At 33.0% G+C, this 72,089-nt stretch overlaps 2 protein-coding genes across 2 annotated transcripts; both read left to right on the forward strand.

The window, feature by feature from the left end:
* The first annotated feature begins 20,786 nt into the window (after positions 1-20,786).
* Positions 20,787-22,664, forward strand: LOC130646029 (ATP-dependent DNA helicase RecQ-like). The gene is made up of 3 exons (XM_057452163.1): positions 20,787-21,301; positions 21,678-21,815; positions 21,872-22,664. Exons 1-3 carry the CDS (start codon positions 20,787-20,789, stop codon positions 22,662-22,664), a joined length of 1,446 nt encoding a protein of 481 aa, XP_057308146.1.
* A 29,400-nt stretch (positions 22,665-52,064) lies between these two features.
* Positions 52,065-54,776, forward strand: LOC130646031 (ATP-dependent DNA helicase RecQ-like). The gene is made up of 4 exons (XM_057452164.1): positions 52,065-52,094; positions 52,373-52,491; positions 52,925-53,362; positions 53,744-54,776. The coding sequence occupies exons 1-4, from the start codon at positions 52,065-52,067 to the stop codon at positions 54,774-54,776; spliced, it is 1,620 nt and encodes a 539-aa protein (XP_057308147.1).
* The last annotated feature ends 17,313 nt before the right edge of the window (positions 54,777-72,089 follow it).

A 72,089-nucleotide genomic window follows, 5' to 3' on the forward strand; every position in this document is an offset into this window, starting at 1 on the left:
TCATTCGACAATTTAGTTGGAGAAATAATATAGGTAAACAAACTATAATGTACATCACTTCGCTGGGAAAATAGAATTGTCTCTAAACTAACCTCGTTTTCATGTTAGTATGTTTCTTCCGTCTGTGTATTTTGCGGAATAGAAATGGTTATTGAAGTCTATTAATACGAAAAACAACATATTGAAAATTAATAATTCAAAACTAGAGAAAGATCAAAAAACAATAATTGAAAATTCAAATACAAATACGTCACACCAATCTCCCCCTCATGGACATCTCAGGTTCCTGTAGTGAAAAAAAAAATCAATACAAAGAAAATAAGAATCCTTTGGAACGAGATTTACGTCAAATCTATCCTGCTAGATCAAACTGTATTTCACTCGGATGTTAATCGGAAATATTATACCAACAATAACGTTCTTTAAGGTGTTCTATAATAGACTGTCGATGAATGTCAACATCTTTTTCTGGACCAAAAGGAAGAGTGAACAATCTATTTCGCCTCTGATTGGTGTAGTTAAATTTATTAGATTTCTCCCATAAAGTTAATATGGGATTGTTAATAATTAATTAATAAATAGTTGACCTCAAACACTTCTAAGACTACCATAAGCTTCATTCCCAGGACTTTTTGAGCAAATCCAGGAAAATAAGGATCAACGCATAGCAAACAAAAGTCAAATAACTTAAAATATTAACATAAGCTCAGCTCCCTTCAAAATGCACTCTGTGCAGGAGTGCAGAGAGTTGGTAAAAAGAACCCGTAGGTTCATTGCATTTAATGTTTGAAAGAATAGCAGAAAAAAAATTCAGAATTTGATTTTTGATTTCCAAATTTTTTCACTTCTTTTTGATTTAAAAAAAAGGCATTTCAAAATTGAATTTCTACCAAAATTCCATCAACATATACATTGCACATTGTTTCTTGCACATTTTTGAAAAAAAAAATTATGACAATGTATAAATAAAGTAAAAATAAACCCTGCAATTTAACAATATTCACGCTTTGGCGAGCTAATGGAGTGTACTTAAGCAAACACAATAAAAAGAAGGTTATGGTTATATTGATATGCGAATGTAACATATGAACAATTGTAAACAATAATTACTAACATAATTATTATGTTGCTTTTTGCGTAATGCATTTTGTCACATTCGCAACAAGCAGTTCTCAAGGTCATAAACGAAATGAAGATTATACTTTTTCTGCTACTGGTTTCAACAAAAACATCTTCAAGTCATTACTACGAGTTAAAAACAGTAGCATCATCATCTGTGGCGGTAAAACACAATACGCTGATAGTGGAATGTATTTTTTATTGCAAGAAATTCGATTCGTTTGCAACAGTGATAGAAGAACGAAAAACATTTGACGATTGTTATTGTGTAAAAGAAAAAGAAGAAGCCAACGACGATTTAAACGACTTCAACACATACATTATACTGAAGCCCATAAGTTAGTAGCCTGAATTTATAACTTATTCAATCATTTCTTTAAAGGAAACAGTAGTATAAAAATAAGCGTTTAAATATTTTCTCTATAGTAAATACAATTGCCAAGAGAAACGCTCATGCGCGTTAGATAAATGGGCAGGAAACTAGTTGGCTTTTTGGCCTCATTTCCGCCATTAGTCTGCCCTTGACACTAAATAATTTGGGATAGAATAATAATATCAAAAATGTCTCTTCTCAGAAAAATCTAACAATTCTAAAATTACATCACTTGATTTAGATGAAATCAATTTGTCACAAGGGAGACAGTCGTGGCATTCATCAGCGTTGATGCATATGTACTCTTCAAGAGCTTTTGATGGAAAATGGCTTACATGTCAACATACAGATAGCCAATTACCTAACGCATGGATTAAAGTTGGCTTGACAAAACCGAGTGTCATCACGCGTGTCGAAGTATATACTGCCATGTTATTTGGCAGTAAATTAAAGGGTGCCAAAATCGAAGTTTCATCTTCATTTGATATGACGCAAAATTATCAAGTTTGCGCAAAGATGGAAAGTACTTTATATTATCAAACTTTTACATGCGAGAAAACTACTGTGGGACGGTACGTTCGATTAAGTCAGCAGGATTATTTAAATGTGTGTGAGATGCATGTAATGGGGTATTACTACTAGCTGCACAACTAATTGATAATTGAAAGAATAATTTGATTATATTAAGATCAGTATGCTTAAAGAGTTTGTTATAATAACTATTCTTAGCAGGCTGGGGGTAACCGTAACAGATTTTACTGCGGATTTTTTTAAGAATCTCAAGAAGGCAACAAACATGTATAAATTTTCCCATCAGTCAGCTATGTTTGAACAACTTTCTTGTTCTGCTAGATAAAATCCGTCTATGAAATGTTCATAATATTTTGAAGGGATGAACGTGTTTATTTCGGCTTTCAGGGTTAAAACACGCTGAAGGGTGAACATTTTTTGCGCGACCTCGTGTTAAGAGGTTTGTTTACATTAAATAACAAAATGTTGTGCTCAGCCACAGATGGATGCGCTGTATGATTTAATTAAATTTCCAAATACGTGTGAGCAAATTAATAAAAAAGTTAAAAATATACCTCATTGTTTTTCTTAGAACCCAGGTAAACTCTCAAACATGCAAATGTCGTTGATTAGAAACTAGTCAATAGCCAGTATAAATTTCATAAAAATTGCAGTAAAATTGTTAAGAATATATCGTTTTTGCTATTGTGGACAAAAAAAAAATTAAAAACACTAGTCGACAAACACGTGGAAAAGTCCATTCAAAGAGAAAAACAGTGGAAAAGATCCGTCGTTTAAATTTTGTAATTTTATGCGATATATTTAGAGCATTTATAACATAGCTAAACCAAAAGGGGTGAATTATCACTAACAAAAGGTTGAATTTCCTTTAAATGGTTCTTAAAATCATCAGAAAAGCACCATGCATCTTCAGGTTCTTCATTTGGGGTTCATAAAAAGAACGAAAAGAGTGCTTGAACATAAAAGTTCAAAACAAACAAATTCTGGAAATTTAGAGTCATACAAACTACTCAACCCTGAGTGGTTTGGTTGGCACTTTAAGAAATGATACACGCAGAATACGCGTTTTAATATTATTGTTTTTGAAATTTTCGATTTGTTAAAGGGTTTGAGTCTAGTGTAGCCAATCTAATCCTTACGTAGCACATTCACATTTAAGTCTACAAATCCAAAACAAGTTTAGACACTTTAGCATTAATTAGTTATTGTCCATGGAAGTTATTTGAGACCACAGGGTCATTACTCATCCGACCAGGGAAAGAGGTTGCAATCTTTGTAATTTTGTAACTTTTAACGTTTTATTTAGGTAAGATATTTTTGACATCCCAACTCAGTCAGACTATTATAAATCTTACATTGTTAAAATAAAAACAACAAATGTTTCTAAAAGTATATATATTACATCCTAATGTAATAATCGTGAACTCTTTAAATTGATTTAAATTTAGAATGGTGAAAACAACTGTTTCATTACACTTGAAGATCATAAAGACAACTTTCATTATAATCCAAAAACCCGTCTCATAAACCCCGCAAAAAACGAACTAAGAAGAATCAGTAAAATCATATTAGAAAGCTCAATAAAGCTATAGAGAGCGTTTAAATTTAAACCAATGGAAAAGCACTGCCAACGTTATCGATTGGTTTATAAAGATTAAAAACAAAAAGGCGCACAAATTCATGATGTCTGACATCAAATATTTCTACCCTACAGTTAATATTAACATTGCTGAAAAATGCAATTAATTTTGCTATCGGTATATCCAAACTAACAAACTAAAAAATGGAAATTATTCACCATGCAAAAAAATCATTGCTATAAAATAAAGGAGGAAAACTTTCTGATGTCACAATTGGTGCTTTCGACGGAGCAGAAGTATGCGAATTGGTCGGTTGCTTTCTTTTGGACACTTTAGCCAAAAAGTCTGATAAGAAAAACATCGACTTATACAGGGACGATGGCCTTACGGTTTTCAAAACAACAGTGGTCCGGAGAGTAAAAGAACAAAAAAAGACTTCCAACAAAATATTTAAAGGTCATGGTCTAGATATCATAATTTAATGCAACATGAAAAATTGTCAACTACCTCGTTCTCACACTAAACCTCGTCTCCAGATTTCGTATCGTCTCCACATTGTGTCAGTTTACTTGTTTACAAATAAAATAGAAGTAACAACCATGCAACTCAAAAATTCGCACTACAATGAAATAATGGAGTTAAGTTAAACAAATTGATAAAATGAGATATTGATATGCGAGTGTAACACATGCATAAGTGTAACCTGTTATTACAGATATATCATATTTCTTTTTTTTTTGCATAAACCATTCCTAAGTAAAATGAATATTTTATTCATTATATTTGGGTTTTAACAAAAAAATCTACAAGTCATTGCTACGAGCAGAAAACATCCTCATCATCATTTGTGACGGTAAAACACAATACGTTGATAGTGGTATGTGTTTTTTATTGCAAAAAGTTTGATTCTTTTGCAACGGTGATAGAAGAACGAAAAACATTTGTTGATTGTTATTGTGTGAAAGAAAAAGAAAAAACCAACGATGATGTAATCAGCTCAACTGACGATGTTGTCTTAAAACCGATAGGTTAGAGGCTACGCTTTAATTTGTAACATGTTAATTCGAAAGCAAATAAACAACTTTTGTAAATTAAGCGTTCTACCTAAAAATTCCGCCTGGCAAATCTCTTGCAAAAACATAGTTCTTGCAAGCTATATTCCCACAAGCTAGAAGGGCAAGAGGCCTCCAGCCACTAGGATTAGTGTTTTTCCTTTGTTTTATAGTGTATCTGCAACCTCTAAGGTCTGTCGCTCATAAAAAAAATTAGATCTTCTTGACGTTATGAATAAATAAAAAAGTTTCTGTTTTAGAAGAAATCGATTTGTCACAAGGAAAGCCATCTTGGAATTCATCTGCAGTAAATCATATGTACTTTTCAAAAGCTTTTGATAGCCCATTCCTTACATGTCAGCAAACAGATAACGAAATATATAACGAATGGATCAAAGTTGACTTGACAAAACCAAGTATCATCACACGCGTCAAAATTATAAGTCCAACTTTACCTAGTAGCGTTATAGGTAAGGCTGTGATAACAGTTGCACCTTCATTTGATATGATGCAAAACTATCAGATTTGTGCAACCTTTGCTTTTTATTAACACTTTCAAATGCGATAAAACTGTTTTTGGAAGATATGTTCGATTGTGATTAAATAAGCGTGGTTATATAAAAGTGTGTCAGATGTATGTTATGGGTTATTATTTCTAGTTTTAGCACCGTAATTGGATGATGAATTTTTTTGTATATTCTTTAACATAATATGTTGCTTCTATAGAAAGTAGATATAACACTATAAACACGCTCGTGGTTATTTCGCACGTATTCTGTCAGGTTATTGCCGTTTTTAATAGGTAAAAGCATACAGCTGAATTTCTAACCTTGATTCAAGCGCTGGCGATTCTCTGAAAAGGTAAAACGCCGGCATGCTTATGATCTACAATCTGCGATTCTAGTAAACATACTGAGACAATGGCATTTTTTCCGGTGTTGTGAAAAAGCATCAAGTCGCGAATATTCTGATACGATGCGAAAATGTTAGCACAGTTTACAAGTTCCGCAAGGCCCGTAAAGCCTGAGAAAAATCTCACATAAGCAGCAATTAGTACACTTTAAGAGTCGCAATCTAACTGTGTATGTGTATGCATGATTTTATGATTGTTATTCTACAATATTTGGTAAAAACAATGCACAATGCAAACTGTCCACGATTTAACTGTGTGACTTGGTACATGATCATTAAATTAACCTGCAGTTGAGATATGATTGATGCTGATACTTTAACTATTTACGTGTACTTCCTGTCTTTTTTTTTAAAAAACAAATCTGACATTGTAAAAATAATGTGAAACAGCAAGTCAATGTGTGATACACGTTTTTTTTCAGAAAACAGTCTAAAAGGCTTTATTCGACCTGAAGGTGTTTTTTGGCTTAAATAAGGAAAAATAAAGAATGTCAAGTCAAGGCTGAACCAATTGTTTGGTTTTCTTACAAGAAAAATGTGCAGAATGTATACCAGTTGATAGCATTTGTACAATTTTTTAGCTGCTTAAAAAAACTTATGTTAATAATCATATGTTATTTAGTAGCGACCTTCTTACAGGATGATTTGTTCTTCTAATTATATATTGTATGAAGCTATATTTCGAAAATTTGATACAGGAAAATATGGTTATCTATAAACAACTTCAGACTAATTATTCCTTCCCCATGCATAAAAACAGAGCTTATGCAAATTTATGTAGTCCCCTGCCTTTTAGGATGCTTTATGCATGGGCGTGGTAGCACAAAACTTAAACGAGTTTCTACGTATCAAATTGGGTGATGTCCGTGGGCGTGGTATCAACATTAAAATCATGCTAATATAGTTTGTGAAAAGACTAAAAGTTTTTTGTACTATTTTATTTAAAATTTGTTTGCTACAACTATTTGCAAAGCTATTTACTCCATTTTTGTTTTAGTTAGAAAATTTCCGCATCCAATAACAATTGGTTTTGATTATTAATAAAAAGCAATCAACTTTGAGTAGTTTTTGATGAAGCATATTTTATGCGCTAAACTACCAATATTTTAAACTTTCTAACAAAAAAAATTAAATGGAAAAACAGGTTTCTTTAAAAGAAATTTAAAACATGTTCCACCTTATTCTATCCTTATCCTATATTATAATTTCTTTCAGCAATTCATTGCGTTATATTCAAACTTTTTACGTAAAGCGCAACGGATTGGTGTGCGCATTTTCTTATTTGTCTGATTTTTTTAGGACTTTACGGCACAATCTTATTGCATTTAACTGATGCAAATATACTTGATAAGATTAGTAAAGCCATTACAATGCGCTTAAATTTTTTAAGTTGCTTTTTACTGCTCCTATAGTCGGATCAACCCAATCGTGTTAGAACAAATGGGTTCATGAAGTCGTCAAAAAAACGTTTCCAATATTTATTCAATTGTTTGGCAAAAGCACACCATTTCCACTATTCAATTTTTTCAAGTGACAGTCTACCAGTAATAAACAATTCGATTTTTCCAAACTTTTGCAGAAAGACAATAACTAACCACGAAAACACAAACGACACTGCAATCTATGTTAGTTTGTGATTGGCGCTATATCTACCAAGTTATCTTTGAAAATAAGACATTGGTTTAGAAGAGGGCATTTTGACCACACGACTCATTTAAACGTCAAGCTGATAGCGTTTAAGTGTTCTCCATTAGCCCCTATTAAAAATCTGATATTGTCTTTTTCGCGTGTTAGCAAAAAACACCTTCATAACAATTTACATATTGAATAGATTTAAAAAAAATCCTTAATTTAAAGATTGGCACTACGGGAGAGTAAACTTAAGAAAATGTGATAAAATAAGATATTAATATGTGAATGGGACATATGCAGTCGCTATTATGGCTATATAATGATTTTTCCCCTGTAAATCACACAACGCGGAAAGAGTTGTGAAAATGAAGATTTTACTCATTCTATTACTGGCTTTAACAAAAAAATCTGCAAGTCATTACTACGAACAGAAAACAGTAGCATCATCATTTGTGGCGGTAAAACACAATACGTTAATAGTGGAATGTGTTTTTTATTGCAAGAAATTCTATTCTTTTGCATCGGTGCAAGAAGAACGAAAAACTATTGATGATTGTTATTGTGTAAAAGAAAAAGAAGAAACCATTGACGATTTAAACAGCTCAAATAACGATGTTATTTTAAAACCAATAGGTTAGTCTCTTTTAATTATTTAATTTTTATTTTAATTATTTCTTTCAAAAAAATTGCTTGTGAATTACGCATTTCACCAGCATTTTTTTTATAAAAAAGCTCTTGCCGAGACAAACTCCTCACCCCATCATTTGGATTAGTCTCTTCCCACTGAAGGCTGGTTTTCACTTGTCTGGATCGTACCGGATCTGACCAGGATGGGATAGAAATAAAATCCAATCCAGATCTTGTCATTTTTTCCCTTTTGGTCAAAGTTTTTCGATCATTATCTTTGAGTTTGTTCCATTAATTTATGAAGGTGCCACTAAAGATTCGGGGTCGTGGAAACATTTTTCATGTAATTAAAACAAAAAAATTGCTGTTTCAAGCACATGATTTTTTCCCCGTGTCGTGTGGGTGCTAGTTTATGAAACAAATTTGCATGTAGCTAGAAAGAAAGATGGCGTTTGTAAAAGAAACGTGGTAGTAGCATCAATAGGAATTTTTCTTGATAAAGGAAAAGAAACGATAAGTTAAGTATTAGGCTTCATTTTGGACAAGACCATGGTTGCTTCGCCGACAAATAGATGGAAGTTACTATAATTTGTTTAAAGAGCCAAAAAAAAAATTCAATAGGTTTTAAAGATTATTTGATAATGGACGTTAATCATATTGATGAGTTGCTTCATCCTCTTACCCCAATCTTTCAAAAAAAAGATACCAACATAAAAGAATGTATAAGGTCTGAGGGTATGTGCTGCATTGCATTAAGATATCTTGGAAGCAGTGAATTATTCAGATCTTTGGAATGCCAATTCCGGATTAGTGAAAAAGCAATAATTTATATAACTCAAGAAGTGTGCGCTGCAATTATAGTTTCGAAAAACATTACTTTAAAACGCTGAAAAAAACAGAAGGGTGGATGGAGATGCGGAAAAGTTTTATCATCGGTGGAATCTTCCAAATGGATTGGGTTAAGTGGACATATTGTTCTACACCAACCAAAGAATTCTGACTCACATTATCTATATAATATACGGTAGTTCACAGCCCGACATTTAGACTGCGCAGTCGCAAACTTTGTATACGTTATTTTCAAATTCAGTATGGCCCTGATCGCGTGAGGTTTTTTTAACTCTGATCAATTTTTAAATACACGATTAAAATTGCTGAATCAGGCTTTGATTCACAACGTAGAACACTTCTTTCAAACTTTTTCGTTGTGGTGACCGGAATCAACCGGATGCAGATTTCTGCCAACTTATTGTATGGTTTGCTACCAGCTGCAAACTTTAGCTACCTAGCTAATATAGGTATAAACAGATCGCTAGCGATGATTGTCAACATAATTTTGTCTTTATGATATGTTCTTATTTGAACATATCAAATGGTTAGGGGTAGCATCCATATTGAAATCACCATAAGAGTGGCCGCCTTTTTAAGGTTGACGTATGGTTCTTTTAGTTGCCATGCATTGACGTTTTTGGCGTAGGTAGGTATATATGAGAAAAAAACGTCAAAAATTGCGGCCTCTATGGCAGAGTACGGGCGCTGTTGCTAATTTTAAAAAGGCTATCATTGAAAATTTGTTTTCGCATCCTCCAACCAACACAGCACAGATAACCTGGATCAATAAGATAGGTTTTTATCATAGAGGACAATCAAGCTGACGGGTCGAACCGACTTATTCTTGTGAGGACTTCAGAGCACGAACATGACCCATTTTCAATGGTAACACCATCTGCAAATCTCAATGCAGGTTGGAACAAATTTGCTGCTTGCCTACGCTACCCTTAATACTGCTTGTTTTCTGTTACTTAACTGACTTTAAAGATTATTTTACTAACCTTACAAATTTTACCTAAAAATAGCTTAAAAATTTTATTGACGTTGGATAAACATGGCTTTAGTGAAACGATTCTTCAAGTTAAGGAGACCAACATGCAAAATACAGACCTAGATTGTCTTATTGTTGTTGTATAGCAAACGTTTAAATATATTTTAAGCAAAAATCCCCTATCTGGTGTATAGTTTTTTTTGTTTTTTTTTTTACAGGGAAATACAAAAGAAGGATGACGAAACATGAGCATACACACAAAAAAGTGTTATTTTAATTGGTGTGAATGTTTTGCTTTTAACTTCTGAAGGACTTAATTTTATACTTGACAAGCATTAACATTTAGTGCCAAATTGGGTGATGTCCGTGACGTGGTATCAACATTAAAATCATGCTAATATAGTTTGTGAAAAGACTAAAAATTTTTTGTACCATTTTATTTAAAATTTGTTTGCTACAACTATTTGCAAGGCTACTTACTCCATTTTTGTTTTGGTTATAAAATTTATGCCCTGTCGTTTTTTGTTTTGATTATTAACAAAAACCAATAGATTTTCAGTAGTTTTTAATCTAGCATAATTTATGCGCTACACTACCAATATCTTAAACATATTTAACAAAGGAAGGATTATTTAGAAAACGGAGTTATATTAAAATAAACTTTAAAAATGTACCTTCTTTTTTCTATCCATCCTCCTAGGTTATATATTGTTTCAGGAATTCTTTGCGCTCTATTTAAACTTATTCTTTTCTGATTTGTCTGATTTCTTAGGTTTTTGGACGGTAAGGCACTAACTCATTGCATTGGACTGACGCAAATATACTTGGCAAGATTAGTAAAGCCATTCCAATGCGCTTAAATTTGTTAAAGTTGTTTTTCACCGCGTAGGTAACTACGAACCACCTGGGGACAAAATGGAATCATTTTCCTAAAGCTGGAGCAACACAATCGTTTTAGAACAGACGAGTTGATGACGTCGTCAAAAAAACCCGTTTATAACCAATATCTATTTAAACTGTTTGTAAAAAGCACATCTTTTCCGCTATTTGCCTAACTAAGTAGATTTTTCAACGAGTCAATGTACCAGTAATTAATAACTCGGTACGACGAAAAGGAAAGCAAGACTGAAATCTTCGTCAGTTTGTAATAGTTGCTATCTACCAAGTTAATTTTAAAAATAAAACATTGGCTTAGAAGAGGGCATTTTGACCACACGACTCATTTAAACCTCCAGCTGAATAGCGTTTAAAGTGTTCCCCTATTAAAAATCTTATATTGTCTTTTTTGCGTGTTATCGAAGAAAACCTTTATAACAATTTACATATAAAATAGATTTAAACGAAACCCTCAATTTAAAGGTTGGCACTGTAGGAGAGTAAACTTAAGAAAATGTGATAAAATAAGATATTAACATGTGAATGGGACATATGCACCATTCTTCTTTTCCGCAAATCACGCAACAAGGAAAGAGTTAAGAAAATGAAGATTTTACTACTTTTATTGGTGGTTTTAACAAAAAAATCTGGAAGTCATTACTACGAGCAGAAAACGGTAGCATCATCATCTGTGGTTATAAAACATAATACGCTGATAGTGGCATGTGTTTTTTATTGCAAGAAATTCGATTCGTTTGCAACGGTGATAGAAGAACGAAAAACATTTGACGATTGTTATTGTGTGAAAGAAAAAGAAAAAGACAGTGACGATTCAAACAGCTCAACTGACGATGTTCTCTTGAAACCGATAGGTTAGTCTCTTTTACCTGTAATTTTTTATTTTTATTATTTCTTTCAAGAAAATTGCTTGTGAATTACGCATTTCTCCAGCATTTTTTATAACAAAGCTCTTGCCGAGACAAGCCCATAACCCCATCAGCTGGATTAGTCTCTTCCCACTGAAGGCTGGTTTTCACTTGTCTGGATCGTACCGGATCAGATCAGGATGGGATCGAAATATAATCCGATCCAGATCCATGTAAAGATTTCCACTTCTAAAAGAGCGCAAATTTTCATTTAAAAAATGTAAACAAAGGTGGCTGCAATAAATATTAGAATCTTGCTACTTTTAATGATTTTAAGGAACAAATAAAAAAAAGATAGTGCGTAAGAAATTCCATGAAAGAAAAAAGAAATACCATCTATTAATTTAAGATCTACACCTCTTTGGTAACATTTTTCTCGAAACAATATTGCATGTTACCTGGAAAATACGAAAAATTATTATGTTATGTTGCACCATTCATTTCTAAATTGAATTTAAAACGTGAAGGCATATCTGCTGAGCAACATTCGTGCATAACTTTAAGATATCTAGTGACTGGAGATGCAAAATCTACCATAGCGGGCATTTATTGCATCGGAACTACAAAAGTTGGTAGAACTATAAGTTAAACATGCCATATGTGAAAAATTGTCGGGCGCAGGGTAATTGAAATGTCCATCAACGCAAGTTGAATGGAAAAAAAGAGCTGCAAGGTTCGAGAAACTTTGGCAGTTCCCTAACTTTATTGACACAATTGATGGAAAGCATGTGGTAATGCAAGCCCCAGCACGTGAAGGTCCATCTTTTTTCAATTATACAAAGACCCACAGCATAGTATTAATGGCGTTACGCAATGAAGTTTTTATTAGTTGATATTGGTGATAGTGGCCGCCAATATATATATATAGATACATGTATACGGGTATTATAATATAGACTAGCCGAGAAACCCTGCGTCGAAACGCCGGCGTAAGCCATCAATGACGAAGGGAAGTAAGTAGAATAAAAAAAACTTACCTTATAACACAGGATAACATTTCTTAGGGGATTGCTCAAGTAGTAACTCGTGTGATGCTTTCTACTAAAAAAAGGAACAAATCAACACTCATGCAGATACAAATTTGATAGGTTCAGGATTGCTGGTCCCCCGAACATTTATGTTGTTCGTATTAGCTGCTTCTCACAGGGTTATCGGTTTAGCCAAAAGGTTATCCAAAGAAAAAAGTTTTGGATAATCTTCAACCTCATTGTAGCCAGCTTTAAACCAAAATATATAGAGTTTAACATTAAAACTTCGAAGTTTTGAGAGAATGTAAATTACGAACTAATTTAATGATTAAATGTAGCTACGTTCAAACATTACAACGTTAACGTTAACGTAAACGTTACATAACACCAGTAGACATATAACAGGGTAAAGATGAATAATACAGTGGTTTGTGTAGAACTTGTTGCATTGAGTAAAATAACTGTCTATGATAATAACAAAGCGAAGTAAAATAACTATATGAGAAAAAGAACTAAACATAAAGATTAAACAAGGCTAAAAGGCATCAGACTGAGTTTTTTAATTTTTGACAAAAGATTCTTTATGCATCATATTTTTTGAAATGAACTATAAATATTAGAAATACTAACTATGCAAAATATTGATATTGGCTAAAACTGACTACTGATGCCATTAATGCGAAACTAAGGAAAAGCAGACAAACCTTTCATAGAAGACTGACAAAGAGCCCAAGATTTTTAAATATCGTATTGTTTTTAAATAAACTATGAATATTAGTAGTATTGATACTAACTATGCAAAAGACTACAAACATTATTACGTTATCTGCAAAATATTGACAGTGGTATTTTGGGCTAAAACTGAATACTAAGACAACTGTATTGAATGCCAAACTAAGAAAAAGAGGGCCGAGGCCGCTCCCGCCAGCGGAAGCCCTCACGCTCCCTGCCCCCAAGGCGACGCTACACCAAATATGACGCCCTGGACCTGGGTCCTGGATTTTTCTGCGGTACCGCAGATATGCTCGGTAGGATAGATTCTAAAATAGAGAAAATAATATATTTAGACTAAAACTTTTTTGGAAATAAGGTGATGACAATATCCGAGAGAAGTAGGGGTTATAAGGGATGGTAAGGAAAGTGGACCTTACTTCATTGAGACCTTCTCGCTCTGATTCAGCTGGTGTTTTTGTTTATTTGTGTTGTTGTTGTTGTTTGTGTTTTTGCTGTTGTAGTAGCTGCTGTTGTTGTTGTGGAAGCTGGTGCTATTGTTGTGGAAGCTGGCATTGAATTTGTAGAATTATCAAATTTGTTAAATCTTGACATTTTTAGGCAGCCTAAAAATAAATAATTTAAGTAAAGTTGCATGAACATTAACCCTATTCGGTCCGTTGACGGTTTTTTTAATAACTCTTCAATGCTATGTTGCATGGGTACAATGCTTACTGAGTTTCAATATTTATCTGTTAGACACCTGCATGCAAAGTATGTAGGTCCCATATCTTTCAGAGGCTTTGATATTGGCTGTTAATCGAAACTACTGCTAAAAATCTCTATGAAACTCTTATAATAGGAAAAATATAATAACTCTTGTTAGGATTATGTTTAGAACTTGAAACTTACAACACAACTTTTTTTAATCAAGAAGAATCATTTTGCATGTTTTGGTTACGTGGTTAATCCGATTTCCCGATTTTTCCAGATTTTATCCAAAAATCGGAAAAAACCGGATTTTTGGGGAATATTTGACAATTTTTCATACGATCTGTGTAAAAACCGGATAATATGTTAAATAAAATTTATTTAGCTTTCAGAAACTTCAAACAGAATGTAAAAATTCGCTCTAGAACTAAAGTAATTGAATTTTAAGCAGATAATTTTGAACAAATTTCAAGCTTTTGATGACGTCACGGAGAATGTGCTGACGTAAGCAAAACTTAATTCCTGCTATTTTGTTCCTTTTGTGACGTACTATAAGTGTGCCAAGTTTGATTCAATTTGGACAAGCCTATGAAAAGTTATTGAGGGGGGCGGATTCCGCCCTCCCTCCGGTCATAATATGTTCGAAAAAACCCGGGCCGAATTGGGTTAAGGGAAATAGAATTTGTAGGACTGAATATACATGTACAGCCACATAAATAGCAATTTTCTTAACAATAGCAGACCTTATAAAATTTCTGAAGAAAGAATGCCCATTAGGGAATCCTGGCTTTCAGTTTGTGAACTTGTTATATCAAAACTAGTAAAGAAGAAAAAAGTCGAATATGTAATTGAATAACACGACAAAAATAATTTCCTTTTTTAAGAATATAAAATACTGGAACTACGATTGTATGTAAAATATTTTTGGTTATCTTAAGTTGAACATCTTATTTTTGACGTAAGTCCATCTTAAACCTCCTTTTTTTCGCCCCACACAGCCATAAAGTATTGCTAGGAAAGAATAAGGATATATAGTTATGAAAAATGTTACTAGTAAAGGCTGAATGATACTTAATATGTAGGAATGAAAAACTATCTAGTAACAGACCCAGCTAGCTTTAGCTTTACTTTTAAATTTACATCACGTGATCAAACGCTTTACAAAAACGATCCAGTATTGATTAAGAATCCTTGGAACAGAAAATTTTCAACTTCTTTTGGATCGGTTTTTAAACAGTCTCGAATTATTTTAAATAAAAAAACCTCTATCTGGCTTCAAAATGTATTGGATAAAAACACCTTCTTCTGCGTGTGCACCGATAAATAACTTATCGGCTCCGTGTCCGATCCGGTCCGATCCAGACAAATGGAAACCAGCCTTGACTTGTTTGCCTACAATTGTGCTTTAAAGGAAGAGAAGTTGCGCGAAAAACTTAAACAGACTTAATTGCGAATGAATTAATGAATTATTGCATTTTTATTCATTACAGGACTTCGTTTTTTAATAAACTTCTTTTAACCCTATTCGGTCCGGGGGGGGGGCGGATTCCGCCCCCCCTGACGGTTTTTTTTTAATAACACCTGATTGCTTTGTTATATGGCTATGATACTTACTGAGTTTTAACATTTATCTATTAGACACCTGCATGCTAATTTTTTAGGTCCCATACCTTTCGGAGGCTTTGATATTGGCCATTACTCGAAACTACCCCTAAAAATCTCTATGAAATCCTTATAATGGGGAAAATATAATAACTCCTGTTAGGATTATCCTTAGAACTTGAAACTTGCAACACAACTTTGTTTCATCAAGAAGAATCATTTTGAATAATTTGAACACGTGACTAATCCGATTTCCCGATTTTGTCGGATTTTACCCGAAAATCGGAAAAAAACGGATTTTCGAGCAATTTTTGGCAATTTTTCATTTGATCCATGTAAAAACCGGAAAATATGTTAAATAACTTTTATTTAGCTTTCAGAAACTTCAAACAGAATGTAAAAATTCGCTCTAGAACAAAAGTAATTATATAATAAGCAGATAGTGGCATTTTTAACAATTTTCAAGCTTTTGATGACGTCACAGAAAATGTGCTGACGCAAGCAAATTTCTTTTGGCGCCATTTTGTTCCTTTTATGACGTATTATAAGTGTGCCAAGTTTGATTCAATTTGAACAAACCTATGAAAAGTTATCGAGGGGGGGCGGAATCCGCCCCCCCCGGTCATAGTATGTTCGAAAAACCCCGGACCGAATAGGGTTAAGCTACTTTTCTTATTCGTGTAATATTTGTAAACCATTTATTTTAATTATTTGGATAGTTATTTTCCTTAATTCGGACTTTGAAATTTTCTTTCGCCAAAGTTTCTTTCTTTAAAGTATTTTCAAAATACAACAATAATTGATATTACATCCGTGTTTATAGTAAATCGGTACCAACTAAGCATTGATTTAGACTGTGTGACTTTTGAAGTGTGTCGCCTATAATTAGGAATTAAAAGTAACAACAATGATGGAACCGAGCTGACGTTGTGAATTGAGAAAAAGTTTCTATTTTAGATGAAATTAATTTGTCACAAGAAAAACCATCGTGGAGTTCATCAACTTTATTTCAAAAGCATTCTTCTAACGCTTTTGATGGTCCATGGTTTACATGTCAATTCTCAGACAACAAATTAAGCAACGAATGGATCAAAGTTGATTTGACGAAACCGAGTATCATCGCGCGTGTCCTATTATATAGTGCAACTTTTGCTACCGGCCTAATAGAGAACGCTATGATAGAAGCTTCATCTTCATTTGACATGATGCAAAACTATCAGGTGTGTGCCAAGTTGGAAAAACGTCCCTTTCTTCTAGAAACTTTCAAATGCGACAAAACTATTTTAGGGCGGTATGTCCGATTGGTGTTAAACCAACAGGGTTTTTTGACAGTATGTGAGATGCAAGTTATGGGTTATTACTACTAGCTTTGGATGGCTCATTGCATGAGGAATTTGTTACGTAATTTAAGACTAAAATGAGTGTGTTAAAATAACTATTTTTAGTGTAGGTGACTGGTTGTGCATATTTTTAACGTATTATGACGAACAACCACGCTTTTTAACGTTACTTTTGTAACTTGTTCTGTACAATAACAAGTAAAAACAGAAGGAAAACACACAAAGATTTATTTCTACCCTAATCTTGAGCGCTATGTTTTTAAGGAAAGCAGAAAAGGCAAAATTCTGATTGACAAACTACAATTGATAACATAATACACAAAAGTACAATAGCACTTTTTCTTCTTTTTTATGAAGTTGTCAAAAAGTATCAAGATGCGATTTCTCTGCAGCCAATAAATTGAGGAAATGCTACTTTTGCGGATACATAGTTTAGGTAAACAGTGCTTAAAATGCGCATAAACTTTAATTTACTTTCTTGTGATGTTAGAAATCCCGTGGATTTGCAAGGACAAATGACCCAGTTAATTTTTCACGGGTTATCTCTTATATCAATGCCTTAAATTGTGTCTGTTTGTTTGGCGCTACGGAAACACGAAATGCGATATATAACGGACAGGCAACCCGTGGATTCATTCACAAGCTAATTGCTAGTCTCTGTAACGACACCCGTATTCTGTGCGCCGTAGGTTCGCTTTGAGCCATTGGCGGAGTGATTTTAATACTTTGCTAACAAGAGCAAACATTAATGCACGAAACACCGGCGAGGGAAATATCTACGACGGACGAAAATCTAAGAACCTGCGAGTTTGTAGTTTTTTTTACCAGTCTTTATAATTATGGCAGTATTTTATATTAAGTGGCGGCGAAGGTAGCAAAGCTTGTCCGTTTTCTATTTAAATGAAAACCATTAGTGTCAAATATATTTCTGCTTAGTAGTGAAATCCTCTTGTCGATTATGGCCGAGGTACTAGAAAGCACCCGAGTCTGCGATTCTTACACGGTTAAACTCAAGATGTTATATCTAGCTCTAACCCAGTCCTTATTTCTTGTCATAATTTTTGTTCGACATGTAATAGTTTGTTGACATTTTCTGATTTTTTTATTCAGTTGGAGCTTACATTGAAGAAAAAAATATTTGGGACAATTTTATACTTATTCATGGTGAGGCTATAACTTAATTTTTTATCTGAAACCTGATTTTATAGGCGGCTTTAAAAAGCGCTTGTATAAACCATTTTTTCTTGATGACTCTCTCGTATTTATTGTTTTTTCCTAATTCTTTGTTTGTACAGAACATTAAAAACGTGCTATAGCGGTTCTCATAGTCTTATCTTTGCATATTGCCTTTGTTAAAAGTTTTCAAATAAGAAAAACTTATAGTTATTAACTTGTGCAAATTCAATTCAGCAAATGATAATGACCAACTGGCTATACTAATGCATGTAGTAAACAGAGACTGGTTACTTAATAGGAAATTGTATGGCACACTCCTACAAACCGTTTGAATATCTATTTAAAAAAAAATAGCTGTTTTCTTGCATTTCTCAAAAAACAAAACATAATCACGCGACAAATGCTCTACTCAGGCAGATGTGTAGGGCGGGTGAGAGACGTTGAAAATCCGCTTAGTCACATTTTCTGCGGTGTCAGCATTATGGAACAATTATCGTGATGGTCATTAAATGCAAACAAATCGAGAAAAATTATGCCTGTTGTGTTGATGCCAGCAAGAGTTATCACAGATTTGAGATTTCCGATTTAACCAAATATCCTAAGATCCTATTTCCGTTGTAAACGTTGACATGGGAGCTTTCACAATCATTGTTGGGGGGATGGTCTTTGAAATTGAGCATTTATTCCTCAAAATGTTTAAACACGATTGTAGAAAATAGTACACACGTTTTTTTATGACTATCGGGGGTGGATTTCACGCCCTGCCGTTTTGAGCCAAACCTTTAGGTTATGCACTTGTCAATTACTTGAAGCTACCTCTTATTCTATTATCCACTTTGTTTAACGGAAAATAAGAGCCTACGTAACTTGAACGTCACAAAATAATTTTTTGCATTTTTTTGCATATGTTCGAAATAACCCGGATTAAATAGGTTTAACAATAGCTAGGCCAGGAATGGAAGATAGAACAAAAATTATAGCTAATCACAGTGAAAGTAGAAGAAATGTATAATTAAATATCAAGCTTTAAGACCATTATCTGTAAGATCAACTCACGACAAAAAATCATAAAGGAGCCACAACTACATGTATAGCGTAAATCATGATTAGGGGATTGTGTAAAAAGAAGCAGTTTTGATAAGTTGATATAATTTAATTTTAGCGAATGGCTGACTCTTAAGCGGATGCCTATAAATTTAGTAATTTTAGTGGAAACTGCATTTTTTAGATTTCAAGTAAATAAAGAATTTCAAGAATCTTTATTGCGGACGAAAATAAATTTTTTCTATGTAGGTTTTAGACTTTTAGGTTGATGTAACAGTTAACATACAATAGGTCAGCTACAGTTAGATATACCTACCTTAAACCAGCCACACTCTCTTCAGGTAACACAATCGTTTTCCTATTGTTCAACACTTCAGTTAATTATAAGAGGTAGTGAGTATTTGAGCACAGTACTTCTTTAAGTCATTAAAAGTTGCAATATGGTAATAACAATGATGTCTTTCTCTTTTGACACTTGACTTTTTGCTAGGCTGACCATAATGGATAGCCACAGTTTTTTGGCAATCAATAACCTTTAATTTTTTATTGTGGATAAAACACAGTCGTTAAGCCATTAAAAAATATCATTCGTTAATTTAAAGTGGTATCATAAATATTTAGTCTTAGTTTAGGGAAAAAACCACGAGTTAGAATTTCCTGCTGTTTTTCTTCTCATTGCGCTACCATCATAAAATATATGTCCCAAAAAGCGCCACACAAAAGCCAGTAATTACAAGTACTCCAAGTTTTATCACTTGAGCATAAGTAGTTCCGGATTTATAGCCCCCGGCCACTTTATGTTCGATGTTATAAAGACATTTTAATCAAATTTCAGCCTTGCCTTTGTTTTTACCTTGTTCTTCTTTTTAAGTTATGCCCAACCTCATTGTTCTTTTAAAATATTCTAGTTTACATCTATATTATAATACCCGTATTCGTCTGTCTGTCTGTCTGTCTGTCCGTCTGTCACGCAAAATGGTAGGTTAGCTGGGCAAGTAGCGATGCGCACACAATGCGGTAAAAAAGGACGGGTGAACCCGTGGTTTTTTCCACGGGCAACCGACTAGTATATATATATTATACATAAATGCAATATATTTGTACAATTTATCACCTTTAAAAAGTTATTTCAAAAAACGGTTTCGGCAAAAACATGTAAAAAAGGCATAAGCTATTGCAGTTGTCTTGATATCTAAAATGTCTTATTCTTGTTTAAGTTTAATTGGACAATATAAGCTGAACAAACTTTAAAGAAGTGTTTCTGTCATGATTTCGTCTGTCATAATGGTTTTTCGTAGCTTTATTGTAGACCCCACAAATAAGTGTATTTTTGCTGAGATTGCGCGAAGTAGTGATGCAAAAATATATACAAAAGGCTAATCCCCGTGAATTTTTCAAGGGCTATAGACTAGTCAATAATATGATACTGTACTAACTAATATTTATAACAGTCTTTATTTTATAGTCCAGGTGCCAGGGGGTCGACTATGTCAGTCAAGCGGACAAATTGAAACATACATGACGTTATTGGGCACAACCTCGTCCCCAGGACCTCTTTTCGCTTTTTTGATATCGGGGATGGCGCGAAGAAAAAGGCCCTGGACCCGGCCGCTTTCTACACCCAGAAATCTTGGGTGTAGACTGCAGCGTCAGCACTTTGGCTAAATGTCGACAGTTCTTTATATGGATATGTGACATCCATATATGGAGTAAAACTAAGAATTTAAAATTATTTCAAAAAGTGAACGGCGAGTTAAAGTGTTAAAAGGGTTCCGTTTTTCAAAATGGACAAGATATTGCAATTATTTTGTAGATTGAAACAAACTTTTTTAATTAATAACATAAATAATATTATCTTAAAGCCACAGCAAGTTAAATGTTTCGAGCATCTTTTAAATGGATATGATGTTATTGGTGTTTTACCTACTGGATTTGGGAAATCCTTGTTGTTTCATTTGTTGGCAGACTTTTTGCCAAGAAAGAGTGTCCAAAATATAGTATTGGTGGTGTGCCCTCTTAATTCTATCATAGAGGACCAGTTGAAAGTTTTAGAAGTGAGAGGTATTGGTGCTGGGGTGCTTCATTTGGAGCAAACAGTTGTGCCTGAAAAATTGTTTTCGTGTGATGAGAATGGTGAGCCTAAAATACCAATTTCAATTGAAAATGGCGAATTAAAACTAGTATTTGCTAACCCAGAATCTCTGCTTAGTGTCAGAGGACGAGAATTGCTAAAAAGTTCTGTTTACCAAGAAAATGTTGTCAGTTCTGTTATAGATGAAGCACATTGTGCAAGCATGTGGTAAGTAAAAACACTCCAGTGAATCATTTTTTTTTTTGTGCTTTTTTTTAAAAAAAGACAGGGCTGGCGAACACTTTTATGCTAGAAACGAATTTTAAAATGTTTGTTATGCGACAATGTAAAACTTTATTTTGGATGTTGTCTCCACTTCACGAATCAATTCGCCTACCCTGACTTTGTCAATGGTGAACTCAAGCTTCTCTCTCTCTACTTAAAACTACATACATACATACTATATATTATAAATAAAACTATGCCGTTCAAGTAAATTCATAAATTTAAAACTTTGTATATTGCTACATAAAATAACATATATTATATATAATGTGTTTCTTCAAAAAATATAAAATTTTAATGTGCTTTATTTGATTTATAGGGGTGAGGATTTCCGAAAACTTTTTAGCGAGTTGTCTACGTTAAAGGCACTTTTCCCAGATGCTGTTACATTGGCTGTAACCGCTACTGCTACACCAGACACTGCAGAATATTTGATTAAATCGCTCGCCCTTATTACGTATAAAGTCATTGCTGTATCGCCAAATCGAAAAATGTGTATTTAAACATACAAAGACGCCCAAACTCTAACTTGGGTTTGAAAGGATTTGAAGTTATTCTCAAACCGTTGGCTGAAAAATTAAACGTGCAAAGAGAACACTATCCCATGACAATAATTTACATGCATTTAAGATATTGTGGGTATGGGTACAAATTATTTGAAAATGTTATAAGAAATCATTATGTTGGTGACAATATTTGTCCTAGAGTAAGATTGTTTGCACAGTTTCATGCTTCTTGTACTACACAAATGAAAGAGGATATATTGAAGGAGTTAAAGAAGTCAGATTCACGAATTAGAGTAGTATTTGCTACAACTGCTCTAGGTATGGGTGTTGATGCTCCAAATATATCTAATATTATTCACATAAGTCCTCCATCAACATTAGAGTCATTTGTGCAAGAAATTGGAAGAGGAGGAAGAAATGGTGTAGCTTGTGATTCACTTTTATATTTCAACAATTCTGATTTGGCATCTAAGTATATAAGTGAGTCAATGAAAAAATACTGTGTATGGGATAGATGTCTCAGAGTATTTTTGCTAAACTATTTTGGATTTAAGAGTAAAACTCAGATTAACTGTTGCAAGAACTGTAATGTTGGTGCTGATTCTACAATTGATATCAAATTAAACGCACTTGACGACAATAAGAAGATAGCACGCAACATATATGGGGCTGATATGGAGATGCTTAAAGTAGAATTGTTAAAAACGGTTGAAGATATCAATTTTTATGAAAACGTGATGTTTCCTTTCCACAGTAAAATTAACACTAACATTGTAAATGAAATCCTGAGAGAATTGTGAATTCTTTTGAATCAGACTTACTTTCTATGTTTAGTATTTAAAATGAAAGGTGTTCTAACGAATTATATGCTTTAATAGACAAATATGCACCTAAAATAGGTTAGTAAAAAACATAATATATATATACCATGGTATGACAAAGTTGGTGAAATCTGCAATTTCATCCACAAAAAAAATTCAATTAGCCAAAATGCCAAATTTTGTCAGCTTATGGGTATATATATATATATATGTTAAACAAAGGAAATTAGTTGCTTGTGCTTTTCTACCCATAAATGAACATCAACATATTTAAAAAACGCAAGGGCGATCTTTTAATGTTAGGAAAACTGTGATGTTTTCGTCCGTTTATGTAGTTAAATGGATCAAGCAGTATTAAATCTTTTATCATTTTTTTTCCATCCTTCATACTGTCAGTCGTTGTATGATGTGTCGATGATGGTGCTGCCTTGCTGGTTTTGCTGATAGATTTCACTGACTTATTTGCCCCCATTCTCTGAACAATTCCCTTTGTCACTCTATTCATTATTTCTTGTACCAAACATTATTTCCTTTCCCACCTTTCCAGTTGCTAAAAAAACACCACTTAAACTCCTCAGAAAGTCTGGGAGTTAATAAGCATTCCATCTGAGCTATGCTGAGAAACATCTCAATAGCATATTTGCTGTAAGCTCCTAATGATTTGAAGACAACCAAAAGTAATTTTTGGTTAATAAGATTTCTGTCTCCATCTCCCTCTTTTGCTGTGTCTTTTAACTGCATCAGTAAGAGAGTTAAAAAAATTGTGCATAGGCCATAGTTCTGTACATAGTCATCTTCTTAGTGACAAATTTTTGAAGAACGTATGATGTGTCGACAAACTCAGTTAAAACGTGATCAAAATACTGATGTTTTTCTTCTGTAGACTTATGTGCCAGATTAGGTGGATAACAATGGATAGTCGGTTTATCATCTAGATTAGTCATACCAAAGAATTTTATTGCAGCAGTTACAATATATGCCTTTTCCATGCTTAAAAATAATTCTTCACTGCCATCATATGAGTCAAGAACTTTGGAGGGTGTTGCATTTTTTCGATTAAATCTTTCTCTAAAATATTTCAAAGTTCCTTGTTGATTGACAAAATCACCTTGATGTAATAAGTGGTAGGAATATTGAAGAGGAGAAGCCTTGCAATGCCACATTACAGGCTTAAAAGGCGAGCAATGTTCAAAGCGATCTGTAGAAGTGTGTGATCCAGCCAGTAAGTCTTTGGCACCTGCAAAACGCACACGTGTTAACTGGTCTCCGGAAAATGGAATTTTCATTTCCTTCATTACATCACTTTCTGTAAACAACGTATGTGATTGTGTCTGACCAACCGAAGCAGGTTCTTCAGTCAGTGGTGGATGTTCCCGATTGGGTAAATTTTGCAACAAGCCAGCTTTACTATATAGTTCTTCAATCCAGTCCTCATATGTCCTTAGTATTTTCACACAGTCACCATATTTGTTCTCATTTGCATCCATTATTGGCATTGAAACAATGAAGGATTTTTTGCTCAAATTATTCGTGTACTTGTGTTCTATGTGGCTAGGAACAATTTGCTTAAAGATACTGAACTTTGAAAAGAATTGCAGAAGCACTCGAGCGATGAGAATTTTTGTTGTGCTAATGTAGGCTTTCCATTCTGCTTGATTTAAGGTAAATTTACTTCTAAGAACTGTTGTGATATCTGCCCTTGGTGTACCATTTGGAAAATTAGTGAAGTTGGTACGATTTTCCAGAAAATTGATGCCAAATAGGCGTAGATCTTCATTATCGTTATCACTTCTCATATGTCCTTTCAAAATTCTTAAATCAAAGTTATTGCCTGTTCCCCGAAATGTACAACCTGCTTTTATTTTTGCAATTGTCGAGTCAAGAAAATGCATACCAATTAATTCCAACAAATTGGTCTTTTTCGAAGGAGACAAAAAAATGCCAATCTTTGTTAGTCGGATTTGCAGCTAAATGCAAAATGTATGCATGACATAAATTACACCTTTTATATATATAAGCCTAGTGTATTTTGAGCACAGCCTTAACATATGCTTACTTTTTCTTATATATGCTTATGATGCTTACATTTTTGACACACCAAATCTATTTTGGTTTGGAAAGAGACTTTGGTGTTCTTGATATTTTGTTCCTTTTTGTTTTTTTAATTGTTCTGTAAACTTTTAGGAAAATTTTATGTTCTATAATTTTTTTTAGATAAATATGGAAGTATATATATGTTAAACCTTACCTGTTTGCTGCATCCACCTTCAATCAGCAAAACACTATTGATTCTCTGAATTAAACTGAGTTCATGCCATCTGTTATTCATCAAGATTGCATATAAAAAACAATACTGTATTTTTAGCTCATTCGGAGAGTCAGCAATATCACATGATTTACCTGACAAAGTATTGAAAATGTCAACAACAAAAGGAAAATTACCACTTAATTCCTTCCACAATTCATCTGTTGTATGGCTTGACAACTGTGTATAATCCTTACTAAGTAATACAGATGAGTTGCCTTTCCTTTTACACAGTTTCTTGCCAGCATTATTGATTTTAGTTGTTATGTCCTTTTTGAGTAATATATCCATTTGCGGTACTTGTATGATAACATGTGATAAAGCAGATGGCTGATTGGTATGGATTGCTCTTTCAATGGCATTTTGCTGATATATATTAAAAGGTTCAGATGAAAGTTTGTCACTGTCTTTATTATATACAGATTTAAAAATTATTGTTGATGTGTTGTTGTAAATATCCTGTGTTGCTATATTGTTGTTTGATTTTTCTTCAGATTTATTGTCAGAAACAGACATTTGTAACCTTTTTCTTGGTTGATTTAAACATTGTGTAGTGTCCAATAACACCTTTTTTTTGTCCTGGTCTTTCCTGGGTGAAAAAGTGTTCAGCCGCTTAATGGAAACTTTTTGTCGGAGCTCGATTTGATTAGTTTGACATGACCTTCGAAATTCCCACATTTTATTTATAAACGTGTGACAGTTTCTACATATTAACTTTGTTAAAAAATCCTCTTGTGTAATATCAAGTCCACATGTTCTAATAATTTTTTGTTGCAATTGTTTTTCTTTTGCTTTATTTGAAAATATATTCACCATATGCTTTTTTTGGAAGGCTTTGGCACATACCCTGCAATGACATTCATCGTATTCTTTTCGTACATATAACTTCTTTGGTGTAGTTTGTACCTAAAAATATAATAAATATTTTTTCCTCAATTTTAAAAAAAATGTAAGCTAGTTATAGGCAAAAAGTATATATACTTTACCTTGTTATTTTCTTTGTTCATTCTGAATTAAGTTTTTGGGATTACTAATTTGAAAATACCTTGTAGAGTACACAAACCTACTATTTCTCGCTATATTACTCTTAATTATTTTAGAGATATACTATCATCTAGCTAATCACAACACCTACATTGGCAAAATATTTTTACTGCTAGCTAGTACTGAGCTTGCCACATAGTGTATATATATGATGTATATATTTACAAAACTACATATCAACAACAAACCATTATTTTTCTTGTAAATAGCTAGCTACATAAATATCTCTATTCATTTCTGTAGAAAAACCAATTATAACATTTTATTTTATATTTTCAGAATGAAAAAATTGCCTCTTCTTTTTATTTTATTTTCCATCCAAGTTTCTTTTCCCATGTGCGCACCAGACACTCAACCAGACAGAGGGGCTACCATTTTTGTTTGTAACTTGATGATACGGGCGAGTCGTCTCACTCGCGGAATGTTTATAAATTTTAAGCATAATTAGTGAAAATGAGGCTACCAATCATATTGCAAATCCGACCGGCGGGGACCAGGGCCTTCTTCTTCGCGCCATCGCCGATATCAAAAAAGCGAAAAGAGGTCCTGGGGACGAGGTTGGCACTTAGGTACTATTAGGTACTCTTTACTACTACTTCGCGAATTTATTTGATAGGGCTCATTTCATACAGCATTCTCAAGGTATAGAAATAGAACTAGGGTCTATAAATTATCAAAAAGACTCCTCCAACGTTAAGAACCATCCAGACCCAACCCAATTAATTTAATTAAATATCCTAGATCGAATTAGGTGGTTCACCGTGGCATTCTGTAGCAAAAGGCAATGGCATCCACGGTAGAGTACTTGTACTCGCATTAATCAATGTTTTCTCAAAGCATGGTTGGCGTGTTAAAGCATCCATGGGTACAACAGTGCACCAAAACAAAGCTGACGGCTCGCCTGATGTCCACAGTTTGTATTTTATGTACGACCAAACATTAGCTGCGCAGACGGTAAAGTGCGATAATAAAGATGCCTATGGTCATGCGTCTGCACCACCGGGTGCTAGTTACCAATCCCTTGAAAATCCGCCAAGTTATGATGAAGCCATGGGGAAGAAACCTCTTTAAGGCGGTATAAGGGGAGTTGTTGTTAATGCTGTCTTCAATGCCTCATTTATGAAAAACGTACAAAGAAAGAAAGAAGCATTTTACACCTTTATATTTGGATAGTACAATTTTAAGTTGTTGTCATTGTGTAAAGTAAACCTATTTAGCTAGCTAAAAGAGAACGAAATTTGATGATAAAGCTGGCTAACCATAATAGTTATTTTTTATCCTGTCTGTTCGATGAGTAACTCACAGCGGCACAATAAATTAGACCGCATCTTCTGAAATGACATCTTCTTTTTTAGCAATTATTTTGCTGTAGTCGTCCTCATTAATAAATACTGCATCTGAATCTGTCCTCTATTTTTTCTCACTGAATCGGCTGACACAATTGGTATTCAGGTAATCTGCCCCTATTTTTCCCAGAATGCGTTGCGCAATGATATGAAACTTTAAAATGGGTAATCGCTCTGCTGAAATCTATCTTCCTGATCTTTAAGTTTTACCTTCCGCCGAAAAATTTTTCCGTAGTAGAAAGAAAAGAGATGATACGAAAAAGATAATCACAATGCGTGTGCCCGTAGGACCCTTTGAATTTCCATTTCAAATTAGAAGTGGAAAATCAAAAATAGTTGATAATTTTTATTTTCAATCGGGAATTGAAAATCAAAATCTTTTGTCGAAGAAAGCCCTGTTCGATGGCTAGTTCTGCAAGCCGTGCTTTTTCTACCCTTACATTTAAATCTAGCCATTAACTTTGAGATATAATTATGGATTATACATATTTTGCTGCTTGATTTGCTACCTCTTTGAACTTGTCTTTTTACTTTATCTGTAGAAATTTCAGCGGCAAGCTTTTAATCTGGTTTCAGCTACCTATATAGCTGTCAATAAACGACTTGTTTCTTAATTCTCCAAAAAGTTTATATTCTATACTATAAGATCTAAAATGCTTGTTTAGTTTACTGGAACTTCATATAAATTGTATAATTATTATTGATATATATAATTATATAGGGTACAACTATTTTCCTAAAAAAGTTACCAAGCTTAGCCACATATGATAGGTAGGATGTTATAGCTAGATATCTACACAGGAATGATGTGCTGCCCAGCTATGTATTGTTATTTTTGTCACACTCCCTTGCTAATATGCTTTAACTTTTCCATTTAGTATATATTTATAATAAACATATTTTGGCTCAACTCAGTGTACTCAGTACTCAGAAATTGTTTATTGTTTTGATTTGTCTGTTTAGACTCATGTTAATATTGTAGGTTCATCATTCCTTAAACATGTTCAAGAAATGATAAACCTACAATACTAAACACAAATTTTTTATTTTTTTGGTTCTGGCATAAACTAATGGTTAAGACACCACTGAACATGCGGCTGTTCTTACGAGAATGTTTTTGTCACAGGTCACACATTTACATAAATAAAAATATTTAGTAGGTGTAGTGTTGCTCTGTTCTTTAAAAAAATAGATTCAAGGTGCTTAAGATTATTTTTAGCCTCTTTCAAATTAACTTGACAGAGCAAGATTAGGCCTCTATCAACTATTTTGATAATGAGAATGTTTAACTTGTAAGGTTATGTTGTCTGGGTTATCCTTAAAAAATAAAACAGCCATTTATTAGTTCTAAGGTCGTCTGTTTATATATAAAACTTTATAAACTTTTTTAGGCCATCTGGTTAAGTTATTGTGGTAAATCGATCGAGTATTAAACATATCTAAGGAGGGCTGCCCAGCTTAACTGGCCAAACGTTGTTTCATTGAAAAAACGTTACTTGAAACAAATCGTGACCAGTGTATTCTACAACAATTCTCTCTCCTAGCTTATAAAGGAATCATCCCCATCCCCTCAGCAAAAAATGCCTATTGATTATTATTTGATTCAAATACATAGTTTCCCATATAAAAAATCTATTGTCCTTGTACAGTAGAATGCTTAATTTCTGAAACTTAAGAAGTATAATACAGAAGGGGTTTTTATGTTAATCCTATCAGATTTGTCTCAAAAGAACACCCTTAAAAAAATTATTTTTACATAATTTGTTGATCTTTTGTTGGTCAAAAAATCACAATACCCATAGATATACTTGATGTGGAATAACAATCTAGCAATACTTATAAAAATAATATTACTGGCAATACTTATAGAAATATTAATTATTGACAGATCATTTTGTGAATTTAAAAAGCAACAATTATCTGTAGCTTAGCTGCAACTGTAACATTCTTACAGGCCATAATATTTAAATTCTCAAAGGTACTTATGAGTAAGCATGCTTTTACCTTGGGTGATGGCATTTCTCTTGACACAATTTATTAAATACATAACACGAAGACCAGTATTCAGCCTGATACCACCAACCCAACATGCTTAGTATAACCAAGTCATAATGTTATTCACAGATGTGTTCGAAAATAAAATATATCAATAACAAAGAATAAAGTGTATATATATATGTCAACAATATTGGTTAAAGTTCCAAAATAGTAGCAAAATATAAAACCCAAACCAATCAGCCCTTGCTAACTGAACAAAACAAAGTAAACCAGCAAATTTAATAAGCCCAATTGGTATAAAATAAATACCATTTCTATTTATTTTACCAAACTTCATAATTTGCTCATTCGACAATTTAATTGGAGAAATAATATAGGTAAACAAACTATAATGTACATGACTTCGCTGGGAAAATAGAATTGTCTCTAAACTAACCTCGTTTTTATGTTAGTATGTTTCTTCCGTCTGTGTATTTTGCGGAATAGAAATGGTTATTGAAGTCTATTAATACGAAAAACAACATATTGAAAATTAATAATTCAAAACTAGAGAAAGATCAAAAAACAATAATTGAAAATTCAAATACAAATACGTCACACCAATCTCCCCCTCATGGACATCTCAGGTTCCTGTAGTGAAAAAAAAATCAATACAAAGAAAATAAGAATCCTTTGGGACGAGATTTACGTCAAATCTATCCTGCTAGATCAAACTTTATTTCACTCGGATGTTAATCGGAAATATTATACCAAAAATAACGCTTTTTAATGTGTTTTATAATAGACTGTTGATGAATGTCAACATCTCTTTCTGGACCAAAAGGAAGAGTGAACAATATATTTCGCCTCTGATTGGTGTAGTTAAATTTATTAGATTTCTCCCATAAAGTTAATATGGGATTATTAATAATTAATGAATAAATAGTTGACCTCAAACACTTCTAAGACTAACATAAGCTTCATTCCTAGGACTTTTTGAGCAAATCCAGGAAAATAAGGATCAACGCAAATGCAATAGCAAACAAAAGTCAAATAACTTAAAATATTAACATAAGCTCAGCTCCCTTTAAAATGCTCCTAATAAGACACTCTGTGCAGGAGTGCAGAGAGTTGGTTAAAAAGAACCTGTAGGTTCATTGCATTAAATGTTTGAAAGAATAGCAGAAAAAAAATTTTAATTTTTGTTTTTCCATTTTTTTCTCTTCTTTTTGATTTTCAAAAAAAAAAACACATTTCAAAATTGATTTTCTACTAAAACTCCATCAACATATACATTGCACATTGTTTCTTGCACATTTTTGAAAAAAAAAATTATGACAATGTATAAATAAAGTAAAAATAAACCCTGCAATTTAACAATATTCACGCTTTGGCGAGCTAATGGAGTGTACTTAAGCAAACACAATAAAAAGAAGGTTATGGTTATATTGATATGCGAATGTAACATATGAACAATTGTAAACAATAATTACTAACATAATTACTATGTTGCTTTTTGCGTAATGCATTTTGTCACATACGCAACAAGCAGTTCTCAAGGTCATAAATGAAATGAAGATTTTACTTTTTCTGCTACTGGTTTCAACAAAAACATTTTCAAGTCATTACTACGAGTTAAAAACAGTAGCATCATCATCTGTGGCGGTAAAACACAATACGTTGATAGTGGAATGTATTTTTTATTGCAAGAAATTCGATTCATTTGCAACGGTGATAGAAGAACGAAAAACATTTGACGATTGTTATTGTGTAAAAGAAAAAGATGAAACCAACGACGATTTAAACGACTTCAACACAGATATTATACTGAAGCCCATAAGTTAGTAGCCTGAATTTATAACTTATTTATTCAATCATTTCTTTAAAGGAAACAGTAGTATAATAAGCGTTTAAACCAATATTTTCTCTATAGTAAATACAATTGCCAAGAGAAACGCTCATGCGCGTTAGATAAATGGGCAGGAAAATAGTTGGCTTTTTGGCTTCATTTCCAGTAATTATTGTTTTACACGCAGTCATATATTATTATAGTTACAATCTGTGCAACTGTCTGCCCTTGACACTAAATAATTTGGGATAGAATAATAATATCAAAAATGTCTCTTCTCAGAAAAATCTAACAATTCTAACGTTACATCACTTGATTTAGATGAAATCAATTTGTCACAAGGGAGACAGTCGTGGCATTCATCAGCGTTGATGCATATGTACTCTTCAAGAGCTTTTGATGGAAAATGGCTTACATGTCAACATACAGATAGCCAATTACCTAACGCATGGATTAAAGTTGGCTTGACAAAACCGAGTGTCATCACGCGTGTCGAAGTATATACTATTAAAAACACTAGTCGACAAACACGTGGAAAAGTCCATTCAAAGAGAAAAACAGTGGAAAAGATCCGTCGTTTAAATTTTGTCCACAAAGAATCAAACCACCCGACAAATCCAACTATCCATTGAAACACGTTTATCAAATATATCATCAAATGAAGCTATTATAGAAACAGGGATTTAAATAACAAGGATTTAACAACAACTGCTTCTGTAAAGACTATATCTTCCGTAACAAGAAAAAGAGAAAGCACGTGCTCGCAAACAAATATATACAAGGTGCGCAATGCATTGTACGCATAATACATTACGACTAATTTCGCGTAACCAAAAATAAATATATACATAACACGGTTCGTATTTTAATGCTATACTTAAAGAATCTGAGCAACACTACGAAACTGCACTAAATAATTCTGAATACAATCACAAATTCAAATATAGCTAACCCAACTAACAGAACTCCGCAAAGCAAAAATAAAAATCGTAAAGGAAATACAATTTGGTTTAATCCTCCATACAACTGTAATGTTACTACAAATATGGGAGAGTACTTTTTAAATCTTTTAAAAAAGCATTTTCCTAAAGACCACAAGTTAAACAAAATATTTAACAAGAACAATGTTAAGATTAGTTATAGCTTTATGGAATCTATAATCACTGCCCACTACAAAAATATTATGTACAAAAATGATACACCATTATTAAAAACTTGTAACTGTCGCAAAAAAAAGCCCATTAAATAACGAATGTTTGTCAAAAAATATTATTTACAAAGCTTTATTTACGGACAATAACCGCAGGGAGCAAAATATATAGGACTTTGTGAAACAACGTTTAAAAAGAGATACGCTAACCATAAGAAATCGTACAATCGTAAAACGAAATAGTATATCTCTTTCTACAGAGTTTTGGAACAAGAAAGAACAAGGGAAGAATCCCCGTGTAACTTGGCGAATCATAAAGAAAGTACAGGAGTATAAACCAGAAAGAAAAACATGTCCGTTGTGCCTTGAAATAGCAACATACATAGAGTTGTACTTATTAAACAAACGAAGCGAAGTCGTGGCAAATGCCGCCATAAGAAAAGTTATTACTTTTGTCTTTTGACAGTATAGATTGACGTGATAAGAAGACATGACAATTAACATTGCACTGTATTATATTTAACGAATTAGCTTGCTGAGGAAACTTTAAGTACAAACAAATATTCTGTTGTTTTCTTTATAACTACTGTGGGACGGTACGTTCGATTAAGTCAGCAGGATTATTTAAATGTGTGTGAGATGCATGTAATGGGGTATTACTACTAGTTGCACAACTAATTGATAATTGAAAGAATAATTTGATTATATTAAGATCAGTATGCTTAAAGAGTTTGTTATAATAATTATTCTTAGGATGGGGGTAACCGTAACAGATTTCACTGCGGATTTTTTTAAGAATCTCAAGAAGGCAACAAACATGCATAAATTTCCCCATCAGTCAGCTATGTTTGAACAACTTTCTTGTTCTGCTAGATAAAATCCGTCTATGAAATGTTCATAATATTTTAAAGGGATGAACGTGTTTATTTCGGCTTTCAGGGTTAAAACACGCTGAAGGGTGAACATTTTTTGCGCGACCTCGTGTTAAGAGGTTTGTTTACATTAAATAACAAAATGTTGTGCTCAGCCACAGATGGATGCGCTGTATGATTTAATTAAATTTCCAAATACGTGTTAGCAAATTAATAAAAAAGTTAAAAATATACCTCATTGTTTTTCTTAGAACCCAGGTAAACTCTCAAACAGGCAAATGTTGTTGATTAGAAACTAGTCAATAGCCCGTATAAATTTCATAAAAATTGCAGTAAAATTGTTAAGAATATATCGTTTTTGCTATTGTGGACAAAAAAATTATTAAAAACACTAGTCGACAAACACGTGGAAAAGTCCATTCAAAGAGAAAAACAGTGGAAAAGATCCGTCGTTTAAATTTTGTCCACAAAGAATCAAACCACCCGACAAATCCAACTATCCATTGAAACACGTTTATCAAATATATCATCAAATGAAGCTATTATAGAAACAGGGATTTAAATAACAAGGATTTAACAACAACTGCTTCTGTAAAGACTATATCTTCCGTAACAAGAAAAAGAGAAAGCACGTGCTCGCAAACAAATATATACAAGGTGCGCAATGCATTGTACGCATAATACATTACGACTAATTTCGCGTAACCAAAAATAAATATATACATAACACGGTTCGTATTTTAATGCTATACTTAAAGAATCTGAGCAACACTACGAAACTGCACTAAATAATTCTGAATACAATCACAAATTCAAATATAGCTAACCCAACTAACAGAACTCCGCAAAGCAAAAATAAAAATCGTAAAGGAAATACAATTTGGTTTAATCCTCCATACAACTGTAATGTTACTACAAATATGGGAGAGTACTTTTTAAATCTTTTAAAAAAGCATTTTCCTAAAGACCACAAGTTAAACAAAATATTTAACAAGAACAATGTTAAGATTAGTTATAGCTTTATGGAATCTATAATCACTGCCCACTACAAAAATATTATGTACAAAAATGATACACCATTATTAAAAACTTGTAACTGTCGCAAAAAAAAGCCCATTAAATAACGAATGTTTGTCAAAAAATATTATTTACAAAGCTTTATTTACGGACAATAACCGCAGGGAGCAAAATATATAGGACTTTGTGAAACAACGTTTAAAAAGAGATACGCTAACCATAAGAAATCGTACAATCGTAAAACGAAATAGTACATCTCTTTCTACAGAGTTTTGGAACAAGAAAGAACAAGGGAAGAATCCCCGTGTAACTTGGCGAATCATAAAGAAAGTACAGGAGTATAAACCAGAAAGAAAAACATGTCCGTTGTGCCTTGAAATAGCAACATACATAGAGTTGTACTTATTAAACAAACGAAGCGAAGTCGTGGCAAATGCCGCCATAAGAAAAGTTATTACTTTTGTCTTTTGACAGTATAGATTGACGTGATAAGAAGACATGACAATTAACATTGCACTGTATTATATTTAACGAATTAGCTTGCTGAGGAAACTTTAAGTACAAACAAATATTCTGTTGTTTTCTTTATACCTGAACATATATTTTTGCTCTACTGTCACTTAAGTAAAGAAGCTTTGAAAAATATTTCATTGCATCTTATACACACAGTTTAAAAGTAATTATAACATATAATCATAAAAATAGACGCAAATATATCATTGACACCATATCATTGTGAAACAATAAGATGAAGAGACAATAAGAGAAACAATGAGAGTCTAGTTGATTAAGAGGGAGTCTTTACCGCTTTGAAAGAAGTTTCTAAGTTGTTTTTTTTCTGAGGTTTCGTGATGTTGTTGAAAGAAATTCCCACACATATTTATAACTAACAATGCGTTACTAGTTCTAAATCTATGTTTATGTTTTTATGTTCAGATCATCTCGTCTCCAGATTTCGTATCGTCTCGTCATTATGTCAGTTTACTTGTTTACAAATAAAATAGAAGTAACAACCATGCAACTCAAAAATTCGCACTATAATTGATAAAATGAGATATTGATATGCGAGTGTAACACATGCATAAGTGTAACCTGTTATTACAGATATATCATATTTCTTTTTTTTTTGCATAAACCATTCCTAAGTAAAATGAATATTTTATTCATTATATTTGGGTTTTAACAAAAAAATCTACAAGTCATTGCTACGAGCAGAAAACATCCTCATCATCATTTGTGACGGTAAAACACAATACGTTGATAGTGGTATGTGTTTTTTATTGCAAAAAGTTTGATTCTTTTGCAACGGTGATAGAAGAACGAAAAACATTTGTTGATTGTTATTGTGTGAAAGAAAAAGAAAAAACCAACGATGATGTAATCAGCTCAACTGACGATGTTGTCTTAAAACCGATAGGTTAGAGGCTACGCTTTAATTTGTAACATGTTAATTCGAAAGCAAATAAACAACTTTTGTAAATTAAGCGTTCTACCTAAAAATTCCGCCTGGCAAATCTCTTGCAAAAACATAGTTCTTGCAAGCTATATTCCCACAAGCTAGAAGGGCAAGAAGCCTCCAGCCACTAGGATTAGTGTCTTTCCTTTGTTTTATAGTGTATCTGCAACCTCTAGAGTCTGTCGCTCATAAAAAAATTAAATCTCCTTGACGTTATGAATAAATAAAAAAGTTTCTACTTTAGAAGAAATCGATTTGTCACAAGGAAAGCCATCTTGGAATTCATCTGCAGTAAATCATATGTACTTTTCAAAAGCTTTTGATGGCCCATTCCTTACATGTCAGCAAACAGATAACCAAATATATAACGAATGGATCAAAGTTGACTTGACAAAACCAAGTATCATCACACGCGTCTTTACCTAGTAAACTTTACCTAGTAGCGTTATAGGTAAGGCTGTGATAACAGTTGCACCTTCATTTGATATGATGCAAAACTATCAGATTTGTGCAACCTGTGCTTTTTATTGACACTTTCAAATGCGATAAAACTGTTTTGGGAAGATATGTTCGATTGTGATTAAATAAGCGTGGTTATATAAAAGTGTGTCAGATGTATGTTATGGGTTATTATTTCTAGTTTTAGCACAGTAATTGGATGATGAATTTTTTTGTATAATCTTTAACATAATATTTTGCTTCTATAGAAAGTAAATCTAACACTATAAACACGCTCGTGCTTATTTCGCACGTATTCTGTCAGGTTATTGCCGTTTTTAATAGGTAAAAACATACAGCTGAATTTCTACCCTTGATTCAAGCGCTGGCGATTCTCTGAAAAGGTAAAACGCCGGCATGCTTATGATCTACAATCTGCGATTCTAGTAAACATACTGAGAAAATGGCATTTTTTCCGGTGTTGTGAAAAAGCATCAAGTCGCGAATATTCTGATACGATGCGAAAATGTTAGCACAGTTTACAAGTTCCGCAAGGCCCGTAAAGCCTGAGAAAAATCTCACATAAGCAGCAATTAGTACACTTTAAGAGTCGCAATCTAACCAAGTAACCTAACATTGTTGTATGAGTTATAATTAGAAAATTTAGGAACCACAGTCGGTACGCTATAAAAGATGGAGAACATGTGTTTATTGAAAGACATTACGAGAATATTGGGTCAGTAATCATATTACTTTGGCCTAGAAAGTTGTATAATTCTTAGAAAATGCAAAGTAAATTCGGATCATGGGCTTAAACTTTTACTTGAGTAAAGTAGTCTTTATGAATAGTGATTACGACTTTAAATTGTACTAACGTCAACCTACAATTAGGTGGAAACATTTGAAAGTTTTGTAAATAACATGGAAGTTGAAATTCTCAGTTATATGTTGTAAGTTGCATCATGTTTATTAAAAGACAAAACCTTTTTTTTTGCAAATGCAGACAAGGAAATCATTTGCGTCTTTTTTGGGGTCGGTAGCTCAGTCAATAGAGCATTCGATTTAAGAGGTTGTGTGTTTAATCCCAACATTGTCAGTCCGTTATCTACATACAATTCACTACGTTTTGCTGAGAATAATTTCCGTAAGTTGTAATGAATGCATAGCTAGGTATTATAAAATATTTTAGTTAAATTTTGTTGATTATTAATTTCATTGTATATATTGTGTATGTATATGCATGTTTTTTTTTTTATTGTTATTCTACAATATTTTGTAAAAACAATGCACAATGCAAACTGTCCACGATTTAACTGTGTGACTTGGTACATTATCATTAAATTAACCTGCAGTTGAGATATGATTAATGCTGATGCTTTAACTATTTACGTGTACTTCCTGTCTTTTTTTTTTAAAAAAACAAATCTGACATTGTAAAAATAATGTGAAACAGCAAGTCCATGTGTGATACACGTTTTTTTTTCAGAAAACAGTCTAAAAGGCTTTATTCGACCTGAAGGTGTTTTTTTGCTTAAATAAGGAAAAATAAAGAATGTCAAGTCAAGGCTGAACCAATTGTTTGGTTTTCTTACCAGAAAAATGTGCAGAATGTATACCAGTTGATAGCATTTGTACAATTTTTTAGCTCCTCAAAAAATCTTATGTTAATAATCATATGTTATTTAGTAGCGACATTCTTACAGGATGATTTGTTCTTCTAATTATATATTGTATGAAGCTATATTCTGAAAATTTGATACAGGAAAATATGGTTATCTATAAACAACTTTAGACTAATTATTCCTTCCCCATGCATAAAACCAGAGCTTATGCAAATTTATGTAGTCCCCTGCCTTTTAGGATGCTTTATGCATGGGCGTGGTAGCACAAACTTAAACGAGTTTCTACGTATCAAATTGGGTGATGTCCGTGGGCGTGGTATCAACATTAAAATCATGCTAATATAGTTTGTGAAAAGACTAAAAATTTTTTGTACTATTTTATTTAAAATTTGTTTGCTACAACTATTTGCAAAGCTACTTACTCCATTTTTGTTTTAGTTAGAAAATTTCCGCATCCAATAACAATTTGGTTTTGATTATTAATAACAACCAATCAACTTTGAGTAGTTTTTGATGAAGCATATTTTATGCGCTAAACTACCAATATTTTAAACTTTCTAACAAAAAAAATTAAATAGAAAAACAGGTTTCTTTAAAAGAAATTTAAAACATGTTCCTCCTTTTTCTATCCTTATCCTATATCATAATTTTTTTCAGCAATTGATTGCGTTATATTCAAACTTATTTACGTAAAGAGCAACGGATTGGTGTGCGTGTTTTCTTATTTTTTTAATTTTTTTTTAGGTTTTTCGACGGTACGGCACAATTTTATTGCATTTAAGTGATGCAAATATACTTGATAAGATTAGTAAAGCCATTACAATGCGCTTAAATTTTTTAAGTTGCTTTTCACTGCTCAGGTAACTACAAATCACTTAAGACCAAAATGGAATCATTTTCCTATAGTCGGATCAACCCAATCGTTCTAGAACAGATGGGTTCATGAAGTCGTCAAAAAGACGTTTCCAATATTTATTCAATTGTTTGGCTTAAGCACACCATTTCCACTATTCAATTTTTTCAAGTGACAGTCTACCAGTAATAAACAATTCGATTTTTCCAAACTTTTGCAGAAAGACAATAACTAACCACGAAAACACAAACGAGACTGCAATCTATGTCAGTTTGTGATTGGCGCTATATCTACCAAGTTATCTTTGAAAATAAGACATTGGTTTAGAAGAGGGCATTTTGACCACACGACTCATTTAAACCTCCAGCTGAATAGCGTTTGAAGTGTTCTCCATTAGCCCCTATTAAAAATCTTATATTGTCTTTTTCGCGTGTTAGCAAAAAACACCTTCATAACAATTTACATATTGAATAGATTTAAAAAAAATCCTTAATTTAAAGATTGGCACTACGGGAGAGTAAACTTAAGAAAATGTGATAAAATAAGATATTAATATGTGAATGGGACATATGCAGTCGTTATTATGGCTATATAATGATTTTTTCCCCTGTAAATCACACAACGCGGAAAGAGTTGAGAAAATGAAGATTTTACTCATTCTATTACTGGCTTTAACAAAAAAATCTGCAAGTCATTACTACGAACAGAAAACAGTAGCATCATCATTTGTGGCGGTAAAACACAATACGCTAATAGTGGAATGTGTTTTTTATTGCAAGAAATTCTATTCTTTTGCATCGGTGCAAGAAGAACGAAAAACTATTGATGATTGTTATTGTGTAAAAGAAAAAGAAGAAACCATTGACGATTTAAGCAGCTCAAATAACGATGTTATTTTAAAACCAATGGGTTAGTCTCTTTTAATTATAATTTTTATTTTAATTATTTCTTTCAAAATAATTGCTTGTGAATTACGCATTTCACCAGCATTTTTTTTATAAAAAAGCTCTTGTCGAGAAAAACTCCTCACCCCAATCCAGATCTTGTCATTTTTTCCCTTTTGGTCAAAGTTTTTCGATCATTATCTTTGAGTTTGTTCCATTAATTTTTGAAGGTGCCACTAAAGATTCGGGGTCGTGGAAACATTTTTCATATAATTAAAACAAAAAAATTGCTGTTTCAAGCACATGATTTTTTCCCCGTGTCGCGTGGGTGCTAGTTTATGAAACAAATTTGCATGTAGCTAGAAAGAAAGATGGCGTTTGTAAAAGAAACGTGGTAGTAGCATCAATAGGAATTTTTCTTGATAAAGGAAAAGAAACGAAAATTTAAGTAATAGGCTTCATTTTGGACAAGACCATGGTTGCTTCGCCGACAAATAGATGGAAGTTACTATAATTTGTTTAAAGAGCCAAAAAAAAATTCAATAGGTTTTAAAAATTATTTGATAATGGACGTTAATCATATTGATGAGTTGCTTCATCCTCTTACCCCAATCTTTTAAAAATAAGATACCAACATAAAAGAATGTATAAGGTCTGAGGGTTTGTGCTGCATTGCATTAAGATATCTTGGAAGCAGTGAATTATTCAGATCTTTGGAATGCCAATTCCGGATTAGTGGAAAAGCAATATTTTATATAACTCAAGAAGTGTGCGCTGCTATTATAGTTTCGAAAAACATTACTTTAAGACGATGAAAATAACAGAAGGGTGGATGGAGATAGCGGAAAAGTTTTATCATCGGTGGAATCTTCCAAATGGATTGGGTTAAGTGGACGGAAGGCATTTTGTTCTACAACAACCAAAGAATTCTGACTCACATTATCTATATAATATACGGTAGTTCACGGCCCGACATTTAGACTGCGCATTCGCAAACTTTGTATACGTTATTTTCAAATTCAGTATGGCCTTGATCGCGTGAGGTTTTTTTAACTCTGATCAATTTTTAAATACACGATTAAAATTGCTGACTCAGGCTTTTATTCACCACGTAGAACACTTCTTTCAAACTTTTTCGTTGTGGTGACCGGAATCAACCGGATGCAGATTTCTACCAACTTATTGTATGGTTTGCTACCAGGTGCAAACTTTAGCTACCTAGCTAATATAGGTATAAACAGATCGCTAGCGATAATTGTCAACATAATTTTGTCTTTATGATATGTTCTTATTTGAAATGGTTGGGGTTAGCATCCATATTGAAATCACCATAAGAGTGGCCGCCTTTTTAAGGTTGACGTATGGTTCTTTTAGTTGCCATGCATTGACGTTTTTGGCGTAGGTAGGTATATATAAGAAAAAAACGTCAAAAATTGCGGCCTCTATGGCAGAGTACGGGCGCTGTTGCTAATTTTAAAAAGGCTATCATTGAAAATTTGTTTTCGAATCCTCCAACCAACACAGCACAGATAACCTGGATCAATAAGATAGGTTTTTATCTTAGAGGACAATCAAGCTGACGGGTCGAACCGACTTATTCTTGTGAGGACTTCAGAGCACGAACATGACCCATTTTCAATTGTAACACCATCTGCGATTCTCAATGCAGGTTGGAACAAATTTGCTGCTTGCCTACGCTACCCTTAATACTGCTTGTTTTCTGTTACTTAACTGACTTTAAAGATCATTTTACTAACCTTACAAATTTTACCTAAAAATATCTTAAAAATTTTATTGACGTTGGATAAACATGGCTTTAGTGAAACGATTCTTCAAGTTAAGGAGACCAACATGCAAAATACAGACCTAGATTGTCTTATTGTTGTTGTATAGCAAACGTTTAAATATTTTTTCAGCAAAAATCCCCTATCTGGTGTATAGTTTTTTATTTTATTTTTTTTACAGGGAAATACAAAAGAAGGATGACGAGATATGAGCATACACACAAAAAAGTGTTATTCTAATTGGTGTCAATGTTTTGCTTTTAACTTCTGAAGGACTTAATTTTATACTTGAAGATCATTAACATTTAGTGCCAAATTGGGTGATGTCCGTGGGCGTGGTATCAACATTAAAATCATGCTAATATAGTTTGTGAAAAGACTAAAAGTTTTTTGTACTATTTTATTTAAAATTTGTTTGCTACAACTATTTGCAAGGCTACTTACTCCATTTTTGTTTTGGTTATAAAATTTATGCCCTGTCGTTTTTTGTTTTGATTATTAACGAAAACCAATCAATTTTCAGTAGTTTTTAATCTAGCATAATTTATGCGCTACACTACCAATATCTTAAACATTTTTAACAAAGGAAAGATCATTTAGAAAACGGGGTTATTTTAAAATAAACTTTGAAAATGTACCTTCTTTTTTCTATCCATCCTCCTAGATTATATATTGTTTCAGGAATTCATTGCGCTCTATTTAAACTTATTCTTTTCTGATTTGTCTGATTTCTTATTTTCTTGGACGGTAAGGCACTAACTCATTGCATTGGACTGACGCAAATATACTTGGCAAGATTAGTAAAGCCATTCCAATGCGCTTAAGTTTGTTAAAGTTGTTTTTCACCGCGTAGGTAACTACGAACCACCTGGGGACAAAATGGAATCATTTTCCTAAAGCTGGAGCAACACAATCGTTTTAGAACAGACGAGTTGATGACGTCGTCAAAAAAACCCGTTTATAACCAATATCTATTGAAACTGTTTGTAAAAAGCACATCTTTTCCGTTATTTGCCTGACTAAGTAGATTTTTCAAGGAGTCAATGTACCAGTAATTAATAACTCGGTACGACGAAAAGGAAAGCAAGACTGAAATCTTCGTCAGGTTGTAGTAGTTGCTATCTACCAAGTTAATTTTAAAAATAAAACATTGGTTTAGAAGAGGGCATTTTGACCACACGACTCATTTAAACCTCAAGCTGGATAGCGTTTAAATTGTTCTCCATTAGCCCCTATTAAAAATCTTATATTGTCTTTTTTGCGTGTTATCGAAGAAAACCTTCATAACAATTTACATATAAAATAGATTTAAAAAAACCCTTAATTTAAAGGTTGGCACTATAGGAGAGTAAAATTAAGAAAATGTGATAAAATAAGATATTAACATGTGAATGGGACATATGCACCATTCTTATTTTCCCGCAAATCACGCAACGAGGCAAGAGTTAAGAAAATGAAGATTTTACTCCTTTTATTGGTGGTTTTAACAAAAAAATCTGGAAGTCATTACTACGAGCAGAAAACGGTAGCATCATCATCTGTGGCGGTAAAACATAATACGCTGATAGTGGCATGTGTTTTTTATTGCAAGAAATTTGATTCGTTTGCAACGGTGATAGAAGAACGAAAAACATTTGACGAATGTTATTGTGTGAAAGAAAAAGAAAAAGACAGTGACGATTCAAACAGCTCAACTGACGATGTTCTCTTGAAACCGATAGGTTAGTCTCTTTTAATTATAATTTTTATTTTAATTATTTTTTTCAAAAAAATTGCTTGTGAATTACGCATTTCTCCAGCATTTTTTATAACAAAGCTCTTGCCGAGACAAACTCATAACCCCATCAGCTGGATTAGTCTCTTCCCACTGAAGGCTGGTTTTCACTTGTCTGGATCGTACCGGATCAGATCAGGATGGGATCGAAATATAATCCGATCCAGATCCATGTAAAGATTTCCACTTCTAAAAGTGCGAAAATTTTTATTTAAAAAATGTAAACAACCTTTGTTTACATTTTTTAAATAAAATTAAAATTAGATTAAAATTAGAATCTTGCTACTTTTAATGATTTTAAGGAACAAATAAAGAAAAGATAATGCGTAAGAAATTCCATGAAAGAAAACAGAAATACCATCTATTAATTTAAGATCTACACCTCTTTGATAACATTTTTCTCGAAACAATATTGCATGTTACCTGGAAAATACGAAAAATTCTTATGTTATGTCGCACCATTCATTTCTAAATTGAATTTAAAACGTGAAGACATATCTGCTGATCAACATTTGTGCATAACCTTAAGATATCTAGTGACTGGAGATGAAAAATCTACCATAGCGGGCAGTTATCGCATCGGAACTACAAAAGCTGGTAGAATTATAAGTTAAACATGCCATATGTGAAAAATTGTCGGGCGCAGGACAATTGAAATGTCCATCAACGCAAGTTGAATGGAAAAAAAGAGCTGCAAGGTTCGAGAAACTTTGGCAGTTCCCTAACTTTATTGACACAATTGATGGAAAGCATGTGGTAATGCAAGCCCCAGCACGTGAAGGTCCATCTTTTTTTAATTATACAAAGACCCACAGTATTAATGGCGTTACGCAATGAAGTTTTTATTAGTTGATATTGGTGATAGTGGCCGCCAATATATATATATATAGATACATGTATACGGGTATTATAATATAGACTAGCCGGGAATCCCTGCGTCGAAACGCCGGGGTAAGCCATCAATGACGAAGGGAAGTAAGTAGAATAAAAAAAACTTACCTTATAACACAGCATAAAATTTCTTAGGGGATTGCTCAAGTAGTAACTCGTGTGATGTTTTCTACTAAAAAAAGAAACAATTCAACACTCATGCAGATACAAATTTGATAGGTTCAGGATTGCTGGTCCCCCGAACATTTATGTTGTTCGTATTAGCTGCTTCTCACAGGGGTATCGGTTTAGCCAAAAGGTTATCCAAAGAAAAAAGTTTTGGATAATCTTCAACCTCATTGTAGCCAGCTTTAAACTAAAATATATAGAGTTTAACATTAGAACTTCAAATTTTTGAGAGAATGTAAATTACGAACTATTTTAATGATTAAATATAGCTACGTTCAAACATTACAACGTGAACGTTAACGTAAACGTTACATAACACCAGTAGATATATAACAGGGTAAAGATGAATAATACAATGGTTTGTGTAGAACTTGTTGCATTGAATAAAATAGCTGTCTATGATATTAACAAAGCGAAGTAAAATAACTATATGTGAATAAGAACTAAACATAAGGATTAAACAAGGCTAAAAGGCATCAGACTGAGTTTTTTAATTTTTGACAAAAGATTTTTTATGTATCATATTTTTTGAAATAAACTATAAATATTAGAAATACTAACTATGCAAAATATTGATATCGGCTAAAACTGACTACTGATGCCATTAATGCGAAACTAAGGAAAAGCAGGCAAACCTTCCATAGAAGACTGACAAAGAGCCCAAGATTTTTAAGTATCGTATTTTTTTTAAATAAACTATGAATATTAGTAGTATTGATACTAACTATGCAAAAGACTACAAACATTATTACGTTATCTGCAAAATATTGACAGTGGTATTTTGGGCTAAAACTATATATTAAGACAACTGTATTGAATGCCAAACTAAGAAAAAGAGGGCCGAGGCCGCTCCCGCCAGCGGAAGCCCTCACGCTCCCTGCCCCCAAGGCGACGCTACACCAAATATGACGCCCTGGACCTGGGTCCTGGATTTTTTCTGCGGTACCGCAGATATGCTCGGTAGGATAGATTCTAAAATAGAGAAAATAATATATTTAGACTAAAACTTTTTTGGAAATAAGGTGATGACAATATCCGAGAGAAGTAGGGGTTATAAGGGATGGTAAGGAAAGTGGACCTTACTTCATTGAGGCCTCCTCGCTCTGATTAAGCTGGTGTTTTTGTTTGTGTTGTTGTTGTTGTTGTTTGTGTTTTTGCTGTTGTAGTAGCTGCTGTTGTTGTTGTGGAAGCTGGTGCTATTGTTGTGAAAGCTGGCATTGAATTTGTAGAATTATCAAATTTGTTAAATCTTGACATTTTTAGGCAGCCTAAAAATAAATAATTTAAGTAAAGTTGCATGAACATTAACCCTATTCGGTCCCTTGACGGTTTTTTTTAATAACTCTTCAATGCTATGTTGCATGGCTACAATGCTTACTGAGTTTCAATATTTATCTGTTAGACACCTGCATGCAAAGTATTTAGGTCCCATATCTTTCAGAGGCTTTGATATTGGCTGTTAATCAAAACTACTCCTAAAAATCTCTATGAAACTCTTATAATAGGAAAAATAAAATAACTCTTGTTAGGATTATGTTTAGAACTTGAAACTTACAACACAACTTTTTCTAATCAAGAAGAATCATTTCGCATGTTTTGGTTACGTGGTTAATCCGATTTCCCGATTTTTCCAGATTTTATCCAAAAATCGGAAAAAACTGGATTTTTTTGGAATATTTGACAATTTTTCATACGATCTGTGTAAAAACCGGATAATATATTAAATAAAATTTATTTAGCTTTCAGAAACTTCAAACAGAATGTAAAAATTCGCTCTGGAACTAAAGTAATTGAATTTTAAGCAGATAGTATCATTTTGAACAAATTTCAAGCTTTTGATGACGTCACGGAGAATGTGCTGACGTAAGCAAAACTTTATTGCTGCTATTTTGTTCCTTTTGTGACGTACTATAAGTGTGCCAAGTTTGATTCAATTTGGACAAGCCTATGAAAAGTTATTGAGGGGGGCGGATTCCGCCCCCCCCCCCCCCCCCGGTCATAATATGTTCGTTAAAACCCGGGCCGAATTGGGTTAAGGGAAATAGAATTTGTAGGACTGAATATACACATAAATAGCGATTTTCTTAACAATAGCAGACCTTATAAAATTTTTGAATAAAGAATACCCATTAGGTAATCCTGGCTTTCAGTTTGTGAACTTTAACTGTCATATCAAAACTAGTAAAGAAAAAAAAAGTCGAATATGTAGTTGAATAACACGACAAAAATAAAAATAATTTCCTTTTTTAAGATTATAAAATGCTGGAACTACGATTGTATGTAAAATATTTTTGGTTATCTTAAGTTAAAGATCTTATTTTTGACGTAAGTCCATCTTAAACCTCCTTTTTTTCGCCCCACACAGCCATAAAGTATTGCTAGGAAAGAATAAGGATATATAGTTATGAAAAATGTTACTAGTAAAGGCTGAATGATACTTAATATGTAGGAATAAAAAACTATCTAGTAACAGACCCAGCTAGCTTTAGCTTTACTTTTAAATTTACATCACGTGATCAAACGCTTTACAACATTCATTTGATAAAAAAACGGTCTAGTATTGATCAAGAATCCTTGGATCAAAAAATTTTCAACTTCTTTTGGATCGGTTTTTAAACAGTCTCGAACTATTTTAAATAAAAAAACCTCTATCTGGCTTCAAAATGTATTGGATAAAAAACACCTTCTTCAGCGTGTGCACCGATAAATAACGGATCGGCTCCGTGTCCAATCCGGTCCGATCCAGACAAATGGAAACCAGCCTTGACTTGTTTGCCTACAATTGTGCTTTAAAGGAAGAGAAGTTGCGCGAAAAACTTAAACAGACTTAATTGCGAATGAATTAATTAATTATTGCATTTTTATTCATTACAGGACTTCGTTTTTTAATAAACTTCTTTTAAGCTACTTTTCTTATTCGTGTAATATTTGTAAACCATTTATTTTAATTATTTGGATAGTTATTTTCCTTAATTCGGACTTTGAAATTTTCTTTCGCCAAAGTTTCTTTCTTTAAAGTATTTTCAAAATACAACAATAATTGATATTACATCCGTGTTTATAGTAAATCTGTACCAACTAAGCATTGATTTAGACTGTGTGACTTTTGAAGTGTGTCGCCTATAATTAAGAATTAAAAGTAACAACAATGATAGAACCGAGCTGACGTTGTGAATTAAGAAAAAGTTTCTATTTTAGATGAAATTAATTTGTCACAAGAAAAACCATCGTGGAGTTCATCAACTTTATTTCAAAAGCATTCTTCTAACGCTTTTGATGGTCCATGGTTTACATGTCAATTCTCAGACAACAAATTAAGCAACGAATGGATCAAAGTTGATTTGACGAAACCGAGTATCATCGCGCGTGTCCTATTATATAGTGCAACTTTTGCTACCGGCCTAATAGAGAACGCTATGATAGAAGCTTCATCTTCATTTGACATGATGCAAAACTATCAGGTGTGTGCCAAGTTGGAAAAACGTCCCTTTATTCTAGAAACTTTCAAATGCGACAAAACTATTTTAGGGCGGTATGTCCGATTGGTGTTAAACCAACAGGGTTTTTTGACAGTATGTGAGATGCAAGTTATGGGTTATTACTACTAGCTTTGGATGGCTCATTGCATGAGGAATTTGTTACGTAATTTAAGACTAAAATGAGTGTGTTAAAATAACTATTTTTAGTGTAGGTGACTGGTTGTGCGTATTTTTAACGTATTATGACGAACGACCACGCTTTTTAACGTTACTTTTGTAACTTGTTCTGTACAATAACAAGTAAAAACAGAAGGAAAACACACAAAGATTTATTTCTACCCTAATCTTGAGCGCTATGTTTTTAAGGAAAGCAGAAAAGGCAAAATTCTGATTGACAAACTACAATTGATAACATAATACACAAAAGTACAATGGCACTTTTTCTTCTTTTTTATGAAGTTGTCAAAAAGTATCAAGATGCGATTTCTCTGCAGCCAATAAATTGAGGAAATGCTACTTTTGCGGATACATAGTTTAGGTAAACAGTGCTTAAAATGCGCATAAACTTTGATTTACTTTCTTGCGATGTTAGAAATCCCGTGGATTTGCAAGGACGAATGACCCAGTTAATTTTTCACGGGTTATCTCTTATATCAATGCCTTAAATTGTGTCTGTTTGTTTGGCGCTACGGAAACACGAAATGCGATATATAACGGACAGGCAACCCGTGGATTCATTCACAAGCTAATTGCTAGTCTCTGTAACGACACCCGTATTCTGTGCGCCGCAGGTTCGCTTTGAGCCATTGGCGGAGTGATTTTAACACTTTGCTAACAAGAGCAAACATTAATGCACGAAACACCGGCGAGGGAAATATCTACGACGGATGAAAATCTAAGAACCTGCGAGTTTGTAGTTTTTTTTACCAGTCTTTATAATAATAGCAGTATTTTATATTAAGTGGTGGCGAAGGTAGCAAAGCTTGTCCTGAAATGCCTTGTCAAAATGACATTAAAAAATTGACTATGTCATGCAAAGTTTCATTGTAAAACCAGCTCTGGATCAAAAGTTAAAGAGAGAGGGAGAGGACAGTTATTAACCTCTACCCTTAGTTTTGTGGCTCCTAAAAGGTTTAGTACGTATGGGGTAAGAAAGAGAAAATATCGTAATCAAGCAGAGTTGGTACCAAGGAGGTTTAAAGGAGGAGGTTAAACTTTTGGCATGTAAAAGTACGGCAAAGGTGGCGCTACGGATGGCATTCAAAGGAGCGGTTAAACATAAGAAATTGAATAGATTTTAAATGGACTTTGCTTAGATGTATCTAATTTTTCTCTTTAAAACTCCTTGGAAGTACTGAATGTTTTATTATTTAAACTTTTCAATTAATTAAAAATCTCTTTAAAACATGCCTTAGTCAACCATAGAAAAGCATCATGAACAAGAGTAAAAGCGGTCAGTATAGCTAGAAATAACCTTAGCACAAAATTAAGTCATTCGTATAGATTCAGATTCTTTGGAATTTTATCGCGATTGCAAGAATTAGGCAAACAGTGTCAACAATACAATAAGTGAGATATAAGTGAGATACCGTTTGCTGCAATCTAGGCTTGTTTTTTTTTCTATAAATTCTCAAATTATTTTCAATAAAATGTCAAATTAAAACCACCGTAAATTGTATTTTTGCTAAACTGAAAAATATATGAAGTCGTCCATAAAATAAAATTCCAAAATTAAATTCCATATAATGATTTTTTAACTTATTATTATTTTGAATTCGTATACAGGATATAGCCACTTCAGTGTTGAAAACACTGTTATTAACGTGGGTTCTGTGTTCTGAATGTATACATTAGGTATACACCGCATTGCCTGCACAATTTCATATGGCATGGGTTGACCCGTAGCTGTGGTGAAGACACATGCTAAACATAGCCACGCTGTGGACCGTGTGTTGTTATTACGAAGCGAACTCCATAACCACAAGGCCACACACCACTTAAAAACAAATGTCCACCTCCCCTTCCTCTAACTTGACGTAATCTCTTGGAAAGAGAAACAAAGTCAAGATTCATACAGATTTGAACTGAAGAAAAGTTTATTGCAACAAACATAAACAACAACAACGACGACGACAACAACAACAACAACGACGACAACAATAACAACGACTTTTTAGTTTGCACCGATTCCCAATAATGATAAGGAGAGTCGTTGGCATGTTATGCGAAAAATATTACTTAAAATAGAAAACTAAATTTTTCGTCCTTTACTTCTAACCCCTCTGGCGTTGACTAAACAGGAAATTGACGCAGGTGAAATCTTGTTGGACAAAGCTGGCTTGTCATTGGCAATAGTTAAAGTTTTTGCATTTCATGATCGTGATGCAATTGCAGAATGTAATTTTCTTTCCGCTTTCCGTTTTCTATTTAAATGAAAACCATTAGTGTCAAATATATTTCTGCTTAGTAGTGAAATCCTCTTGTCGATTATGACCAAGGTACTAGAAAGCACCCGAGTCTGCGATTTTTACACGGTTAAACTCAATATGTTATATCTAGCTCTAACCCAGTCCTTATTGCTTGTCATAATTTTTGTTCGACATGTAATAGTTTGTTGACATTTTCTGATTTTTTCTATTCAGTTGGAGCTTACATTGAAGAAAAAAATATTTGGGACAATTTTATACTTATTCATGGTGAGGCTATAACTTAATTTTTTATCTGAAACCTGATTTTATAGGCGGCTTTAAAAAGCGCTTGTATAAACCATTTTTTCTTGATGACTTTCTCGTATTTATTGTTTTTTCCTAATTCTTTGTTTGTAGAGAACATTAAATAACGTGCTATAGCAGTTCTCATAGTCTTATCTTGGCCTATTGCTTTTGTTAAAAGTTTTCAATGGAACAATTATCGTGATGGTCGTTAAATGCTAACAAATCGAAAAAAATTATGCCTGTTGTGTTGATGCCAGCAAGAGTTATCACAGATTTGAGATTTCCGATTTAACCAAATATCCTAAGATCCTATTTCCGTTGTAAACGTTGACATGGGAGCTTTCACAATCATTGTTGGGGGGATGGTCTTTGAAATTAAGCATTTATTCCTCAAAATGTTTAAACACGATTGTAGAAAATAGTACACACGTTTTTTTATGACGATCGGGGGTGGATTTCACGCCCTGCCGTTTTGAGCAAAACCTTTAGGTTATGCACTTGTCAATTACTTGAAGCTACCTCTTATTCTATTATCCACTTTGTTTAACGGAAAATAAGAGCCTACGTAACTTGAACGTCACAAAATAATTTTTTGCATTTTTTTTGCATATGTTCGAAATAACCCGGATTAAATAGGTTTAACAATAGCTAGGCCAGGAATGGAAGATAGAACAAAAATTATAGCTAATCACAGTGAAAGTAGAAGAAATATATAATTAAATATCGAGCTTTAAGACCATTATCTGTAAGATCAACTCACGACAAAAAATCATAAAGGAGCCACAACTACATGTATAGCGTAAATCATGATTAGGGGATTGTGTAAAAAGAAGCAGTTTTGATAAGTTGATATAATTTAATTTTAGCGAATGGCTGACTCTTAAGCGGATGCCTATAAATTTAGTAATTTTAGTGGAAACTGCATTTTTTACATTTCAAGTAAATAAAGAATTTTAAGAATCTTTATTGCGGACAAAAATAAATTTTTTTCTATGTAGGTTTTAGTCTTTTAGGTTGATGTAACAGCTAACATACAATAGGTCAGCTACAGTTAGATATACCTACCTTAAACCAGCCACACTCTCTTCAGGTAACACAATCGTTTTCCTATTGTTCAACACTTCAGTTAATTATAAGAGGTAGTGAGTATTTGAGCACAGTACTTCTTTAAGTCATTAAAAGTTGCAATATGGTAATAACAATGATGTCTTTCTCTTTTGACACTTGACTTTTTGCTAGGCTGACCATAATGGATAGCCACTGTTTTTTGGCAATCAATAACCTTTAATTTTTTATTGTGGATAAAACACAGTCGTTAAGCCATTAAAAAATATCATTCGTTAATTTAAAGTGGTATCATAAATATTTAGTCTTAGTTTAGTTTAGTTTAGGGAAAAAACCACGAGTTAGAATTTCCTGCTGTTTTTCTTCTCATTGCGCTACCATCATAAAATATATGTCCCAAAAAGCGCCACACAAAAGCCAGTAATTACAAGTACTCCAAGTTTTATCACTTGAGCATAAGTAGTTCCGGATTTATAGCCCCCGGCCACTTTATGCTCGATGTTATAAAGACATTTTAATCAAATTTCAGCCTTGCCTTTGTTTTTACCTTGTTCTTCTTTTTAAGTTATGCCCAATCTCATTGTTCTTTTAAAATATTCTAGTTTACATCTATATTATAATACCCGTATTCGTCTGTCTGTCTGTCTGTCCGTCCGTCACGCAAAATGGTAGGTTAGCTGGGCAAGTAGCGATGCGCACACAATGCGGTAAAAAAGGACGGGTGAACCCGTGGATTTTTCCACGGGCAACCGACTAGTATATATATATTATACATAAATGCAATATATTTGTACAATTTATCACCTTTAAAAAGTTATTTCAAAAAACGGTTTCGGCAAAAACATATAAAAAAGGCATAAGTTATTGCAGTTGTCTTGATATCTAAAATGTCTTATTCTTGTTTAAGTTTAATTGGACAATATAAGCTGAACAAACTTTAAAGAAGTGTTTTTGTCATGATTTCGTCTGTCATAATGGTTTTGCGTAGCTTTATTCTAGACCCCACAAATAAGTGTATTTTTGCTGAGATTGCGCGAAGTAGTGATGCAAAAATATATACAAAAGGCTAATCCCCGTGAATTTTTCAAGGGCTATAGACTAGTCAATAATATGATACTGTACTAACTAATGTTTATAACAGACTTTATTTTATAGTCCGGGTGCCAGGGGGTCGACTATGTCAGTCAAGCGGACAAATTGAAACATACATGACTTTATTGGGCACAACCTCGTCCCCAGGACCTCTTTTCGCTTTTTTGATATCGGGGATGGCGCGAAGAAAAAGGCCCTGGACCCGGCCGCTTTCTACACCCAGAAGTCTTGGGTGTAGACTGCAGCGTCAGCACTTTTGCTAAATGTCGACAGTTCTTTATATGGATATGTGACATCCATATATGGAGTAAAACTAAGAATTTAAAATTATTTCAAAAAGTGAACGGTGAGTTAAAGTGTTAAAAGGGTTCCGTTTTTCAAAATGGACAAGATATTGCAATTATTTTGTAGATTGCAACAAACGTTTTTAATTAATAACATAAATAATATTATCTTAAGGCCACAGCAAGTTAAATGTTTCGAGCATCTTTTAAATGGATATGATGTTATTGGTGTTTTACCTACTGGATTTGGGAAATCCTTGTTGTTTCATTTGTTGGCAGACTTTTTGCCAAGAAAGAGTGTCCAAAATATAGTATTGATGGTGTGCCCTCTTAATTCTATCATAGAAGACCAGTTGAAAGTCTTAGAAGTGAGAGGTATTGGTGCTGGGGTGCTTCATTTGGAGCAAACAGTTGTGCCTGAAAAATTGTTTTCGTGTGATGAGAATGGTGAGCCTGAAATACCAATTTCAATTGAAAATGGCGAATTAAAACTAGTATTTGCCAACCCAGAATCTCTGCTTAGTGTCAGAGGACGAGAATTGCTAAAAAGTTCTGTTTACCAAGAAAATGTTGTCAGTTGTGTTAAAGATGAAGCACATTGTGTAAGCATGTGGTAAGTAAAAACACAAAAAAAAAGACAGGGCTGGCGAACACTTTTATGCTAGAAACAAATTTTAAAATTTTTGTTATGCGACAATGTAAAACTTTATTTTGGATGTTGTCTCCACTTCACGAATCAATTCGCCTACCCTGACTTTGTCAATGGTGAACTCAAGCTTCCAGTGTGTATTTTTAATTATTATAAACAAAATATTTTCTCTCTCTTTACTTAAAACTACATACATACATACAATATATTATAAATAAAACTATGCCGTTCAAGTAAATTCATAAATTTAAAACTTTGTATATTGCTACATAAAATAACATATATTATATATAATGTGTTTCTTCAAAAAATATAAACTTTTAATGTGCTTTATTTGATTTATAGGGGTGAGGATTTCCGAAAACTTTTTAGCGAGTTGTCTACGTTAAAGGCACTTTTCCCAGATGCTGTTACATTGGCTCTAACCGCTACTGCTACACCAGACACTGCAGAATATTTGATTAAATCGCTCGCCCTTATTACGTATAAAGTCATTGCTGTATCGCCAAATCAAAAAAATGTGTATTTAAACATACAAAGACGCCCAAACTCTAACTTGGGTTTGAAAGGATTTGAAGTTATTCTCAAACCGTTGGCTGAAAAATTAAACGTGCAAAGAGAACACTATCCCATGACAATAATTTACATGCATTTAAGATATTGTGGGTATGGGTACAAATTATTTGAAAATGTTATAAGAAATCATTATGTTGGTGACAATATTTGTCCTAGAGCAAGATTGTTTGCACAGTTTCATGCTTCTTGTACTACACAAATGAAAGAGGATATATTGAAGGAGTTAAAGAAGTCAGATTCACGAATTAGAGTAGTATTTGCTACAACTGCTCTAGGTATGGGTGTTGATGCTCCAAATATATCTAATATTATTCACATAAGTCCTCCATCAACATTAGAGTCATTCGTGCAAGAAATTGGAAGAGGAGGAAGAAATGGTGTAGCTTGTGATTCACTTTTATATTTCAACAATTCTGATTTGGCATCTAAGTATATAAGTGAGTCAATGAAAAAATACTGTGTATGGGATAGATGTCTCAGAGTATTTTTGCTAAACTATTTTGGATTTAAGAGTAAAACTCAGATTAACTGTTGCAAGAACTGTAATGTTGGTGCTGATTCTACAATTGATATCAAATTAAACGCACTTGACGACAATAAGAAGATAGCACGCAACATAGTTGAGGCTGATATGGAGATGCTTAAAGTAGAATTGTTAAAAACGGTTGAAGATATCAATTCTGATGAAAACGTGATGTTTCCTTTCCACAGTAAAATTAACACTAACATTGTAAATGAAATCTTGAGAGAATTAGCATTTATTTCTTGTGAATCAGACTTACTTTCTATGTTTGGTATTTAAAATGAAAGGTGTTCTAACGAATTATATGCTTTAATAGACAAATATGCACCTAAAATAGGTTAGTAAAAAACATAATATATATATACCATGGCATGACAAAGTTGGTGAAATCTGCAATTTCATCCACCAAAAAATTCAATGAGCCAAAATGCCAAATTTTGTCAGCTTATGGGTATATATATATATATGTTAAACAAAGGAAATTAGTTGCTTGTGCTTTTCTACCCATAAATGAAAATCAACATATTTAAAAAACGCAAGGGCGATCTTTTAATGTTAGGAAAACTGTGATGTTTTCGTCCGTTTATGTAGTTAAATGGATCAAGCAGTATTAAATCTTTTATCATTTTTTTTCCATCCTTCATACTGTCAGTCGTTGTATGATGTGTCGATGATGCATGTATTTTAGCATTTTGATCAAAATTTTCCACAATCTCTTTAATTTCATTTGCTGCCTTGCTGATTTTGCTGATAGATTTCACTGACTTATTTGCCCCCATTCTCTGAACAATTCCCTTTGTCACTCTATTCATTATTTCTTGTACCAAACATTATTTCCTTTCCCACCTTTCCAGTTGCTAAAAAAACACCACTTAAACTCCTCAGAAAGTCTGGGAGTTAATAAGCATTCCATCTGAGCTATGCTGAGAAACATCTCAATAGCATATTTGCTGTAAGCTCCTAATGATTTGAAGACAACCAAAAGTAATTTTTGGTTAATAATATTTCTGTCTCCATCTCCCTCTTTTGCTGTGTCTTTTAACTGCATCAGTAAGAGAGTTAAAAAAATTGTGCATAGGCCATAGTCATCTTCTTAGTGACAAATTTTTGAAGAACGTATGATGTGTCGACAAACTCAGTTAAAACGTGATCAAAATACTGATGTTTTTCTTCTGTAGACTAATGTGCCAGATTAGGTGGATAACAATGGATAGTCGGTTTATCATCTAGATTAGTCATACCAAAGAATTTTATTGCAGCAGTTACAATATATGCCTTTTCCATGCTTAAAAATAATTCTTCACTGCCATCATATGAGTCAAGAACTTTGGAGGGTGTTGCATTTTTTCGATTAAATTTTTCTCTAATATATTAAAAGTTCCTTGTTGATTGACAGAATCACCTTGATGTAATAAGTGGTAGGAATATTGAAGAGGAGAAGCCTTGCAATGCCACATTACAGGCTTAAAAGGCGAGCAATGTTCAAAGCGATCTGTAGGAGTGTGTGATCCAGCCAGTAAGTCTTTGGCACCTGCAAAATGCACACGTGTTAACTGGTCTCCGGAAAATGGAATTTTCATTTCCTTCATTACATCACTTTCTGTAAACAACGTATGTGATTGTGTCTGACCAACCGAAGCAGGTTCTTCAGTCAGTGGTGGATGTTCCCGATTGGGTAAGTTTTGCAACAAGCCAGCTTTACTATATAGTTCTTCAATCCAGTCCTCATATGTCCTTAGTATTTTCACACAGTCACCATATTTGTTCTCATTTGCATCCATTATTGGCATTGAAACAATGAATGATTTTTTGCTCAAATTATTCGTGTACTTGTGTTCTATGTGGCTAGGAACAATTTGCTTAAAGATACTGAACTTTGGAAAGAATTGCAGAAGCACTCGAGCGATGAGAATTTTTGTTGTGCTAATGTAGGCTTTCCATTCTGCTTGATTTAAGGTAAATTTACTTCTAAGAACTGTTGTGATATCTGCCCTTGGTGTACCATTTGGAAAATTAGTGAAGTTGGTACGATTTTCCAGAAAATTGATGGCAAATAGGCGTAGATCTTCATTATCGTTATCACTTCTCATATGTCCTTTCAAAATTCTTAAATCAAAGTTATTGCCTGTTCCCCGAAATGTACAACCTGCTTTTATTTTTGCAATTGTCGAGTCAAGAAAATGCCCACCAATTAATTCCAACAAATTGGTCTTTTTTGAAGGAGACAAAAAAATGCCAAGCTTGTTTAGTCGGATTTGCAGCTAAATGCAAAATGTATGCATGAGACAAATTACACCTTTTTTATATATAAGCCTAGTGTATTTTGAGCACAGCCTTAACATATGCTTACTTTTTCTTATATATGCTTATGATGCTTACATTTTTGACACACCAAATCTATTTTGGTTTGGAAAGAGACATTGGTGTTCTTGATATTTTGTTCCTTTTTATTTTTTTAATTGTTCTGTAAACTTTTAGGAAAATTTTATGTTCTATAATTTTTTTTAGATAAATATGGAAGTATATATATGTTAAACCTTACCTGTTTGCTGCATCCACCTTCAATCAGCAAAACACTATTGATTCTCTGAATTAAACTGAGTTCATGCCGTCTGTTATTCATCAAGATTGCATATAAAAAACAATACTGTATTTTTAGCTCATTCGGAGAGTCAGCAATATCACATGATTTACCTGACAAAGTATTGAAAATGTCAACAACAAAAGGAAAATTACCACTTAATTCCTTCCACAATTCATCTGTTGTATGGCTTGACAACTGTGTATAATCCTTACTAAGTAATACAGATGAGTTGCCTTTCCTTTTACACAGTTTCTTGCCAGCATTATTGATTTTAGTTGTTATGTCCTTTTTGAGTAATATATCCATTTGTGGTACTTGTGTGATAACATGTGATAAAGCAGATGGCTGATTGGTATGGATTGCTCTTTCAATGGCATTTTGCTGATATATATTAAAAGGTTCAGATGAAAGTTTGTCACTGTCTTTATTATATACAGATTTAAAAATTATTGTTGATGTGTTGTTGTAAATATCCTGTGTTGCTATATTGTTGTTTGATTTTTCTTCAGATTTATTGTCAGAAACAGACATTTTAACCTTTTTCTTGGTTGATTTAAACATTGTGTAGTGTCCAATAACACCTTTTTTTTGTCCTGGTCTTTCCTGGGTGAAAAAATGTTCAGCCGCTTAATGGAAACTTTTTGTCGGAGCTCGATTTGATTAGTTTGACATGACCTTCGAAATTCCCACATTTTATTTATAAACGTGTGACAGTTTCTACATATTAACTTTGTTAAAATATCCTCTTGTGTAATATCAAGTCCACATGTTCTAATAATTTTTTGTTGCATATGTTTTTCTTTTGCTTTATTTGAAAATGTATTCACCATATGCTTTTTTGGAAGGCTTTGGCACATACCCTGCAATGACATTCATCGTATTCTTTTCGTACATATAACTTCTTTGGTGTAGTTTGTACCTAAAAATATAATAAAAATTTTTTCCTCAATTTTAAAAAAAATGTAAGCTAGTTATAGGCAAAAAGTATATATACTTTACCTTGTTATTTTCTTTGTTCATTCTGAATTAAGTTTTTGGGATTACTAATTTGAAAATACCTTGTAGAGTACACAAACCTACTATTTCTCGCTATATTACTCTTAATTATTTTACAGATATACTATAATCTAGCTAATCACAACACCTACATTGGCAAAATATTTTTACTGCTAGCTAGTACTGAGCTTGCCACATAGTGTATATATATGATGTATATATTTACAAAACTACATATCAACAACAAACCATTATTTTTCTTGTAAATAGCTAGCTACATAAATATCTCTATTCATTTCTGTAGAAAAACCAATTATAACATTTTATTTTATATTTTCAGAATGAAAAAATTGCCTCTTCTTTTTATTTTATTTTCCATCCAAGTTTCTTTTCCCGAGTGTGCACCAGACACTCAACCAGACAGAGGGGCTACCATTTTTGTTTGTAACTTGATGATACGGGCGACTCGTCTCACTCGCGGAATGTTTATAAATCTTAAGCATAATTAGTGAAAGTGAGGCTACCAATCATATTGCAAATCCGACCGGCGGGGACCAGGGCCTTCTTCTTCGCGCCATCCCCGATATCAAAAAAGCGAAAAGAGGTCCTGGGGACGAGGTTGGCACTTAGGTACTATTAGGTACTCTTTACTACTACTTCGCGAATTTATTAGATAGGGCTCATTTCATACAGCATTCTCAGGGTATAAAAATAGAACTAGGGTCTATAAATTATCAAAAAGACTCCTCCAACGTTAAGAACCATCCAGACCCAACCCAATTAATTTAATTAAATATCCTAGATCGAATTAGGTGGTTCACCGTGGCATTCTGTGGCAAAAGGCAATGGTATCCACGGTAGAGTACTTGTACTCGCATTAATTAATGTTTTCTCAAAGCATGGTTGGCGTGTTAAAGCATCCATGGATGCAACAGTGCACTAAAACAAAGCTGACGTCTCGCCTGATGTCCACAGTTTGTATTTTATGTACGACCAAACTTTAGCTGCGCAGAAGGAAAAGTGCGATACTAAAGATGCTTATGGTCATGCGTCTGCACCACCGGGTGCTAGTTACCAATCCCTTGAAAATCCGCCAAGTTATGATGAAGCCATGGGGAAGAAACCTCTTTAAGGCGGTATAAGGGGAGTTGTTGTTAATGCTGTCTTCAATGCCTCATTTATGAAAAAACGTACAAAGCAAGAAAGAAGCATTTTACACCTTTATTTTTGGATAGTACAATTTTAAGTTGTTGTCATTGTGTAAAGTAAACCTATTTAGCTAGCTAAAAGAGAACGAAATTTGATGATAAAGCTGGCTAACCATAATAGTTATTTTTTATCGTGTCTGTTCGATGAGTAACTCACAGCGGCACAATAAATTAGACCGCATCTTCTGAAATGACATCTTCTTTTTTAGCAATTATTTTGCTGTAGTCGTCCTCATTAATAAATACTGCATCTGAATCTGTCCTCTAATTTTTTCTCACTGAATCGGCTGACACAATTGGTATTCAGGTAATCTGCCCCTATTTTTCCCGGAATGCGTTGCGCAATGATATGAAACTTTAAAATGGGTAATCGCTCTGCTGAAATCTATCTTCCTGATCTTTAAGTTTTACCTTCCGCCGAAAACTTTTTCCGTAGTAGAAAGAAAAGAGATGATACGAAACAGATAATCACAATGCGTGTGCCCGTAGGACCATTTGAATTTCCATTTCAAATTAGAAGTGGAAAATCAAAAATAGTTGATAATTTTTATTTTCAATCGGGAATTGAAAATCAAAATCTTTTGTCGAAGAAAGCCCTGTTCGATGGCTAGTTCTGCAAGCCGTGCTTTTTCTACCTTTACATTTAAATCTAGCCATTAACTTTGAGATATAATTATGGATTATACATATTTTGCTGCTTGATTTGCTACCTCTTTGAACTTGTCTTTTTACTTGATCTGTAGAAATTTCATCGGCAAGCTTTTCATCTGGTTTCAGTTACCTATATAGCTGTCAATAAACGACTTGTTTCTTAATTCTCCAAAAAGTTTATATTCTATACTATAAGATCTAAAATGCTTGCTTAGTTTACTGGAACTTCATATAAATTGTATAATTATTATTGATATATATATAATTATATAGGGTACAACTATTTTCCTAAAAAAGTTACCAAGCTTTTCATCTTAGCCACATATGATAGGTAGGATGTTATAGCTAGATATCTACACAGGGATGATGTGCTGCCCAGCTATGTATTGTTATTTTTGTCACACTCCCTTGCTAATATGCTTTAACTTTTCCATTTAGTATATATTTATAATAAACATATTTTGGCTCAACTCAGTGTACTCAGTACTCAGAAATTGTTTATTGTTTTGATTTGTCTGTTTAGACTCATGTTAATATTGTAGGTTCATCATTTCTTAAACATGTTCAAAAAATGATAAACCTACAATACTAAACACAAATTTTTTATTTTTTTGGTTCTGGCATAAACTAATGGTTAAGACACCACTGAACATGCGGCTGTTCTTACGAGAATGTTTTTGTCACAGGTCACACATTTACATAAATAAAAATATTTAGTAGGTGTAGTGTTGCTCTGTTATTTAAAAAAATAGATTCAAGGTGCTTAAGATTATTTTTAGCCTCTTTCAAATTAACTTGACAGAGCAAGATTAAGCCTCTATCAACTATTTTGATAATGAGAATGTTTAACTTGTAAGGTTATGATGTCTGGGTTATCCTTAAAAAATAAAACAGCCATTTATTAGTTCTAAGGTCGTCTGTTTATACATAAAACTTTATAAACTTTTTCAGGCCATCTGTTTAAGTTATTGTAGTAAATCGATCGAGTATTAAACATATCTAAGGAGGGCTGCCCAGCTTAACTGGCCAAACGTTGTTTCATTGAAAAAACGTTACTTGAAACAAATCGTGACCAGTGTATTCTACAACAATTCTCTCTCCTAGCTTATAAAGGAATCATCCCCATCCCCTCAGCAAAAAATGCCTATTGATTATTATTTGATTCAAATACATAGTTTCCCATATAAAAAATCTATTGTCCTCGTACAGTAGAATGCTTAAGTTCTGAAACTTAAGAAGTATAATACAGAAGGGGTTTTTATGTTAATCCTATCAGATTTGTCTCAAAAGAACACCCTTAAAAAAATTATTTTTACATAATTTGTTGATCTTTTGTTGGTCAAAAAATCACAATACCCAGAGATATACTTGATGTGGAATAACAATCTAGCAATACTTATAAAAATAATATTACTGGCAATACTTATAGAAATATTAATTATTAACAGAACATTTTGTGAATTTAAAAAACAACAATTATCTGTAGCTTAGCTGCAACTGTAACATTCTTACAGGCCATAATATTTAAAGGCTCAAAGGTACTTATGAGTAAGCATGCTTTTACCTTGGGTGATGGCATTTCTCTTGACACAATTTGTTGAATATATAACACGAAGACCAGTATTCAGCCTGATACCACCAACCCAACATGCTTAGTATAACCAAGTCATAAAATTAATCACAGATTGTTCGAAAATAAAATATATCAAATAACAAAGAATAAAGTGTATATATATATGTCAACAATATTGGTTAAAGTACCAAAGTTTATAATTGGCTCATTCGACAATTTAGTTGGAGAAATAATATAGGTAAACAAACTATAATGTACATCACTTCGCTGGGAAAATAGAATTGTCTCTAAACTAACCTCGTTTTCATGTTAGTATGTTTCTTCCGTCTGTGTATTTTGCGGAATAGAAATGGTTATTGAAGTCTATTAATACGAAAAACAACATATTGAAAATTAATAATTCAAAACTAGAGAAAGATCAAAAAACAATAATTGAAAATTCAAATACAAATACGTCACACCAATCTCCCCCTCATGGACATCTCAGGTTCCTGTAGTGAAAAAAAAAATCAATACAAAGAAAATAAGAATCCTTTGGAACGAGATTTACGTCAAATCTATCCTGCTAGATCAAACTGTATTTCACTCGGATGTTAATCGGAAATATTATACCAACAATAACGTTCTTTAAGGTGTTCTATAATAGACTGTCGATGAATGTCAACATCTTTTTCTGGACCAAAAGGAAGAGTGAACAATCTATTTCGCCTCTGATTGGTGTAGTTAAATTTATTAGATTTCTCCCATAAAGTTAATATGGGATTGTTAATAATTAATTAATAAATAGTTGACCTCAAACACTTCTAAGACTACCATAAGCTTCATTCCCAGGACTTTTTGAGCAAATCCAGGAAAATAAGGATCAACGCATAGCAAACAAAAGTCAAATAACTTAAAATATTAACATAAGCTCAGCTCCCTTCAAAATGCACTCTGTGCAGGAGTGCAGAGAGTTGGTAAAAAGAACCCGTAGGTTCATTGCATTTAATGTTTGAAAGAATAGCAGAAAAAAAATTCAGAATTTGATTTTTGATTTCCAAATTTTTTCACTTCTTTTTGATTTAAAAAAAAAGGCATTTCAAAATTGAATTTCTACCAAAATTCCATCAACATATACATTGCACATTGTTTCTTGCACATTTTTGAAAAAAAAAATTATGACAATGTATAAATAAAGTAAAAATAAACCCTGCAATTTAACAATATTCACGCTTTGGCGAGCTAATGGAGTGTACTTAAGCAAACACAATAAAAAGAAGGTTATGGTTATATTGATATGCGAATGTAACATATGAACAATTGTAAACAATAATTACTAACATAATTACTATGTTGCTTTTTGCGTAATGCATTTTGTTACATACGCAACAAGCAGTTCTCAAGGTCATAAATGAAATGAAGATTTTACTTTTTCTGCTACTGGTTTCAACAAAAACATTTTCAAGTCATTACTACGAGTTAAAAACAGTAGCATCATCATCTGTGGCGGTAAAACACAATACGTTGATAGTGGAATGTATTTTTTATTGCAAGAAATTCGATTCATTTGCAACGGTGATAGAAGAACGAAAAACATTTGACGATTGTTATTGTGTAAAAGAAAAAGATGAAACCAACGACGATTTAAACGACTTCAACACATACATTATACTGAAGCCCATAAGTTAGTAGCCTGAATTTATAACTTATTCAATCATTTCTTTAAAGGAAACAGTAGTATAAAAATAAGCGTTTAAATATTTTCTCTATAGTAAATACAATTGCCAAGAGAAACGCTCATGCGCGTTAGATAAATGGGCAGGAAACTAGTTGGCTTTTTGGCCTCATTTCCAGTAATTATTGTTTTACACGCAGTCATATATTATTATAGTTAGAATCTGTGCAACTGTCTGCCCTTGACACTAAATAATTTGGGATAGAATAATAATATCAAAAATGTCTCTTCTCAGAAAAATCTAACAATTCTAAAGTTACATCACTTGATTTAGATGAAATCAATTTGTCACAAGGGAGACAGTCGTGGCATTCATCAGCGTTGATGCATATGTACTCTTCAAGAGCTTTTGATGGAAAATGGCTTACATGTCAACATACAGATAGCCAATTACCTAACGCATGGATTAAAGTTGGCTTGACAAAACCGAGTGTCATCACGCGTGTCGAAGTATATACTGCCATGTTATTTGGCAGTAAATTAAAGGGTGCCAAAATCGAAGTTTCATCTTCATTTGATATGACGCAAAATTATCAAGTTTGCGCAAAGATGGAAAGTACTTTATATTATCAAACTTTTACATGCGAGAAAACTACTGTGGGACGGTACGTTCGATTAAGTCAGCAGGATTATTTAAATGTGTGTGAGATGCATGTAATGGGGTATTACTACTAGCTGCACAACTAATTGATAATTGAAAGAATAATTTGATTATATTAAGATCAGTATGCTTAAAGAGTTTGTTATAATAACTATTCTTAGCAGGCTGGGGGTAACCGTAACAGATTTTACTGCGGATTTTTTTAAGAATCTCAAGAAGGCAACAAACATGTATAAATTTTCCCATCAGTCAGCTATGTTTGAACAACTTTCTTGTTCTGCTAGATAAAATCCGTCTATGAAATGTTCATAATATTTTGAAGGGATGAACGTGTTTATTTCGGCTTTCAGGGTTAAAACACGCTGAAGGGTGAACATTTTTTGCGCGACCTCGTGTTAAGAGGTTTGTTTACATTAAATAACAAAATGTTGAGCTCAGCCACAGATGGATGCGCTGTATGATTTAATTAAATTTCCAAATACGTGTGAGCAAATTAATAAAAAAGTTAAAAATATACCTCATTGTTTTTCTTAGAACCCAGGTAAACTCTCAAACATGCAAATGTCGTTGATTAGAAACTAGTCAATAGCCAGTATAAATTTCATAAAAATTGCAGTAAAATTGTTAAGAATATATCGTTTTTGCTATTGTGGACAAAAAAAAAATTAAAAACACTAGTCGACAAACACGTGGAAAAGTCCATTCAAAGAGAAAAACAGTGGAAAAGATCCGTCGTTTAAATTTTGTAATTTTATGCGATATATTTAGAGCATTTATAACATAGCTAAACCAAAAGGGGTGAATTATCACTAACAAAAGGTTGAATTTCCTTTAAATGGTTCTTAAAATCATCAGAAAAGCACCATGCATCTTCAGGTTCTTCATTTGGGGTTCATAAAAAGAACGAAAAGAGTGCTTGAACATAAAAGTTCAAAACAAACAAATTCTGGAAATTTAGAGTCATACAAACTACTCAACCCTGAGTGGTTTGGTTGGCACTTTAAGAAATGATACACGCAGAATACGCGTTTTAATATTATTGTTTTTGAAATTTTCGATTTGTTAAAGGGTTTGAGTCTAGTGTAGCCAATCTAATCCTTACGTAGCACATTCACATTTAAGTCTACAAATCCAAAACAAGTTTAGACACTTTAGCATTAATTAGTTATTGTCCATGGAAGTTATTTGAGACCACAGGGTCATTACTCATCCGACCAGGGAAAGAGGTTGCAATCTTTGTAATTTTGTAACTTTTAACGTTTTATTTAGGTAAGATATTTTTGACATCCCAACTCAGTCAGACTATTATAAATCTTACATTGTTAAAATAAAAACAACAAATGTTTCTAAAAGTATATATATTACATCCTAATGTAATAATCGTGAACTCTTTAAATTGATTTAAATTTAGAATGGTGAAAACAACTGTTTCATTACACTTGAAGATCATAAAGACAACTTTCATTATAATCCAAAAACCCGTCTCATAAACCCCGCAAAAAACGAACTAAGAAGAATCAGTAAAATCATATTAGAAAGCTCAATAAAGCTATAGAGAGCGTTTAAATTTAAACCAATGGAAAAGCACTGCCAACGTTATCGATTGGTTTATAAAGATTAAAAACAAAAAGGCGCACAAATTCATGATGTCTGACATCAAAGATTTCTACCCTACAGTTAATATTAACATTGCTGAAAAATGCAATTAATTTTGCTATCGGTATATCCAAACTAACAAACTAAAAAATGGAAATTATTCACCATGCAAAAAAATCATTGCTATAAAATAAAGGAGGAAAACTTTCTGATGTCACAATTGGTGCTTTCGACGGAGCAGAAGTATGCGAATTGGTCGGTTGCTTTCTTTTGGACACTTTAGCCAAAAAGTCTGATAAGAAAAACATCGACTTATACAGGGACGATGGCCTTACGGTTTTCAAAACAACAGTGGTCCGGAGAGTAAAAGAACAAAAAAAGACTTCCAACAAAATATTTAAAGGTCATGGTCTAGATATCATAATTTAATGCAACATGAAAAATTGTCAACTACCTCGTTCTCACACTAAACCTCGTCTCCAGATTTCGTATCGTCTCCACATTGTGTCAGTTTACTTGTTTACAAATAAAATAGAAGTAACAACCATGCAACTCAAAAATTCGCACTACAATGAAATAATGGAGTTAAGTTGAACAAATTGATAAAATGAGATATTGATATGCGAGTGTAACACATGCATAAGTGTAACCTGTTATTACAGATATATCATATTTCTTTTTTTTTTGCATAAACCATTCCTAAGTAAAATGAATATTTTATTCATTATATTTGGGTTTTAACAAAAAAATCTACAAGTCATTGCTACGAGCAGAAAACATCCTCATCATCATTTGTGACGGTAAAACACAATACGTTGATAGTGGTATGTGTTTTTTATTGCAAAAAGTTTGATTCTTTTGCAACGGTGATAGAAGAACGAAAAACATTTGTTGATTGTTATTGTGTGAAAGAAAAAGAAAAAACCAACGATGATGTAATCAGCTCAACTGACGATGTTGTCTTAAAACCGATAGGTTAGAGGCTACGCTTTAATTTGTAACATGTTAATTCGAAAGCAAATAAACAACTTTTGTAAATTAAGCGTTCTACCTAAAAATTCCGCCTGGCAAATCTCTTGCAAAAACATAGTTCTTGCAAGCTATATTCCCACAAGCTAGAAGGGCAAGAAGCCTCCAGCCACTAGGATTAGTGTCTTTCCTTTGTTTTATAGTGTATCTGCAACCTCTAGAGTCTGTCGCTCATAAAAAAATTAAATCTCCTTGACGTTATGAATAAATAAAAAAGTTTCTACTTTAGAAGAAATCGATTTGTCACAAGGAAAGCCATCTTGGAATTCATCTGCAGTAAATCATATGTACTTTTCAAAAGCTTTTGATGGCCCATTCCTTACATGTCAGCAAACAGATAACCAAATATATAACGAATGGATCAAAGTTGACTTGACAAAACCAAGTATCATCACACGCGTCAAAATTATAAGTCCAACTTTACCTAGTAGCGTTATAGGTAAGGCTGTGATAACAGTTGCACCTTCATTTGATATGATGCAAAACTATCAGATTTGTGCAACCTTTGCTTTTTATTAACACTTTCAAATGCGATAAAACTGTTTTTGGAAGATATGTTCGATTGTGATTAAATAAGCGTGGTTATATAAAAGTGTGTCAGATGTATGTTATGGGTTATTATTTCTAGTTTTAGCACCGTAATTGGATGATGAATTTTTTTGTATATTCTTTAACATAATATGTTGCTTCTATAGAAAGTAGATATAACACTATAAACACGCTCGTGGTTATTTCGCACGTATTCTGTCAGGTTATTGCCGTTTTTAATAGGTAAAAGCATACAGCTGAATTTCTACCCTTGATTCAAGCGCTGGCGATTCTCTGAAAAGGTAAAACGCCGGCATGCTTATGATCTACAATCTGCGATTCTAGTAAACATACTGAGACAATGGCATTTTTTCCGGTGTTGTGAAAAAGCATCAAGTCGCGAATATTCTGATACGATGCGAAAATGTTAGCACAGTTTACAAGTTCCGCAAGGCCCGTAAAGCCTGAGAAAAATCTCACATAAGCAGCAATTAGTACACTTTAAGAGTCGCAATCTAACTGTGTATGTATATGCATGATTTTATGATTGTTATTCTACAATATTTGGTAAAAACAATGCACAATGCAAAGTGTCCACGATTTAACTGTGTGACTTGGTACATGATCATTAAATTAACCTGCAGTTGAGATATGATTGATGCTGATACTTTAACTATTTACGTGTACTTCCTGTCTTTTTTTTTAAAAAACAAATCTGACATTGTAAAAATAATGTGAAACAGCAAGTCAATGTGTGATACACGTTTTTTTTCAGAAAACAGTCTAAAAGGCTTTATTCGACCTGAAGGTGTTTTTTTGCTTAAATAAGGAAAAATAAAGAATGTCAAGTCAAGGCTGAACCAATTGTTTGGTTTTCTTACAAGAAAAATGTGCAGAATGTATACCAGTTGATAGCATTTGTACAATTTTTTAGCTGCTTAAAAAAACTTATGTTAATAATCATATGTTATTTAGTAGCGACCTTCTTACAGGATGATTTGTTCTTCTAATTATATATTGTATGAAGCTATATTTCGAAAATTTGATACAGGAAAATATGGTTATCTATAAACAACTTCAGACTAATTATTCCTTCCCCATGCATAAAAACAGAGCTTATGCAAATTTATGTAGTCCCCTGCCTTTTAGGATGCTTTATGCATGGGCGTGGTAGCACAAAACTTAAACGAGTTTCTACGTATCAAATTGGGTGATGTCCGTGGGCGTGGTATCAACATTAAAATCATGCTAATATAGTTTGTGAAAAGACTAAAAGTTTTTTGTACTATTTTATTTAAAATTTGTTTGCTACAACTATTTGCAAAGCTATTTACTCCATTTTTGTTTTAGTTAGAAAATTTCCGCATCCAATAACAATTGGTTTTGATTATTAATAAAAAGCAATCAACTTTGAGTAGTTTTTGATGAAGCATATTTTATGCGCTAAACTACCAATATTTTAAACTTTCTAACAAAAAAAATTAAATGGAAAAACAGGTTTCTTTAAAAGAAATTTAAAACATGTTCCACCTTATTCTATCCTTATCCTATATTATAATTTCTTTCAGTAATTCATTGCGTTATATTCAAACTTTTTACGTAAAGCGCAACGGATTGGTGTGCGCATTTTCTTATTTGTCTGATTTTTTTAGGACTTCACGGCACAATCTTATTGCATTTAACTGATGCAAATATACTTGATAAGATTAGTAAAGCCATTACAATGCGCTTAAATTTTTTAAGTTGCTTTTTACTGCTCCTATAGTCGGATCAACCCAATCGTGTTAGAACAAATGGGTTCATGAAGTCGTCAAAAAAACGTTTCCAATATTTATTCAATTGTTTGGCAAAAGCACACCATTTCCACTATTCAATTTTTTCAAGTGACAGTCTACCAGTAATAAACAATTCGATTTTTCCAAACTTTTGCAGAAAGACAATAACTAACCACGAAAACACAAACGACACTGCAATCTATGTTAGTTTGTGATTGGCGCTATATCTACCAAGTTATCTTTGAAAATAAGACATTGGTTTAGAAGAGGGCATTTTGACCACACGACTCATTTAAACGTCAAGCTGATAGCGTTTAAGTGTTCTCCATTAGCCCCTATTAAAAATCTGATATTGTCTTTTTCGCGTGTTAGCAAAAAACACCTTCATAACAATTTACATATTGAATAGATTTAAAAAAAATCCTTAATTTAAAGATTGGCACTACGGGAGAGTAAACTTAAGAAAATGTGATAAAATAAGATATTAATATGTGAATGGGACATATGCAGTCGTTATTATGGCTATATAATGATTTTTTCCCCTGTAAATCACACAACGCGGAAAGAGTTGTGAAAATGAAGATTTTACTCATTCTATTACTGGCTTTAACAAAAAAATCTGCAAGTCATTACTACGAACAGAAAACAGTAGCATCATCATTTGTGGCGGTAAAACACAATACGTTAATAGTGGAATGTGTTTTTTATTGCAAGAAATTCTATTCTTTGGCATCGGTGCAAGAAGAACGAAAAACTATTGATGATTGTTATTATGTAAAAGAAAAAGAAGAAACCATTGACGATTTAAACAGCTCAAATAACGATGTTATTTTAAAACCAATAGGTTAGTCTCTTTTAATTATTTAATTTTTATTTTAATTATTTCTTTCAAAAAAATTGCTTGTGAATTACGCATTTCACCAGCATTTTTTTTATAAAAAAGCTCTTGCCGAGACAAACTCCTCACCCCATCATTTGGATTAGTCTCTTCCCACTGAAGGCTGGTTTTCACTTGTCTGGATCGTACCGGATCTGACCAGGATGGGATAGAAATAAAATCCAATCCAGATCTTGTCATTTTTTCCCTTTTGGTCAAAGTTTTTCGATCATTATCTTTGAGTTTGTTCCATTAATTTATGAAGGTGCCACTAAAGATTCGGGGTCGTGGAAACATTTTTCATGTAATTAAAACAAAAAAATTGCTGTTTCAAGCACATGATTTTTTCCCCGTGTCGTGTGGGTGCTAGTTTATGAAACAAATTTGCATGTAGCTAGAAAGAAAGATGGCGTTTGTAAAAGAAACGTGGTAGTAGCATCAATAGGAATTTTTCTTGATAAAGGAAAAGAAACGATAAGTTAAGTATTAGGCTTCATTTTGGACAAGACCATGGTTGCTTCGCCGACAAATAGATGGAAGTTACTATAATTTGTTTAAAGAGCCAAAAAAAAAATTCAATAGGTTTTAAAGATTATTTGATAATGGACGTTAATCATATTGATGAGTTGCTTCATCCTCTTACCCCAATCTTTCAAAAAAAAGATACCAACATAAAAGAATGTATAAGGTCTGAGGGTATGTGCTGCATTGCATTAAGATATCTTGGAAGCAGTGAATTATTCAGATCTTTGGAATGCCAATTCCGGATTAGTGAAAAAGCAATAATTTATATAACTCAAGAAGTGTGCGCTGCAATTATAGTTTCGAAAAACATTACTTTAAAACGCTGAAAAAAACAGAAGGGTGGATGGAGATGCGGAAAAGTTTTATCATCGGTGGAATCTTCCAAATGGATTGGGTTAAGTGGACATATTGTTCTACAACAACCAAAGAATTCTGACTCACATTATCTATATAATATACGGTAGTTCACAGCCCGACATTTAGACTGCGCAGTCGCAAACTTTGTATACGTTATTTTCAAATTCAGTATGGCCCTGATCGCGTGAGGTTTTTTTAACTCTGATCAATTTTTAAATACACGATTAAAATTGCTGAATCAGGCTTTGATTCACAACGTAGAACACTTCTTTCAAACTTTTTCGTTGTGGTGACCGGAATCAACCGGATGCAGATTTCTGCCAACTTATTGTATGGTTTGCTACCAGCTGCAAACTTTAGCTACCTAGCTAATATAGGTATAAACAGATCGCTAGCGATGATTGTCAACATAATTTTGTCTTTATGATATGTTCTTATTTGAACATATCAAATGGTTAGGGGTAGCATCCATATTGAAATCACAATAAGAGTGGCCGCCTTTTTAAGGTTGACGTATGGTTCTTTTAGTTGCCATGCATTGACGTTTTTGGCGTAGGTAGGTATATATGAGAAAAAAACGTCAAAAATTGCGGCCTCTATGGCAGAGTACGGGCGCTGTTGCTAATTTTAAAAAGGCTATCATTGAAAATTTGTTTTCGCATCCTCCAACCAACACAGCACAGATAACCTGGATCAATAAGATAGGTTTTTATCATAGAGGACAATCAAGCTGACGGGTCGAACCGACTTATTCTTGTGAGGACTTCAGAGCACGAACATGACCCATTTTCAATGGTAACACCATCTGCAAATCTCAATGCAGGTTGGAACAAATTTGCTGCTTGCCTACGCTACCCTTAATACTGCTTGTTTTCTGTTACTTAACTGACTTTAAAGATTATTTTACTAACCTAACAAATTTTACCTAAAAATAGCTTAAAAATTTTATTGACGTTGGATAAACATGGCTTTAGTGAAACGATTCTTCAAGTTAAGGAGACCAACATGCAAAATACAGACCTAGATTGTCTTATTGTTGTTGTATAGCAAACGTTTAAATATATTTTAAGCAAAAATCCCCTATCTGGTGTATAGTTTTTTTTGTTTTTTTTTTTACAGGGAAATACAAAAGAAGGATGACGAAACATGAGCATACACACAAAAAAGTGTTATTTTAATTGGTGTGAATGTTTTGCTTTTAACTTCTGAAGAACTTAATTTTATACTTGACAAGCATTAACATTTAGTGCCAAATTGGGTGATGTCCGTGACGTGGTATCAACATTAAAATCATGCTAATATAGTTTGTGAAAAGACTAAAAATTTTTTGTACCATTTTATTTAAAATTTGTTTGCTACAACTATTTGCAAGGCTACTTACTCCATTTTTGTTTTGGTTATAAAATTTATGCCCTGTCGTTTTTTGTTTTGATTATTAACAAAAACCAATCGATTTTCAGTAGTTTTTAATCTAGCATAATTTATGCGCTACACTACCAATATCTTAAACATATTTAACAAAGGAAGGATTATTTAGAAAACGGAGTTATATTAAAATAAACTTTAAAAATGTACCTT

The sequence above is a fragment of the Hydractinia symbiolongicarpus genome, chromosome 5 (assembly GCF_029227915.1).
Source record: "Hydractinia symbiolongicarpus strain clone_291-10 chromosome 5, HSymV2.1, whole genome shotgun sequence".
NCBI classification, from domain to species: domain Eukaryota; kingdom Metazoa; phylum Cnidaria; class Hydrozoa; order Anthoathecata; family Hydractiniidae; genus Hydractinia; species Hydractinia symbiolongicarpus.

Bases quoted from the DNA above. Each gene is read 5' to 3' on its own strand.
- LOC130646031 (XM_057452164.1), top strand. From the start codon at position 52,065: ATGCGCACACAATGCGGTAAAAAAGGACGG. The intron at 52,492-52,924 runs GTACTAACTAAT...TATTATCTTAAG, and splicing joins CTAGTCAATAATATGATACT to GCCACAGCAAGTTAAATGTT. The intron at 53,363-53,743 runs GTAAGTAAAAAC...TTTGATTTATAG, and splicing joins GCACATTGTGTAAGCATGTG to GGGTGAGGATTTCCGAAAAC.
- LOC130646029 (XM_057452163.1), top strand. From the start codon at position 20,787: ATGGACAAGATATTGCAATTATTTTGTAGATTGAAACAAACTTTTTTA. The intron at 21,302-21,677 runs GTAAGTAAAAAC...TTTGATTTATAG, and splicing joins GCACATTGTGCAAGCATGTG to GGGTGAGGATTTCCGAAAAC. The intron at 21,816-21,871 runs GTATAAAGTCAT...AAACATACAAAG, and splicing joins AAATCGCTCGCCCTTATTAC to ACGCCCAAACTCTAACTTGG.